Source organism: Lagopus leucura, unplaced genomic scaffold (genome assembly GCF_019238085.1).
Source record: "Lagopus leucura isolate 7727_CA_CO unplaced genomic scaffold, USGS_WTPT01 Super-Scaffold_100021, whole genome shotgun sequence".
Classification (NCBI taxonomy): domain Eukaryota; kingdom Metazoa; phylum Chordata; class Aves; order Galliformes; family Phasianidae; genus Lagopus; species Lagopus leucura.
In genome coordinates, this window is record NW_024962274.1 from 9,022,344 (window position 1) to 9,094,432 (window position 72,089).

The 72,089-nt window shown below is 39.1% G+C and overlaps 1 protein-coding gene across 2 annotated transcripts; it reads left to right on the forward strand.

Annotated features, from left to right (window-relative positions):
- Window positions 1-15,783: 15,783 nt before the first annotated feature.
- On the forward strand, window positions 15,784-47,122 carry SLC25A36 (solute carrier family 25 member 36). 2 transcript variants are annotated; one of them, XM_042878272.1, is made up of 8 exons: window positions 15,784-15,907; window positions 23,092-23,262; window positions 29,274-29,351; window positions 32,446-32,546; window positions 39,062-39,106; window positions 39,923-39,989; window positions 41,778-42,067; window positions 42,912-47,122. In XM_042878272.1, the coding sequence occupies exons 1-8, from the start codon at window positions 15,867-15,869 to the stop codon at window positions 43,103-43,105; spliced, it is 987 nt and encodes a 328-aa protein (XP_042734206.1). In that variant the 5' UTR covers window positions 15,784-15,866; the 3' UTR covers window positions 43,106-47,122. The 2 variants fall into 2 exon arrangements, with proteins under 2 accessions (XP_042734206.1, XP_042734207.1); XM_042878273.1 differs by lacking the exon at window positions 39,062-39,106.
- Window positions 47,123-72,089: the final 24,967 nt, after the last annotated feature.

Sequence of the window (72,089 nt, forward strand, 5' to 3'; positions counted from 1 at the left end):
TTGGATGTTTGAATGTCTCTGCAACATCTGATTTTTCAGATAAGTTCACATTTTGTAGTTAAAAAATTGTAGAAAAAACACAGGCAGCGTATGAATGGAAGCTTTCTAAACAGTCATTACTCACACAAGCAGCTGCTATTTGTAAAAGTGCATCTCTGGTCCAGATTTCTTTATGACTCATACAACAGGGTTATGTAATTTGTTGCCAATCTTAGAAATGAACTGTGACATTTTTTAAGAAGAGACCTGTTTCCATCTTTACATAAAGAATTACTTAGAATGGAAGGCACACACACACACACACACAAAAAATCCTCTCAGAGCGAGTTCAGTCTAGTGCTTATGAAATACATAAATTGCATTTTAGAAATAATCCTGTCTGCTACATGGGCTCCAGACAGACTCAGAGAGCACAGTTCTCAAGACACTTAAAAGTTACCTCGACTGAAGCAAAGAAGGAAGCTAAAAGGAAATATGAAGATATATACAAAAGCCACCAAAAGTCCTTCCCAAGGACTGTATGTTTTCATTAGTGCATTGAAATGGCATTGTGGTTTTGTGAATATCTGCCCAGCCTGTGCCTTACAGACCAATGTCAGTGGTGGTGCTGCTGCTTCTGGCTGCCTTACACATCCTATTGCTGAGGACTTTGTGCTTTTATGCTGCCTTCCCCAACATCACTGCTAGGAACAGAACTGTCTGTTCTCCACTAAATGATTTTCAGAGCATTCATAAATGATGCAATTGCATTACTGCTTTCTAAAGGCAGTTCTCAGCTCTATCTTGCTGGAAGGTAGAATAAAAGCTTAACACTTAATAAAGTATGTCCTGGTCTGTTTCTAGTCACATACATCTCTATTGCAACAAATCACTTTTAGGTCCATAGGTTGGGCCCCTTTCCAACTAGCAACACTGGATTCAAAGGGTGTTGGGTAAGCACACATTGAAATGCAGCAGAGAATAAGGCAAAGCAAGATGGGGAGACCACAAAGTGAAACAGGCGAAGGTGAAAAGTACATGGCAATTAAATAACAATTAATAGCTTAAGTGCACATCTTTATGCTGTATTCTCAGTGCACAAATGTACTGCACATTAACCACTATGTTCAATACACATTGTGAATTTACTTGCTTTGAAGGAAAGCTGAAATGCTGGCTAGAAAAAGAGAACCTTTTCAATACAAGTTCTGCTTCAATTTATCACAAGTTATCGATAACAATTTCCTCAGAGCTGTAGCATGTTGGATAGCAGGTACAACATAAAGGCCAGATCCAAATCTTGCTATGTGCTAAAAGGAAGTGACCTGGCCTAACACAGGATTTCCAAATTCCCATTTTGCTTTTTTTTTTTTTTTTTTTTTTTTTTTTTAAGTAAAACTGATTATTCTCCAGAACTTCTATGTTCTGTTTCTAGATAATGTGAAATGAACAAGACATCCTAACTTCAGAATAAAACATAAGATTTCCCTGATCAAACACTTAACAGAACTGCACAGCAATCAAGTCCAAGTGCTCATTCTTAACTGCAGCTTTGTGCGCATCAGATTCAAAACACTGCTTCCTTCATGCCTTTTTCTTCTGGGAAGATCATACAATAACTTTTCTTCTTTCTTCTTCTGTTCACATCACTGATATTTCCATCTCAGAGGAAAACACTGGGCTTGTTTTGCACTGCTACCAAGGATTTTCCTCTCAAGGATATCAGCATTCCATGAGCATTAGCAAATCGGACAACTGTCTCAATAGCACTGTAGTTCTGCATACATTTTTGCTCATTTTTAAAATCAAGGAAGCTAACCAACCAGAACAAGGCCACTAGCCTCTCACTGCACTGAAGAATTCTCAATTTTGAGTTTTACTAGTTCTCAGAGCTTTTAGCTAAGAAATATACTTTAATGTATTGCCTCTCAAATTAGCCATGACTCCATAAAGCAAATAGTTTTAAACATTTTTAACATTTCCCATTGTAGGAATGTTTTAAAATAATGGGGAAAATAACCTCTTCCAATATAACCACACAGTGCTTTTCCAGTATGCAAGTACCCACTTCTACTACAGACAATAGCTTAAGTAAATGAATATTACAATAACCACAGTAGCTCATGCAGTTATTAAACTGTAATAGTAGAGAAGAACTGCTTCAATTCCACATTTTTTATATAATTTTCTCCAGTACTGGTTGCAGATCAGATGGAGTTCAAACCTGGAGTGAAAACAGATCTGCAAACACTAGAAAGACATCTTATACTGATAATTCATTTGGAGAATTTTCCTCAGGAGCAGTTCCATCTTCTGTTATAACATCTTAATATAAACGGATGTGCCAGACATCAAATATAATCTGCACATTTGCTGCAGGCAGTTCCATTTACAAGGCTCTGAGAAATTTATTACAAGAAGACACCATTTGCTCTAAACTTTGCTTCAGTGTCACTGACTAGATGTGGGAACAAGAAGTCTTGCTTTGTATATTTTACATGACTTTGGAGAAAAGAGTAAAGAAGAAATATCAGTGCATAGATAGGAAAGCTTTTATTGGCATAGCACATAGAAAAATACAACCTGCCTCTTTGCTCTTGTCAGGAGACTGGAACAAGAGCTATTGCCAACCTCTGTACAGTCAATAAGTTTTCACTCTCTAGCAGCATGAACATGCATTTTTTCTTCTAGGAGTGTTGCAAGAATATCATGTGGATAAGGAACGGTGCAGAGTCCAAAGGGCTCCAGAAGAGAAAGTCATTGATATTGACAAGAACAACATACATTGAAAACACCTTTGAAAGGAAAAGGATTTTGCTTATTAGGGCAAAACAAAGGAAAAGAACTGTTGTCAACTCCAGTTCCAGATCATAGAAGCACTCAGCACTGAACCAATTTTCAAATCTAACAAGAAAGGTTGAGAAAGGAGGCCTAAGCTTAGCTGTCCACACATCTGAGCTTTTTGTAAATGCAGGACCTCTTAAAAACTGTAATTCTTCTCTTGTATAAGATTTAGTAAAATCTTTGATACAGTAAAGTAGAACATCAACTGGTTGGATTCTCAGCACAACATCAAACCCTCAGTATTGTGGTTTGGTTTTTGTTTTGCTTTTAATAGACTGTAAGAATTATAAAGAAATGGTTATGATGGACACTTAGCTATATAATAACTTTGTAATTTCATACACTAGGGTCCATACAGAAGCAAGAACCCTTCAGTAATACCAGATAAGCACATATTAAGTCATATTCAGCAGAATCAATCTTGTGGTAGACTTCTAAGCCAAACCAAAATATGACATAAGCATTTTTTATGAGTTGCCAAGTGTATATTTCATATTCAAAGGCCAAAATTCTTCCAAAGGTTGCTTGACCAAGACAATAGGGCCACCATCTTAGCAGTGTCCTTTACCTGCAGCTTAACAATTCATCTTAACTTGAAGTTTATTATTTCTGAAGACTCACATTTCTACAGGGAAATAAGTGTGATTCAGAATAAAGAAACAAAGACAAATCACAGATTGTATGTATGTGACTGCTCCAGGATGATAAAGATATAAAACATATGTTCTTAGATGTCTTATTCTTTTCAGAAATCTTTATGGAAATGACTGAATAGCCTAGGAATGGAAGCTTCATATTTATGATTACTGACATCTGGGTTTGTAAACTTAACAGTCTTCTTGCTTGTGTAATGTTCTCTATTCTTGCTTTAATGTCAACAGTCATTTTTCTTACTTATAAAGGGAAGAAACGGCTGTTCAGCACCTTTGGCCTTTTACAACAGGAAGGAGTGATTTGTTAGAAAGCTTCAGATATCAGTCTGTAATCCACCTTTGGAGCATTCATGCAGTTCTTTACAGTTTCTAAAGCATACACATTCTGAAAGCTCAACAGTCCCCAGCACTGCTCTAACTTCATGCCATAAAAGGCTGTAACATGGAAAAATCTTACTAACCCTGTTATATCCAAAAGAAAAGATGAAAGGAGGAAGCTACAGAACATAAAAATCAGAACACTTACTCAAAAAAGCAAACTTTTTTGCCCTTACAGTTGAGACTGCATTCCTTTTATACATGTTGGGTGTGACATCGAGTGTCCTAAGCTGTCCTGGGAAATACTGGCATTCCCCGATCTGCCTGCTCAGAGCCCTGACCAGCACCCAAAGGTGTTGCTGACTGAGATCAGAATACTTGAATGAAGTTTCTTCTCTGCTTGACACTACACTAAACAAGCAGGAGCCTGCCTGGTGTTCCCTATCTTCCTGCCTCTTTTTGCCCTGGCTAATTGATCTATGGGAGAATAGGCTCCACAAATCAACACTTGATCTTCACATTCAGTTGGCCCTGAACAGACAACAGCACAGCAACAGCTCTATACTTCTGCAGAGCTTTTCAGCACTACAGCACATGAGAGAAGAGAAGTACAAAGACATCTCTTTACACTTTACAGAATGTTCTAGGTGGGGGTGGCAAGGTTCCATTTATGCTGGGGAGGAGGAAGATAAAAACCATTTCCAGTTTGGGATGCTCAAGGTATATAATACTCTTGAATGCAGACCGTTGACCGTAATAATTTCCTACTGTTTCTTCACTCTTTAATGCTCTATAGACTTCAATACAAGAAAAAACAGTGACAAAGTAAACACAAAACCAATCTCACCCATATCAAAGTGAATTTATCTACAGATTCAGACATCTTTGTATAAATACCCCTTGCTGTCATCCACTCTGCCTTATTCCTGAGTGTACTTCTACAAACAAGCCTCCTGCTTGGATATGGAAAAGTATATGACTCCACTTATCTCACAACTGGCTATACTGTCTTGCACGCTAATCATGCAGTATCAAAAACAGTGTAAAAAATTCACCATCAATTACCAAAGCGTTGAATTTTTTGCTCAATTTTCTGATCAGTTGCCTGTAAATTTTCTGAGCCACAGTCAGACAACTTCATCTGTTAGGGAGAAGAAAACAACATCATGAAATCCCTCACGTAATTCTCCCTCCTCCACAAGGCCAGGACCACAGGCATTCAGAATCAGAATAGTCCATCTACTTTCTGGCTTTCAAGACACACATCTAAACTTCCCCTTACCTCTTTAACAACCACCTCACTGTTGACACTTGACTAATAGAGGCATCGTTACCTGGAGCCTATAGAACAAGGCTGATCAAAATAAAACATCCCCTCTGCCCTGAAAAATAAACAGCAAAACCACACCTGCCAAGGATGGCACCATGCTATTTATCAAGTCTACTGGATTATAAGTAGGGAAAAAAGGATATATACATGAAACAGTCTGGATCAAGTGGATAAATACTGTAGTTTCACCTCTCAGAAGAAATTACCATTGTTGGTAAAGACATTTAGGAGATAGAATGTTCAGGTCCCATTTAGAGTTCAAGGAACTTGTGTCACATTGAGGCCTGCAGAGTGTTTAATTCAGGCAGGTATTCCCTTCATACACATTTATGTATGTGTGTACATAATGCATGTATGTATTTGTTATGTATTTATCACTACCAATTTTCATTCTGAATGCTGATGTCTGACAACTAAAACAAGAACTGGAAATTGAAATTGTAAACAAATACTGCCTGTAAAGCTAGTTTGAACACTGACATTTTCTCTCTAAATCTACACTCTGCTTTTTATAAAACAAAGTTTGAACATTGAAGTGTTTACTTACTGTGTTTGTGACACTGGATGGAAACATAACCAATGATTTGGCAGCTTGCTCTAAAGCTAAATGCACTCTCTTTTATGAAAGGAAGAGACGATTATGCTGGAAGAAGCCTGATGTTTATTCTGCTTTTAATTGATGTCTCCATTATTTGACCTCTCAAAAAGACCACAAAAGCAAACATAACAGTACATGTTTCTGACTTTTCTAATCTCCTCTTGTCTAAGCTGATTTATTGATTTCAGATGAAGGTTAGCCAGCATCAAACTCTTAACTGATTATATTAACTCCAAATTTGAGAAGTCATTTGGCATATTTGAAATCTGTGGTGTTTAGTGCCAGCTAAAGATCACTGAAGTCAATTAAGCCAAAGCCCTACAGAGACTGCAGCCTAAATCCCAATACTAAGGTTCTCAAACTAGCCAGAATAGATTTACTTACCCAGTCTTGTGAAACAAATGTATCATTTGGTCTCCATAAAAAGTTATTTTTCTTTTCCTACACTTGCTGCTGCCTAATTGCCTTCTGTCAACATCCTGGTACACTCTTAGTTAAGGCATTATATAGCAGTGTTGTTTAAATATATAAGCAGCATAATGTTCAGGCAAAAAAAAAAATTGTTTCTCCTAAGAAAATAGGAGAAAAAATCATCTGTAATTTCAAGTTATTCTTTTATTTCTGTCCAGAACTAGGCTGAGATTGAAAACTAATTTCCACGACAAGTTAATCTGATATAACAAAAAATCTTACGTGCATTTTGGATATATTAGCAGCAGCAGATAGTGCTGGAAAACTATATGGGAGCTTCAAGATATATTTGTCATCTGATTTTGAAAGTGTAGGTCCTCCTTTTTAAAAAAACATCTCACTAATAAATAATAGCAGAAGAATACAGAAAGAGCAGAAGAGGACTGTAACAGGTAGTTATAAGTATTCGCTGTGACACACCAAGAGCACTTTGTTCCTTTGTGCTGTTTTCCAAAAGAAACACGAGAAGTGAGCTCGTCATCATTCATTGGTAATCCAACAGTTTTGCTGCTTTATCTTCTGCAGTTTTTCATTTTGTTTATGGACTCAAATTCCACATCTATTGGAGATTTTTTTTTCCCCCAGCAAAATCATAAGGACATCTATGGATCTCCAGTCCTACCTGACATCTGGTTACAGGGGAAAAAAAAAAGTGTCTTGAGCATGCTCCAGGGTAAAGTTTTTCAAGGCAACTCATAGAATTAGGAAATCAAAATCCTATCTGCTCATACTAAATACAAGTGAAATTGGAGGTCACATTTCTAACACTTAACATAGGTTCAGATTTCAAGATTCCTCTCACTTTCCACTGCCCGCCCCAAACAATGTAAATGTATCACTGCAATTGGTGTCAGTAATTGGTGTCTCCTGCATATCCTGGGATGACGGTTTCTTGTATATGACACATACATTTCTTCCTTTAATTCTCACTAGCATATTTTGAACTGCTTTCCACAAATACATTTCAGAAGTGGTTTGGACAGGCTCTTTATGAGGGCTACATGAATGACTCTTCATAGCCTAGGGAAGCTAGATCGTAACAGAGGTTGCTTGTGAAATTTTTGTCTTAAATTAGAGGCAGTCAACACTCAATGTCATAAATACTTGTTACTTACCAAACAGAGAACAATATATTATTAAGTACATATTTACCTTAAGGAAGCAGTAGATACCATAAATTTAGATCCAACTCATTATAGCTTACTCCTCTGGAAGCAACTGTTTCAAAACAGACAGCAATTTTTTTCTCTAAACACTATGATTTCAGGTTTTCTAACAAGAATTTCCAGTATCTAAGTTGCTGTTCATTGTAATACAGCAGTACTACCTGTTTTTAAAATTCAATTATCATGCACTGTTGTATTTTCACCTGCTACTCACTCAAGGGACTATTAGTATCGGATACACCCTATGACTGGCTCCATGCCATCTCTTCTAGAACTTAATGCTGAAAAATGAAACAGTGGATTCTTCACAGCTTTAGTCTTTACCCTAACATTCATTCCAAACACAAAAGAAAAAGTTGCAAAGGAGAGGCTCCTTTCACTCTCTCAGTTAACTATGAACAGTTACTGCAGTACAGCTGTCCCTTTCTTTCTCTATAAAGACAGACTGTGACTAGTAACAAGCTTGATTCTGCTCCCTATCAAAAATAATTCAAAACATCTACCTTAACAGAAGAGAAAAGCCTGAAAATACACAGCAAACCTTCCACCAGACTCCACCTTTCGTAAAAACGCAGCCGCATGTCTCAGAACTTTAACCTTGCACTCTAGCCTGGATAAAACACAGTAACAGATGAGGAAACAAACTTCCAGTACTGAGAACCTGAAGAACAACAGGAAACAAAGTCAGTACTGTATAGCACAGCTGGATTCAGGAACATCTGAATTTGGAGATACCTGAGGCATTATATAGCCAGACTTGGCTCTGTGAACACGTAACAGATTGCTGCTTTGCTCACATGGGAAACTAAAATCAATATATAACTAGATGAATATTTTGGGAAAGAATAAAGAATGTACTAGCCAGAAATTGTTATGTAAGCTATGGAGATTCAGATATTTTTAACAGATTGAAAATTTTACAGTACAATTAAAACAACATCTCTGGAATGTAGGTCACTAGTGATGCTAGGCATGGAACTTCTACAAATTCAAGGGAAAATACAGCTTGACAGAAAGATGTTTCATCACAAAATTAAAATCAGTGGGACAGTTTATGTTAGAAAAATTAAGATGTAGTTCTTTGTACCACTGTTACTAACTCTGTAACTTCCAAAGAATTTTTCAAAACAATCTCCATCAGATCTCAACTATGCCACGCCACCACTTCTGCTTCCAAAGGGTTGATAAGATCAAATTAATCCAAGCTGCAACTTCACCAAGGCACAGGAATTTACAAAGTATCCTCAAGGTTCATTGTACGTAAATTTACAAAGATGTGCAAAAGCTTTCCCAGAGCACAAAGAACTAGGGAAAGATTACTCATTAAACTGCATTGTGTCTGATGTGTGAATAAGTTAATGAAGTGAGTCTATGCTAAACAGAAGAATTAATCACTCTGGGAAGAGTTATTAGAACATTTTATTTAGAGCTATTATCTAGACCCCCAGAACTCAGATGAGCCTCTGTGCCTAAACACCCAGAGCAGGTGGAGATCTCATTTGATTGACTTAAGCTGCTATTAATTAGTCATCATAATAGTGTGAATGTTTCTAAAGTTTAACTAAATCAGTATTGTATAGTCTTGAATAAAACAGATTAACTTGTAGGTTTCTACTTTTCCACTGTTAACCACTTTTAAAATGGCATTACTCACACCACAGGTTGGTTCACTCCATTTCTTCTTAGTGCCTTTTCTAGCCAAAGGTACCATTCCCACAGTTAGTTCTTAGAATGAGGGGAAAAGGCAATTACAATCTTTATCAGCCTTAAAAAAAAAATAAAAAAAAACAGTTTCTCCCATTTCCAAAGGCTACCAGATGACTCTGGAACATGACAAGCTGTATCCATAGCCTACAGAAAATGGCCAAAGAATTCATACATTGAAAATAAAATTTAAAACCATGTTTTCCTTATTGAGATAAACAACAGTGTTCAACATCCTGCAGTCATAGCAGCAGCTTACCTAACAGTTTTCATGTTAGTTACAGCTGTTACATTGCAAAAATTGAGGCTGTAAGTGAGCACTGTCTCATATGTATAACATTCAGAGTACAATTCAGAAAATGAGAACTATTCTTCCTATACTTGATTGGTTCATCAGCAGTAATGAAGCTTAACTCCCTAATGCATATCAGAGTCAGCAAATTCTTTGTCTAGACTTAGACAAGCCAGAGTAACATCTCAGTATGAAAATTAAGCCACATTTATCAACTGAGAGAAGCAAGGTGGCTGACTTCCTAGGCAACTGCCTGTGGCCTGAATGCACCCCTATAGTCTTTATGCTCACTTAAGGTGGCTGGATTTGCTCAAATGTCCAAATTAGTCTGCTTACATGAAATCCTAAAGGCTAAGAAACCACAAAGACCAACATATACTGCTGTCTTACTCTCCATTTATATCCAGTCTTCAAAAAAAAAAAAAAAAAAAAAAAAAAAACAACCAAGCTCACACACTCATTGAGGTGCAGTTATTAGCTACAACTGACAACAGCTTCAAGTTTCCTGCTTTTGCTTAATCCAGTTGTGCAAAACCCACACAGCCAAATGTTCACCTTTTCTAAATAAGCCAGTCATTCATCTGCCTTTCAATGAAAAAATTACCAAGAGATTCTCTTTCAGTGACTTAAAGAGCAAGAGAATTCCTGAAATCTTTAGAAACTTTTCACATCAGGAAACACATACGATTCATGGCATATTTTGTTTTCCCATCACTCTTAAAGGAAGCTAAAGATAGAAACCCAGGCTTTAGAGTTTATCTGAAGCAGAACTGCATGATGGATTCACATTTGAGAGATCCACCTGAGAACTGAGCGTATTCAGTATCTTAATATTCTACTCTGGACTTCAGGTGCTGTAAAAGTCATATCAGGCTCACTTTCTCTCAACCTCAATTTACTCATGGTCTCTGGTCACTCTGCTAATATTGACCTTTAGCTTGAATATTTGTTACTCTTCTGACATATCTGTAGGCAACAATCACATCTTGTCTCAGCCTTTATTTATCCAGCTTAAACAAACCAAATATTCTGATTGTTTTCTGATATGAGGCCTTCATGGCACAGATAAACTGAGTGATTCTTCTGTAAAACTGATGTTTGAACACACCTCTCATGAAAACTGACAGCCTAAGTCACAACAAGTAATCTCTGCAGCTCCCACAGAGTCCATAAAATTAACTACTTTTTTTTCCCCTCTTTTATGTTCCCAACTCTAACTCCAGTTTTCAACAAATAGGGCCTATGCTTCCTCCAACAGGCATCTCAGGCACTGAAATGACAATGATACAAGGAAATGAATACCAGACCTGTCATCCTGCCTTCTGTTCTTCTTGTTTTTACACACACCATTTTTGTGCTCTTCCTTATTTTCACTCTATTTCCTTATTTCTATTATTATATTAAGATAAAGCTGCTCCTCTCTTCTTGTTTCCCTATTATTCATCTCTGACCTCTTCTACTGCATCTTCTGGGTATTTCCAAAAAGCCTGTGTAAGCTACAGACCAGGTAAATGCATGAGCAACAGACATAGAAATGCACGTGTTTTCAAGGAACAAGAAAAATAAAGTGGTGTTTTTTCACCACAGCCTCCATGCTTGCTTAATTGAGCAGAAGATTATTTCTAACACTATCAACAACCTGTCCAATGCCTCTAAGTTAAACATGACCTGTCTCATTTTATTACATTATTTGCAAAATAATGTTGATTTTGTATTTTTAAATACAAATCGATAGAAAAATATAAACCAAATCAGAGCATTTGCTTAATTTCTGAATGTAGACAGCTTTTGATAGGACAGAGGTCCTCCAAATATGCACTACACATTGTTAGACAAATTCACTTCAGTTGTGTCAAGAGAGAAATACAAACATCCTCATCTTATTTATTTCCAGCATGATTACACTTCATGAGCTGGAATAAATTACTTGTAACGTCCTTGCTATGATTCCAGACCTGCAAATAATCACCCAACTCCTAGCAAAAAAATCTATGCCTGTCATTTATGAGGACATTTATCATGGAATTCTGAGCTGCAAAAGTCAGAAAAAAGAAAGTTTTTTATAGGTCAGCCCTAAGATTTTGGTGGTTGTGTCTCAAGCTCTTTTCCCATTATTACAAATGTTTCTGAACTTATTAGATGAAAGATTTACAACCACCATCTCCCCCTATTTTGAACAGTCTGTGGAAGCAATCTAGATAAAACACCAGATAAAAACAGTTTTAAAGTAAAAAAAGATACTATGTGTTAAAAAATCTAGCCACTGTCTTTCCAGAGGCTTACTCTATAACTAAATTTAACCCTCCTGTCAAGTCTTCATTAGCAGTAACAAAGTAGTCCAACTCCTCATTACCTGTAATAAGCACTAGGTCAAGCCTCACAGGCATACAGGGAAATTAACGGTTTGTTTAACGAGTAGTATTTCATCCAACCAAAAACATTGAACCCAATTTTTATTTTTTTTTTTAAGAAAGCACTTTATAAAAAAGCAAACGAAATGAAAACAGTAAATCTTAGTCACTCACTTCTTTTCCGAAGCACAAAAGCTGTAATTTTAAGTCTCCTCCCCAGTTTGTGAAAGTAGCTCATTGTTTTGCATACTGTAACACAGTTGCTGCTAAGTCCTAGAGGTATATTCCACTTACTGAGCTTATAAAACCTCATCTGAGGCTGCAGCTGAACCTGCAGTATCAACAACCTTCAACCATTCACACTCTGTTCCTGCCACCAATTTCCTAATTCTTCTTAATTAAAGCCTGCTATTCAGCATTTCACCACACATGACCACCTACAATCCCTCATTAAACTATTTCCCACATTTCCCTTTTTTCTTTGATCTAGGGACTTTTGTACCCTAAGGCTTTTACAATATTACTGCTGCAAGCTTTGGAAATAGCAAGTTGGAAGCTTCCTTCTTCTGTAGTGACATCCATGACAAAGAATGTGACAGTTCAAATGTGAAAATTCCTTCATGGGGTGTTTCCCCAATGTTTAATCCCATAGAAACTCCAATCTCAACATTTGCGGTACTTTTTCAATTATAGACACCTTGTGACTTTGTGCTAACTCTGGTCCTGAAACAGAGTTAGGGGTGCAAGCCCTGAAAAACAGTTCCTTTCATAGATATACTCCTTTTCCACTTCCAACTCAGAAGTGTGAAGATTGCCTTAAACACATCAAGTCAGTTTCCTCCAAGTTACTAGACAGTAGTTCATGGCCAACAAGCTGATGACAAAAAGTGTGCAGCATGAGCCCTCATGAGAACATGGCTGGCTCTCTCTAGTACCTGGTTATCCCACCTTAGTTTGCCACAAGAAATCAAGGGGAAAAAAAAAAAATACAAGCAACCATGTATCAGGAAAGATGGGTGAGTTTTTCTTCTGTTGCCCTTTTTTTTTTAAGCTCAGAAGGGCATCAGTGAAACAGCAGCCAGTTTTTGTTTTTTTTTTTTTTTCCTTTGAAGACTACAGGAAGAAAAGTGCACAGTATGGTATATGGATGACATCTACCAAAAAATTAAGAGCTGAAAATGTAGAAATATGTTCCTAAATTTTGACACAGGGCTTTCTCTCCTTAGTAAAACTCATATTGAGTCCTATTATATGCCTTAGTTATTTCTAGCAGATCGGAAAATGAAGTCTAAAGCCCAACAGAATGTTCTTCTCCCAATTTCAGAAGAATCAAGAGGTAAGAATGACAGGGCTTTGGAGATGTTGCTCAAATTTTGCAATAAAATTATGAAAAAATAAAATATTATAAAGACTGAAGATCTTTTGAAAACGAGATCACATGAAATTTGAATACTTTTATTAGTGTAACTAGGATCTCATAAGTGATTCCACGTGACAGTTCCTCATGAACTTACCTCTCTTGACTGGGATAAAAGGTGAAATGCACTGTAAGAATCCATAACCACAGACCATTGCAGATGCAGTCCAGACAGAAAATTCAGCCTAGTAAGGAGAATAGAACAAAAAGTATTATTAAAGACAGCTCTCGAGAAATTATACAACATTATTTGGAATCAGAGTGCTTCAGACTACTAATAAAAAACAGAAAATTTTCCAGTTTGGAAACTTTTAATGTTTCAGTGGAATACCATCAAGTTTCTATAGAAGGATATTTTTAAAAAACTTACAAAACTTCTAATAATGCAGATAAAATGTTTCAATAGCTCTATTTATGTTTACCACTCTAAACATTCATAAAAATCAAGTTACAACTTCTCATTTGTCACAGCATACTCTATGAGCTGTGTTAGATGTCAGTTAGTTATGAGCTGAGTTAGATGAAGTTCATGGCTCCCAGATTAGGAGCTCACCTATACAGAGATGGAACAAAGAAGGGTCTTTGTCAAGCTCTCTTCATATTTTAACATTCTTTCAATTTCACAGGAACATGTGCTCATGGGATGGCAGAAAAAACATTTTCTCTTTCCTCTTAAGCTACTGAGGGAATTGGTAAGAAAAAAAATGGACTTGAGACCTCAGAATAAGCATTTTGCATCTTCATCTCTTATGCTGCATTTAATGCAATCACTGGTAGCATTTTCAAGTACCCTTAAGTAAATGTAACAGTTCTAATTAAGCCAAATATATTTACTTTTGCTTATGTGACACCTTTGGCCAAGCTGCACATGACCCCTTTTCAAGTTTTGAGTCAATATTTAGGGTGCATACTTATGTATGTATACCATAGGTTGCTATGTGTCTTATCTGTGTTTTTTGAAACACTTGATTTTCAATGAGTTATTTCAACTCCCACTGATCTGTTTACTAGTTTCAAAAAGATACCATGTGAAATACCAATGCAGAAACTAAACTCACCTCCCTACTTTTGTTTCAACTCACTCGACCTACTGCCCCCCCCAACACCACCACATCTCTTACTTCTCCAGGCCTCCTTCCACCCAGCCTCCTCCTCGACTATCAACACTTTTCCTAAGCTTTGCACTACATTTTTGCTTTACTTGTGTCTCCCACAGCAGCTCATCTTGTCACGAGTTTTTTTTTTCCTACAGTTACAAAATAACTGCTTCAGAATGCATGCTGCTTGGTTGTGTTATTTTTTAACTGCACTTTATACTAATATGCTGCACAAAAACATACTACTATTAACATATACTACACTAAAACTAATAACCCTTTGTTTCGTTTACAACAAACGTGAGTATAAAACTGGTCACTAAAAGAGAGTAAAGCAAATGACTATCACCATATCTACAGTAGAAAGAAAAAAACAGAAAGTATGATTATGTCAAAGGAGTAAAAACCAGATACTTTGTACTACATAATTCAGAAAACATCACAAGAAACAGCAGGCCCACAGAGGGTCACTTGAAACCAGGAAACATATGACCCACTTACAAGAAAATGAAAGGCAAAATCTAGAGATACAAACTCACCCTACCTGCCTGTGGCACTCTGTAAAGCACACGTGCAGGAAACACTTTCCAACATACGAACGTACCACATGTCAGTCATTAAGATAAAAGTCCTTAAAGGGTAAATAGTGCACATTACTATCTAAGGTAAAATGATCAATTTGGAAGTAAATGGCAAAAGATGAATTTTTACAAAGAAGTAGAAATACATACTGAAGAAAAAAGCTCGCACTCATTGTTCAGGCAGTGTTACATTCACACTGCAAAAGAATGTAACTCCTGCCAGACACTTGCTGGCTTTTAGACTCTTAGGCTCTCAAAACATTACTTCAGAAAGCAGTTTTGTATGTGACGTTAAGAATCCTGCTGGGGCATTACTTCTATCACACGGGACCACAGTGTTTCTAACCCCGAGTAATTCACTGTACTCACTTCACAAAAAGCCCCGGGAAGTTTCTGACTGCCTTTTTGACAGGAACCGTCCATGTGGCAGCCGAGGTTACGAGCCCCAAGACAAGAAAGGAGCAGAACAAGAAAGCTCAGCTGTGTACCCTGCTGGCAGTGCCGCGGCCGCCTGCACTTCGAGCGCTTGCAGATATCCCCATCTCTCCTCGTTTTCTGGTACTGCACAGCCCCCCCCCCCCCGAAGCAGGGGGCATCAGAGCAACCACAAATAGCTCCCAGAGGAGCAACCCTTCAAGAAAGCCGAAAACAGAAAGTTCTCGAAAGAGCTCACAGTACAGAGACACAGGGTGGCTGCAGAAAACACAAAGCACCGCATCAGCTCAGCACCACAGGTTGTATTACCTCAGAAACAGCCCTAACGGCTTCCGCGCCCGTCTTATATAAGGAAGGGCGGTGACGTCACACTCCTCCAGCCAATAAAAGCCTCTGTTTACCCTAAAGCTCATTGCATATTTATGCGGAAGCACTTTCCATGCCCTGTGCTGCCGTAGCAGCTCGGCGCGAAGGGTGGAGCGAGCAGCCCTGCCACGCCCCGGTTGCGCGGCCGTCTCCAGGCGCAGGAAGCCGCGGGGTCGCGGTGCGTCTTCGTACGGAGCCTGCCCGGAGCCGGCGGGGCGGAAGCGCCCGGCACCGCTCCCTGCCGCCCGGGTGTAGGCGACGAGGATGAGCCAGAGAGACACCCTGGTGCATCTCTTCGCCGGCGGGTAGGTGAAGCCGCCCCCCCGCGCCGGGGGAGCGGGCAGGGCGTCTGCGGCAGCCTCGACACCGGGCCCGGCGGCGGAGCGGGCCGCTCGCTCCGTCCCCGCGTGGCTGCGTCGGGCCGCGTCGCGCCGGGTTGGGGCGCGGAGCCCGCCGTGAGGGCGCTGAGGCGAGGCGCCCAGGCCGCGTTGAGGCCCGCCCGGCGCACTGCTTCCCTCCCGCTGCCCTCGGGCCCTTCCGGGCCTCCCCGGGCCGGGGCTGCGCGGCCGGGCCCCGATGGGACACCGGCACAGCCGGCCCTCGCGCCGCGGCGATGAGGTGCATGCAGGCCGGGCCGTTCGGGCGTTGGGCTGCGGCGAGATCGGCGCCGGCTGCACGTGAGCCCTGGCGGAGCTGCGACGAGGCTGCACTCGCGGACTGCGCGCTTCCTCCAGAAGTTTCTTCTTCGTTCGGTGTTTCCTTGGAGAAATAAATTGATCTTTCTGTGCGTGGGGCTGTCCCGGTGTCAGTGAGGTTACCTGAAGGTACCCGTCTTCCCAGCAGTCTACAGACAGGCTGGTAACTTCAGGATCAAGCATTGCTTGCTTCTGTTTCAACTGCTTTTAGATGAGGGGCTCCGTGTCAACTTGTAGCCTGCAGCATCTGTGCACGAAGATAGAAGAAATTGGAGAGAAGAGCACAGTTAAAAGTAAACACGTGGTCCTTGTAGCCCTGCTCGGGTTGGGGTTAACTCTCAGGTAACTGTAGGTGTGTTATAATGCTTTGTAGTGCCCAGTTACAGTGCCTGTGTTTCCTTCAGGGGTGGACTAGGAGCAGCACCTGTCTTAAAAGAAAAAAGGAGAGTCTGTTTCCTGTAGCATGTAGGCATGTATTTGGGCAGTGAGTGTGGCTGTATGGAAGTAGGGGAAGAGAACAAAGAACATAATGTATGTCTGAGTGAGCTTGAAGCTTGGGTTTCCATTTGTGTTACTCCCTTACAAAATGGTGCCTGTGACTGGAGTGTTTGAGGTGGAAGACTGCACTGTTTCTTGTGAGCAGATCTGGGTAGCTTGGCTATGTGTGAGCACACACACCTTCCTGGCTTCCTGTATTATACAGTTTAGTACTTATGCAGGTTCTCTCCCCCTGCAACTTCTGGCTGAGAGGAGGGGGGTTATATGTTAACAGACCTGAAATGTGGTGCTCTGTATTTTTCTTCAGAATTCATATCCTCATAAACATACAAAAAGCCAGTAGCTTGAACTACTTTCTGCAAAAGGCAGATTAGTAAGGAACAGTACATGATGACTGAGGCAGCGTTCCAACCTGTAATCTTAAGACTGAAGTGAAGATTGCTGAGCTCAGCGAAGTTGTTCTTTTTTTTTACGGAAAGTCTGATCTGCAGGTAGCTGGCAGCCAGTTGGGTCAAGGGTAATATTGTGAGGGAAAGGCTGACTTTTCTTCATGTGGCAGCCACATGTTTTCTGTAATCACAGGTCAGCAAAACAGCGTATATTTGGTCACATTTAGCAGCAGGAAAGTTATTTGGGTCATCACATGACTTCTTTCTAGCATGGTAGACTATAGATCTCTTGAACTATCTGTAGTCTTCAGTGAAACTTAAAAATGAAGGAAATTTTGTTTTAGTTTTCGCTAGGAATTGTTTGAAAACAACATGATTGTCTCAATCTGCTGACCATTTTGCTAAAAAAAAAAAAAAAAAAAAGTTTTGTTAAACACCAAGTCTTTAATTCCCATTTTCTTTGGGGGTAAGTGATGACATTGCTGTTTCTGTAATGTAGGTGGGGCTATTCTGGGATTTTTCTGTAGCTGCCTAACTTGTTTCATGACAATTCAACACCAGCTGTCAAACTGCACTACTTCTGGGGAATTACCAGTTCATACAGGAAGTTGAAGCTTCATTTCTAATAATCCCTCCTCCATCCTTCTTTTCCCCTGTCTCTGCGTCCTTATTGCTTTCCAAAAAGCTTGAGCAATGTTACTGTTAGTTTCATTTCTGAGAATGCCATCTGTTTCTGCTTCATAACTACATACCTACTGTAAAGATGACCAGTATTTTCCAAATAGTACTTCTATGTCTAAAAATAATTCAGTACTCATTTTGAGGATCAGTTCTAGCAGCATCAATAAATTGAAGTGGTGAAATTTTATTCCATCAGAACATGGGAACTTGCCCAGGGCCTTCTTTCCTCAGCAAAAGGCAGGACCATCTGGGGTTGGAGATGGATGGCTGCTTTTCTGAGTTCAGGGCTGGACAGTCATAGGTTTACTTCTGAAATTTCTTTATTTCTGTTGCTTCTTCAGAAAATTGGGCAGTTTTCTGATTTATTTTGTGATTAATTATAGGGAGGAGTCTCTATTTGTCTTGATAAAATTTTAGATTGAATCACTTGAGTTCTTACCGAATCTTTGCAGTGGTAGAAACAGTCAAAATTTAAATAATGTATTTAATATAAAGTCTAAGTAGTTTAGAAAGATCAGGTACTACACAGGTGAAATAACTTTTTTTCAGTTCAAGAAGATATTAGTAACTGAGCAGGTAGAGTGGTGCTAAGGATTTCTCCTGCCTTTCAGAAGTAGTCAGCTGAGCTGTAATGGAGTTACCAGGCCACCCAGTAACTTTTTCCTTGAAGTACTTTCACTCCTGGCCTGACCCTGAATGTCTTTCAGAACAGTTCTTCCTGTTGTAAGGCACAGGGCAAGGTTAGTAACTTCCTGCCCTGACTTGAGCTTATTTTTGTGTTCAGATACTTTTCTTTGGGGTGGGTAAAGGGGGAGTAAGCGATTTCTACTTAAAGGTAGCTTGGGTTTTGCTCCCTGAGGTGACCAAATTGCATAAAAATGACTGTTTCAAAAATTGTGAAGCTGATGTATTTCTCACATTTTCCTGTAAGTTGATTGATGTTTTCAGCTGTTCTTTACTTGATATGGAAGTCATGTTGTATTTATCTGCCCTGGCTCCTAATTGAATCTGCACTTTGTGTTACTGTTTGTTTTGGATAATGGAAGCCAGTGATGCTTTTCCATTTGTTATTTTTTCCAATTTTCATTTGTAGGTTTCGGTATGTCAGCACATTAGAGGAACTTCATTATTACGCTTAATTAGAAACAGCAATTTGATTATTACTTTTAGTTAATGGATGTTAACTTAAAACTCACTTCTTAAACCTTGGCAAAAAGTATTAGCAGTGAATAAAGGAGCTGGGGCTTCTAGCCGGCAGTGCTCCTAGCCAGGACAGTAAGGCTAAGGATAGAAAGGTAAATAATATACAAGTTTAGCAGAATAATAGCAGGAGAGTCATGACACCCATGTGCTAATGAGGTGCATTCTTGTTGTTTCTGAAAACTGTACTTAGTTAAAGCCTTAAATTGTCTTGAAGGTGGGATATGTGAGCTTAATATCTGGATCTGTACGTTATCTGTTGATGCGAAAATCAGCTACGACTGTGCTGTAAGGCAGGGCTGTGAAAATGCTGATACTGCTGAATTTATTCTAAGTGAGAAAGACATCAGGAGCTCTGTCTGTAGGTGGCTTGTTTGTTTTCAACAGTTTTGCACTCGCTTTCCTTACTGTGTCATCTGTCAGTCAGTACTTGTCTGGAAGTTTCATTTTCATACAGGAAAGAGAAGCAGCTGGTAAAATAAGTGAATGAATGTAGGTGCAAGATAACAGGGTCAGGGGTTATCTTGGAGTCTGAGGCTGTGGTTACAAACACTGTGAAAGGTGAATCTGAGGTCAGGCCTACCTGGCTGCATCTTGTTTGTATAGAATACATAATTATCTAAAAGAATAGAAGTTTGGGATTCTTAAATAGGTGTAGTTATAAGTATAGATGAGCTGAAAGGCAATGGGAATGTTTGTAGGAGCATTTGTAGTCAGTCTAGTATCTGAAGTGTTGAGATCCTCATCTGTAACAGACCTGTCTCTGCTTTTACTGCAGGGTTTAAAGCAACAGCAGAAGGTATGCAACAGTTCTGGACAAGGGTGGTGATTCCTAAGCAGATATCCTCAACCAGGTGACAAAAAGGTCACCTGTCCAGCTGTCTCTGGAAATAAAACCTAGGATTTGAATGCGGAATGGGATTAGATTTTGAAGCATGTGCACATTTATTTCTTTGCGTATTCCCACAAATAACACAGGCAGATTTGGAATGAAGGACTGAGTCTGTGTCCAGGTCAGCAAATGCCTTGCTTTGCAGCCAGGAGAAGAATAAATCTGATTATTTTCTAAGTGTTGAGAAATGTTTTTTTCTGAACTCTGCAACTCCCTGACTTGTGTTAAGCTACAAATTGGGAAGGAAAAGAAAAGAAGCCCCTAGAAAGCTGGAGCTCATGGCTGTCTGCTTTTGGAGTGCCAGTCTGGAGCTCAAAGCAGTAGCCATTTATGTATTCCTAGTACTGTGTTAAGTTAACAAGGCCAGAAGCATATTTCTACATAAAATACTGCAATGGCAGAACAGGAGGCATGTTTCTGAATAGTCAGTTATTTTTTACAGGTCACATTGTTACTGAATTGTCACTTGATTTAACTACAAGCTGTTTATTTTAAGTGGCAATCGGAGATCTTGAAAATGGGGAGAGAGATTTTGAATCCAGACTGTCAATAACTAGTGGAAGATGTGCAAGATGTGACCAAGTTCTGCTAAGACATCTTAAACTGCTTAGTGAAAAAAACCAACACATCAGTAAGAAGTAGTGCTGAGAGCTGATTATTTGAAATCATGACCTGAATGGCAGGTAAAGGGTGCCCAGCTCTTAAAAGGAGGCAAGTGTATGGCTGCTTCTCTTACAGTGTGTGTAAATTTGAACAGGCTGCCAGCTGCCCTTACAGCAGGCGGTTATCACAGAGCATCACTTGCTGTAAGCACACTTGGTCAAGGAACAAGCTCTGTGAAGTTCTGTGTCTGTCCCATTCCCTAGCTGTCTGTTATTCCATTGCTGAGGGAAGTCTAACCAGTGCTCTTGCAGCCAGGCACCGATCCCTTGTGGCGATCTGGAGTGGTGCAGGGGAGCGTGCAAAATGCAGCCTCCAGGATGGTGTTAATCTTCAACTTCAGAAAAATTTTCCAGTGTGGAGTAATGGTGGAGCTGGCAGCATTAAAGGCTCCAAATGCCGAGCCCTGTTGATGAATGGTGCCGACTTCTCACCTGCTCATTTCTTCCCCATTCCATAGTGTTTATCTCATTACATACTGTGCACTTTCTTGCTGTTGCTTGAAAGTCCTCATGTAACCTGCCCAAAATCAAATGCAGAAAGATCTTAAGTGGAAGCAGATACCGAGGGATCAGAAACGGGGGTTGCAAGAAATGAAAAAAACCTTGAAGCTAGCTTCCTGCATTGCCTGCACATGCTCATGGCCATGCAGCACTTGCTGCTGTTGAGTTGCATGAAATACAGCAGCTTGTTGTCTGTCTTGAAGATGGGCTGTTGCTGTAATTGTTCCAGCAAGCTGTCTTGAGTCTAGTCTGTGTCTTATTTTAAAAATGTATTTGTAGCTTAATGTTAGAAGAGTAGGCAGGTAAAATGCTCGCTCAGAGATGCACTCTGAAAGCTGTATCAGTCTTACTGCTTCTGTACAGTGCACTGGGAAACTGGCTACCATCTTCGTGTGCTGATGCTTTATTTCAAGCTGACAAACTTTTATTCCCTCAATTCAAATGTGTAAGAGGGTAAATTTCAATTTAATGTTGGAGTTAGAGCTGGGAAAAGGTGCTTCCAGGCTCTAGCAATAGGCTATCTCTAGATTGCTAATTTAAACAGCAATAGTTGAGCATACTGAATGCTATTGTAAGGTACTCAGTTCAGTTCTTACAAACAGATTAGCATGTTAGGATGCAGTGCTGCCATTTCTTTTATTATTTACAGCAGAAAACAGCTATACATGATAGACTCTAAAAGTGATACTTGACAGACTCTTCACAGAGATCTAGGAAATCTTGAGTTCTGGGTATTACTGCTAATTTGTACTGAATTCTCCTTTCATTTTGGAAGACTTTAATAGCATTAAAAAATGCTATTAAACAAACCTTGAGGCTTTTAAAAAAGCTTCCAATGGAATATAATGTTTTTCTCAGTGCTTGCCAAGATCAATTACCAGCTCTACTTCTTGCTTGAGAGAAAAGAGTGCTGAGCCCTTCGAATGTAATACGAATTTCATTTGTGTGGTTGCTAGTGGTGGTGTTGGTAGCATTGAGCAGTTTAAATTGGTTGGTTTTGGGGGTAGGTGCATAAAATGTCCTGGTTATTTTAAGAATGGTGTTTGGTGAAGTTGAGAGAATGCTGGTCTCTGAAAAGGTTCAAGCCAAGCTCTTTTTTTTGTAACAGTTGTGTCAAAGAATTTGGAGTTATCTTTGGAATGAGAATTTGTGGGTTTGATATTCTTCTCTCAGAGGTTGTATATTGTCATGGTTAAACAGGAACGTACATATTAATAATTAGCTTATGAGCAAGCACCTGAGAAATCCTCTGAACAAAGCTGCTGAACAGCAGCGTGTTCTTGGCTGTACCCCGCTGTAGCAGAAAGGGGAGAACTTTGCTAGTGTAAGTCACACACATTTGTTTGGCTTTCTTACAGAAACGAGGGGCAGACTTTTATCTTCCCAGACTCAGCTCTACAGCATTCAGTACTTGGGATCCAGTGTCTCATGCTGTGTAATGGGCAGAGCTCAAAAAATACTCAGTGAAGCATTACTTTGATGGTACCATGCATGAAATGCAAAGGGAGATTGTTGGTTCTAATTTAATAAATTGCCACAGTACAGTTTTTACTAGCTTTCCTAAGAGTGATGAGCATAGCTCTGTGTGCATGCTGCACAAATTATGCTCTACTCTTAAGGATTTTTGGCATCTCCTTTGTGACCAGGAACTCATTGAACATTCAAAAAAAAGTTAACATTTACTACAGGCAGTTAAACATTTGAAATGCTGAGTGACTTTCCAGAATGGATTTAAAAGCATGTGCTGAAGACAGTGCATCTTCACCATGTGGGGAAAGTTTCTATTTGCCTGTTCAAATTTTCACTAAATGTCAATAGTTTGCTTGTCTTCAAGGACAAGTCATTACACCATTATCATGCATATACTGTTATTTCTTCACTGTTTGCTGTTCATCTCTGCTCTGTGTAACATTACTGTGTTCTTTATTTTCTTTGCAGTTTAGAAAATAGTGACCTTGTTTCTCTTTGCAGGTGTGGAGGTACTGTTGGTGCAATTCTGACATGTCCACTGGAAGTTGTGAAAACACGGTTGCAGTCTTCTTCTGTGACTCTGTACATCTCTGAAGTTCATCTCAACACTGTGAATGGTGCTAGTGTGAATCGAGTAACTAGAGTTTCTCCTGGACCTCTCCATTGTTTGAAGTGAGTGTACACGTTACTAGCTATTTGATTTGGTTTTAGGGCCAGAGGGGGAGGTGTGCTAGACAAATGGATAAATCTGTGTAAAAGATGGACTTCTGTATCTGTCATCTCACTTTTACATTTCCTGTATTTTGCTATTTAACTATAAATTTCACATTCTAGCTTTCCAAGTGTCTTTCATTTTTGAGTCTGTACCTTGCACTATCCAGAGCATGCGTATCTTGTGGAATTCATGACCCCAGCCTACATCCCCAAAACCCAGTGGGAGCACTCTTGACACTTAAAATTAGAACAGTTTAGTTGCAAGGGACCTAAAAAGATCACCCAGTCCAATTGTCTGACCACTTCAAGGCTAAACAAAAGTTGAAGTATGTTACTGAGGGCACTTGAACACTGACAGGCATGGAGCATCAGTCACCTCTCTAGGAAGCCTCTTCCAATGTTTGGCCATCCTCACAGGGAAGTTTCTCCTACATCCAGTCTGATCTTACCGTGTCACAGCTCTTAATCACTCCCAGTGCATTCTCAGCAGCAGAGCATGGTGCCTCTCTGCCTCCCCTGCTCCGGGAGTTGCAGAGAGCAGTGAGGTCACCTTTAGGCCTCCTTGCCTCTAGACTGGACAACCCCAGACTCTTCTCACAGGATGCACCTGCCAGCCCTGTTACCAGCTTTGTTGCTCTCCTCTGGATGTTTTCAATTCTTAACCTCCTTTTCATATTGTGGAGCCCAGATCTGTACACAGTATTCAAGGCAAAGCCTCTCCAATGCTCGTGGTGAGAGAATTGCATCTTTTTCATGCATTGTAATGTATTGAATGCATTCTTTTGGTGTATTTAATGCACTCCAAAACGTAGCTTGCCCTCTTGGCTGTCAGGGCTTATGTAGAGCCTGCTGTCAGCCATCAGCCCCAGATCCTTTCTGCTGGTCTGCTCTCCAGTCACTTGTTTACCAATTTGTAGCTGTTTCTGGCATTGCTCTTCCTAGGTGCAGAAGCCCGCGTTCTCTTTGTTTAATTTCATACTACCGATTGTCCAACTCTCCAGTCTATGTAGATCCCTTACAAAGAAGTCCAATTAGATGCTGGATTTGTTAATACAAAATTTTAACTTGGTTTGTGTCCAGATCATGAATGTTGATGAAAACAGAGACTAGAAGCCATTTGGTGTTTTCTAGTAGACATGTGCCTAGTGACACTTCTTAGAGCTAGTAAGAGTTAAGTATGTTCTAATTTTGCTGTGACCTGGGACATTTTAATTGCATGGCACCTCTTTGAACAGAGAGGAAAACTCACTGAGAGCAGACTTGCAGAGAACAATTTGAGGGTCCTGATGGAGAAAAAAAAAAAAGGCTTGACATGAGCCAGCAGTGTGTGCTTGCAACCCAGAAAGCCAACAGTATCCTGGGCTGCATCAAAGGAGGGGTGACCAACAGAATGAGGGACATGATTGTCCCCGTCTGTTCTGCCCTCATGAGGTCTCTCTGGTGTACTGTGTCCAGGCCTGGGGCCCAGTGTAAGGAAGATGTAAAGCTGTTGGAGTGGGTCCAGGGGATGGCCATAAGGATGACCAGAGGCTGGAGCGCTTCTCCTAGGAAGACAGGCTGAGAGAGGTGGGTTTTTTCAGCTTGGAGAAAAGGCCCCAGGAAGACCTCATTGCAACCTTCCAGTACTTCACGGTAGTTAACAGGAGAGAGGGAAACTTTTTACATGGTTTGATAGTGACAGGACAAGGGGGAATGGTTTTAAACTAAAAGCAGGGAGATTTAGGAAGAAATTGTTTACTTGGCAAGAGGTGAGGCCCTGGAACAAGTTGCCCAAAACAGTGGTGGATACCCCACCCCTGACAGTGTTCAAGGCCAGGTTGGATAGGCTCTTGGGCAGCCTAGTCTGGTAGTTGGCAACCCTGTCCACGGCAGGGTGCTTGGAAATAAATGATCCTTAAGGTCCCTTCCAATCCAAGTCATTTAATGATTCTATGACTGCATTTCTTCCCCTTCTCGTGAGTGCTTATTTCATGAAGTAGCAGCAGAAGAGGTCTCTGTCCACAGTTCTACTGCTAGTCTGATCACAGGTAGAGTTCACTTTGGGGGGCTTAGCTAGCCAGTTATGGGAAGGTAGCTTTAGAATTTGGATATAAGAGGATAGTTCTCTTCCAGGAAGGGTCTGTTATTGCTCCTTGCATTAGAAAGACTTAGTTAAGCTTCAGACCAGCTACTGCTGGTCTGAGTAATTAGGTGAAGTAATTTGTAGGCAGTCTCTTTTGGCAATTGCTGTGTAAGATTTAGGGTTTATCTGGTTAGAAGATGGTGCTTAAATAGAGCTTGTACCCAAATAGCTGCTTGCGTGGAAGATTTTTTTTAATGTTTTCAGAATTGCAGGGTCAGGATTTGGTTGTCTTTTCTCATACTAACTTGAGTGCAGTGCTCCAAGTCTTGTGCATGAGCTTACAGTCCTCGTCTGAAAGTAGGATGAATTGTGCAAGTGAAGTCGGAATTTCAGTTTAAGTGACTGTTGTGGAATCATTTCACCTAAACAGTCAACTGTGGTGAGATATCAGAGGCATCTGTGCCAGGAAAATAAACTCAGATGAGCCAGTGCAGGCAACCTGTGTTCTCTGGCAACAGAAGTGAATTCTCTTATTCCTAAATATCCGTTGGGTGTATATCATATTGCTGATGCCTTTTGTGTCTAACTTTGCTGAGTTTAAGCCAGAGGTCTTGATGATAGAAATCTGATCAGCTTTGCATTGCAATTTACTCACATGATATTTGCAGGTCAACTGGGGCTGAATGAAACATTACTGCTGCTCTCCCAGTCGCAGATTTGCCATTTACTGCTTTTGATAAACAGTACAGACTTTGAGATCTCATTAATTCAAAAAGTTTGTCATTTTCAGAGTAGACTGTAACTCCTCCAGCTGATGCCTGTGAATGCAGAAGAGCATCAGTAACTATCGCCATTGTAGTCTTGCCTGCTTCCTGTCGAAGGAAATTCTTCTGTCACTTCTGTTATTTGTTGCTTTGAGAAGTCTTAGGATGCTGTAGATCCAGAAGAAAAAAAATGGGAGACTTATAAGTTTTGCAAAAGCACTGAGGTTTCTGCTGCTTTATACACATTTCATATATGTGCATGCCTACATATAATATGCCGGAAGAACCCCAGGCACCTGTACAGGCTGGGAGGAGTGGTCCTTGAGAGCAGCTCGGCAGAGAAGGACCTGGGGGTCCTGATGGACGAGAGACTGAATATGAGCCAGCAGTGCGCTCTGGCAGCTCGAAAGGCAAATGGGATCCTGGGCTCCATCAGGAGAGGGGTGGCCAGCAGGGACAGGGAGGTGATTGTCCCTCTCTGCTCGGCTCTTGTGAGGCCCCATCTGGAGTACTGTGTCCAGGTGTGGAGCCCTCAGTACAAGAAAGACATAGAGATTTTGGAAAGGGTCCAGAGGAGGGCAACTAAGATGATCAGGGGGCTGGAGCACCTCCCCTATGAGGACAGGCTGAGGGACTTGGGCTTGTTCAGCCTGGAGAAGAGAAGGCTGCGGGGTGACCTCATTGCAGCCTATCAATACCTGAAGGGAGCCTACACCCAGGAGGGGAGTAAACTCTTCAAAAGGGCTGATAACAGCAGGACTAGGGGAAATGGTTTTAAGTTGAAGGAGGGAAGATTTAGGTTGGATGTTAGGGGGAAGTTCTTTACTAGGAGAGTGGTTAGGCCCTGGAACGGGCTGCCCAGGGAGGTTGTGGATGCCCCGTCCTTGGACGTGTTTAAGGCCAGGTTGGACGGGGTCCTGGGCAACCTGATCTGAATGTGTATGTTTGGTGGCCCTGCTAGGCAGGGGGGTTGGAACTACATGATCCTTGGGGTCCCTTCCAACCTGGGTGATTCTGTGATTCTGTGAATATGTGCAGTGCTTTATGTTGTAGGTGATTAATGTTAAAGTATGAGTGCTTTGGGAACACGGGTTGCATGTTCAGTTCAGTTTTGCTATAATCTGATACTGTGACTGTGCTGAACTCTGTGCTAAGAATTTTTCCGATAGTTCCTTCTGTGTAAGTATTAGAATGGTTTCAGGATGGCAGATATGCTGAAGTAAAGAGGATTTCTGAAGCACTTTTGGATGTATTCAGTACACTAATTCTGTGAAGCGACTCAGTGACCTCAGTAACTATTATGGATATGAAGCTAACTTATTGCTGGGCACATTATATGCCAGCATTCCTGATAGTCACGATGACTTCTTTATACTGATGCAACAGTTCAGAACCACTATTTTATTTTGATTACTGAGAATAAACTTATTAAACTTTTGGTTTGATTTGATGGCAGAGCTGTTGTGAAATACACAATTTCTGCTTCAGGAAATCAGAATGATTCTGGAATCTCTTTCTATGCTACAGATAGCTTTCATCTATCAGTTAGGTTTCACTGAAATTGATTTGTGGATATCCTCTGTACCAAAAAATCTTGCTGCAGTTTTCAGCTTGGTCTCTCTTTAAGAAACCACAGTTAGGTGGGACGGATATTCCAAGTGTTTCTGTTAGTAATTCCTCCTCTGAGATCTATCAACTGACTTTCTGTATTCCCTGTTTCTCTGCAAGTCTCACAAAGACAGGAGGTCACATGGAATTCTGCCATCCAAGCAATTTTTCCAGAATTATATTTATAGTGAATCTGGTTCCTATAAGATTAGGACAGTACAAGAGGCTTCTTGCTTGTGAGAGGAGGTGAGAATTGTCTTCAGTAGTGATTTGAGAAGACCAGCTCCATGGCTGGCAACATTGCTTGGGTAGGAACATGCAGGCAGTGGTTCAGAACTGTTCAACTGTTGCTGTTGGATGGAGGATTGAAAGCCTCCAAGCCTCAAGGAAGGGCCACTTCTCATGTTGGATGTTTCCATTTCCTTTTATTATAGGGGACATCAAAGTCAAAATAATCTCTATCTTGTAGAAAGAGTAATGCAAAGAATGCGTTTTTGGTTGAAAACTTAGTAACTGAGTACCTTCTGTCTTAAGTGGTTACTAATAATTTTTTACCCAATCGATAGAAAGAAGATGTTGAGTACCTCAGTCACAGAAAGAGCTGTATTGTGGTGCAGCAGTGACACAGGCACCTGCAGCTTTGTGAACTTGCATACCAGTGTAGGAGGAAGCCCTGCAGGGAAACATGAAGGACTGGAGGGGTGAGGGAGTGTGTACTGCTAGAGCTCACATGTATTGCAGCTTGAATCTTGCTACAAAGGTCTCGCAGATCAAAATCATGAAAATGGGACAGACGGGGTTCTCTAACGTGTTGATGTGGGCCCTGCATGGGAACAGAGAAGGCAGTGCTTCGTATCTGAAAGTCTGCTTCCCTCGACAGATGACAGGTGACTTACTGTAGTTAATCTTGTAGAATCAAACCAGGGCAGTACATGCAAAATCATACTGAGGTTTCTGTCTTTATGAGAAGGGTAAGTAGGAGCTTGTAAAATATATGCTTGGCTGGGCATGATTTTAGCAACAAAGTGAATGCTCTCAGGAGGCTTACAGCTGTTCCTGTAACTGAATCTTTATAACTTTATAACTCCCTTCCTCCATGCTCTGCCCTTTTTACCCCCAAAAGTTCTCAAAATCTGAGAGCTAAGGAGTATGAAAGGAATATGGGACAGAATCTCTCTAAAGCCATTTCTCCCTAATGCCATCTAAAAGAGCCTACAGAAATGTGACCACTTCAGTGCTCAGTATTTTCTCACTAATAAAAGGATACTTAAGCATATTAACAATGAGTACCATCATAGGTAGAATCTGATCTTTGAGAAAAGTCTGTGTAGACTTCTGCCTTCAGTTCTTTGGTTTTTATGGTACGTTAAGCAATAATGAAATGTTATGCTGATTCTGGGAAATGTGGTCATCACTGCATTGTCAAAGCTATACACAAAGATCAAAGCTTAAAATGATGATGCCATGTTGACTCTGGTCAATGCATTCATTAAATTTGATATGAATATTAAAATATTGTTGCTTTTGTTTTCTAGGATGATCTTGCAAAAGGAAGGTCCTCGTTCTCTGTTTAGAGGGCTGGGTCCTAACTTGGTAGGCGTTGCTCCTTCCAGGTAAATACAGATATTCGAAGTGGAATAATTTCAGTGAAATTTTGGTTGCTGTGTATTTTTCAAGAGATTGAGGGCTTATTTCAAGTGAGTTATTGCAGTCTAAATACTTACTAGTAATTATCCTTTTGTTCCTGGGATAGATGGTATCTGAAAATACTGAACAACTCATGCTTTGCTGCTCCAGACCCACATTCCTGCACCGGGTGTCTCAGCATTTCCTAATGCCTTGTTCTGTATGCTATTCCTTACTCTTGAGTTTCTACCAGTTAAAAAGGAGTATGTGTAAGGAGTTGCATTTGTAAACAGAAGTTTGTACCTTATGCATAGAGTTAGCCTTCAGTTAATCCATCATTTGGAAAGTAATTGTATGACCATAGGCAAAACACTGGCTCTTTTTTCTACATAAATTCTGGTGAAGCACAGACTGCTGGCCTTATAAAATGTGAATAAAGATAAGAATGAGTATGGTGAAACTTAACACCCGTCACAGATTAAGCAGATCCAGCAGCAGGCTGAACTCCAAAGGGCAGAAGGGCAGTGTCAGAGAATAAAGCAGGTCAGAATGTAAACCTGGTCTAAGTGGCAGTGGTATTACTGCTGTCAGTTATTCTGCATTGGTTGAAATGCTACCCTAGTAGCTACCCTACTATTAGTGTCAGGCAGTGTGAGGTGTAGATTATGCCCAAGTTTGTGTTGGTCCTTGCATACAAGTATTAGCCACAGTTCATTGAAAAACAGAATATCTAAGGAGGAATATGTAAGCAAAGATTTGTAAGACTATTATGGTTGCTTAATCCTGAGTGAAGCTGGTCTTTTTTGGCCCATTTTCATTCTTTTCTATTCTGTTTTTAAGATGAAATATTTTTTGCATCAGGAATATATAGTCGTAATGATTTTATTCTTCCCTTGACTTTGTACCCTGCTTCCGTTGTTTTCTTTTTATCTGAACAGAAGATATTATTTCCCATCTCCTGCACACTGATTTTGGGAAGTATCTTAACTATTGTGGTTCAGTGTCCTTGCATGCTTTTGGAAAATGTTATTAAGCTGGGTTTTCTATTCATCATTGCTTTGTCTTCTATTTGAATCAGATGAGGTGGAGTTTTGTAGATTCTCTGTATGAATAAAGCATCATCCAGCAGTTGGAATACTCTAATTTCGGCTGATTTTTTTGAAGTATTTTGAATAGTTTAGGTATTTTCTGGTCACTAACTTAGCACTGGTGTTTGGAGAAGCTGAAGTGATTGTAGCTTTGTATTCTTGATACCTATGGGATACCAATATGTAATATGTAATGTTGCAGCATTCTGAATGTAATTTCTTCAAAAATGAAAGGAAGATCTTGTCTCTTAATCTGCTGTCAGTGGGCAGTTAGCATCTGAAGACTTTGCCAAATACAATATTATGTGTATCTCTGAACTAGGAACCACCAACAAAAAATATAGATAGCAGGTGAGGGAAAACGAAAGTGAGAGAAGGCTAGAATAATTAATTTCCCCATTTGTAATCTAGATAGTTTCTGTGCTGAAGAGTGGACTTGATGATAGTGTAGTCTGGATCTGAATGTTCAGCACTGCGGCTTTCTCTGGTTCCAACAGATGCCTTTCCTAGGAAGTTCTCTCACCTCCTGTCCCTTTAATCTCCCCTGTTGTGTTCTGTGTTCATCTGTAACAAAACAATGTGTAGTTGTAGCTTCCTTCTTTAGAACCTGCAGCTTTATTCCCTCTATGCTACTAAAACCATGGGGATGCACACCATGTGTGGACTGCAGTCTTGTGCTTGCAGTTCTCACTTTTTCCTTCTACAAAATAAAGTAATTTTTACATCTCATTTATTGACCCATAAAGGCTCACTGATCTCTTTGTTATTGTTTAGGGGTAGTAATTTCTTGGACAATTTAGCATTTGCTGCTTTTTTTTCCTCCCTTAATCAGCTTTTGTTTTCTTTTTGCAAGAGGCTTAAAAGATCCATTACAACAGTCATTATTACGTAGCATTGAATTCCATTTTGAAGTGACTACCCTCAATGAAGAATAGCCTCAATTGCTAAGAACTTATTAGGGAATTTCTTTTCAATAATTTCTGTTTGCATCTAGCTAGCTTGCTTTCTTCGGTGTTCATGCTAAAATGTCCTCTTGGTCTAATGCCTTATAAACAGGCACATCCCTGTTCCCCTCCAGACTGTTTTCGTCCACTACTTCATTTCAATTAAGCACTAGCTAAGTGGATTTAACAGCAGCTCTTTGTTTAAATAAGCTGTAGAGCAGCATGTTTTATAACGTATCCAGTATACTTAACTGGGTCCAGATTCCATTTTAGAAATTACATCCATTAGCAAACACTTTATCATTTCTTGTAATAAAGAAAAACTTGTTTGCACAGCTAATGAGGTTGATGTTCTGTTCGTGAAAACTTGTATTACTTTTTCCTTTTGTAAAGATGCTTGAAAAAACCTGAGTTACAAATTCAAATGTAAGTTTTTTTTATGTACTTAATATCAGCTTTATGGCCTTAATGAATGAAAACAAGTATTCTTATGACTGCATTGACATGATTTTTGTCTAGCTTTGTTTTGATACCAGCTTGCAGATTTGAATGTAGCACAAGTGCTTTCTGTGTAATGTATTAAGGAAAAAAGCAAAGTGCCCATTCTAAATACGAGGCTAGAGAAAGAAAACTCAGATCCCATGTTTACAGCTGCTGAAGCATTTTAAATATAAATATTTATAACCTGAAGTTATTAAATCTGCTCTGTTTGGTTTTTAAAATAAACAACCAAACAAAAAGCCCTATTCTTCTCAGATTGTAATGCTGAAAACAGTTATGTCATTAGAACAAAGTTGGGCTGTTACAGAAATACTGAGCAATATACCTTCAGGTCTGTTATTTTGCCTTCCTGGCTGTAGATTTCTTACTGTCACACAAGCCACTGCTGCATTTTCAATTATGCATCCTTCCCCTTGGTGTTCTCATTTTGTCATTCCTAAAATAGTCCCATTGCTTTGCAGGAATTATTCCTTGAGCAGTTTTTCCTTACTGCCTGTAAGGGCATCAACACATAAAACAGCATAACTCACATCTTGTTCTACTTTTAGAGCGATATATTTTGCTGCTTACTCAAACTGCAAGGAAAAGTTGAACAATATTTTCAATCCAGATTCTACCCAGGTACACATGATTTCAGCTGGTGTGGCAGGTAAGGATCTGTAACTTTATAGCTTCTTCATTCTGTAGTCCTAGTGACAAACGAGAGTTGGTTGTAAATGTGTGGGGGAAAAAAAGCAGAAAATGTTTGGCGGCTGAATGACTTTTGGTAGCTGTTACCTGTTTTGGCCCCTTGTTATAAAAGGCACTTGGAGAAATATGCACAAGAAACATTGCACTTAGTGTTAATGAAAATCTTTAAACTGTGTGAATAATCTTTACAAGGAAAACTTGCATGTCTGCTTCCTCACCTGTAAATTGTGACACAACTGAATGCTTTAAATACAGTAGTTATCTGTTCTGCAAACTATAAACAGCACTGTGTGCATTGAACTTTGGCTAAATAATTCTTAATCTATTTTTTATGCTCATGTTTTCTGTTGCAGCTTTATATGTCTGACCTATTTTTGTCTTTCTGAAACATGCCTACAGATTTGTATAACTATATGTAACAGTTGTCCATCTTCCCTCCCCCAAACATCCTTTGCTCAAACACTGATCTATGTGAAGTTTATTCAACCACTACAGTGCCATAGTAGAGCAGACTTCCACCATATTCATATATTTTCTCTGAAAATGAATTCCTTTAATCTACCATGTGACTTCAGTGCATTTTAGCAATTGGCAGTGCTTGTTGTTACTTAACTTACATGTTTTGTGCTTTGGGATTGCTAATGAGGAATTAAAGGTTCTGATAACAGACTTCACCTGAAAAAATCGAGCTCACAATTTGCCTGTTGTTGCCTGTGTTTTCAATACAGAAACAAATTTTAAGAAGTTTTTCTGCATGGGTCATAGATAGTCAAGGATGAATTCTGCAGTATTATTATATATAGGCTTTTGAATTTTCTAATTCATGCCAAATTTCACAGTCAATGGGCTGCCCAGGATGTTGACAAAAAGATGATCAGAATGACTTCTGTTTAATACTTGCTAATGATCTATTACAAAGAAATTGTTATGTACAGTAGTAAATTTAAGTGACGTTAGCTTCTTAGTTAAATAATACACTAATGCTTAGCTCCATCATATGAGAAGTATAGTGGCAGTATTTAACCTTCTAAGTTACAGACGTGAGGACAGCCATTTATATTAAACAGGCAAAATAGGGTTCTCAAATGATAGAGTATTTCTTCCCACCTACCAGTATGTGTTTTATTTGTAGGTGAGTAGCATGAAGTGGGAGGAGTTTCATGAAAAGTTGATCCTCATCAGCTAATCACTTCAGAAATCCTAATTATATGATTATTTTTTCTTGTCTTCAGCTGTTTGTTAAGAGAATAAAGCAAAAATTGAATTCTAAAGGGGGAAAATGTATGGATGCTAGGGAGGGAGGAAAAGATTATTCTCAGTTGAAGATCATACTGTCAAACTCATGTATTACTACAAACAAATGAGGAATTGATTTGCTGTACCTTTGAACTTACTGTCCACTATCCATAATGGAAAGAACTTTTGTGGAGTTGTGGTGTAATGACTTTCCCAAGGACTTGAGACACAGATTTTCAGGGAGTTCTGTATGTGCCTGTTGACTTGCTTCCCTTTCAGAAGATTGTGTTTTGCACTTGCACTTAAGACTGCTGCTAAATGTAGGCTGAGGTAAATGTATTTTAGCCCAAACTTCTATTTGCTTTTTTTTGCAGTCACTTTGTTGTTGAATATTTATGTGGCTGTTATCTTTCTCACACTTGCCTAGTTCTGCAGTTGTTCTTAAATCATATACCTAATGAAACTGAATGCCCAGTTCAGGTTCATGCTGCAGGTCACATTTCTTTTGTAAATTTTAAACATTCTTTGGAAGACCTGCACAAGAAGGTTCTTTTACAAAGAATTTCTTTGCACTCAGTACAACTGCTGTTTTGATAAATGTGTGAAGGACTGTACTTATAAACAGTGTGTTAACTGGTTTTTTTTTTTTGGGAACATGCTAACCTTGTTTTTATAATTCTGATATATTTCAGACAATGCACTTAAAGCACCTGTTAAGTTTTACCAGCAAGGTTTGTATTGCTATGTGATGCAAATCATCTCAAGGAAATGGCAAAAGAACAGGGGCAAAATCAAATGAGACCTCCTAACTGCTTGACTTAAAGAGGTTAACAGAAGTTTGCTGTAATATGCTTGGGAACCTAAAATTGCAGAATTGGCAAGCTGGATAAACACTACAACTAGCAAAAATAATCAGCATTAATTTTTCTTTTGCAGCTGCCATTGGTTTCAGTAAGGAAATGAGTGCCTCAGTCTTAATTAAGAGGTTTTTGATGCGTAATGAGTATGAGGTGGTGTTTGCACTTACAAAACTTTTCTTATAGGTTGAAAAATACAGTGATGCAAACATGCAGTTTTTAAAAAAATCTGTAAGTTATCCATAGCTTTATTTCATTAATATGTTGTATCAAAGCACTGTAAGCAGTGAACTTCACTAAACTTGAAATACTGTTTACTTGTGTTGATGTTAATACGTAAATGTCCCACGCTAGACTGACGTTATTGCAAAGCAGGTTACTTCATACACGTGGCATTTTTGGAAGCAAGAAAGTGAGGTACAGTATTTTAGACCTCCTTGGTTTTAGGCTTGATTCTTCCTTCCCAAGATGAAGCATAGATTGTTGGTTTTACTTACACTTCAGTATATTTGCTTTTTTTCTGAGGAGGATGAATTATGCTACATATCAGTAACTGATGCCTTATGCAATTAGAAAATATTTTTCTTTTCCTGTGTGCTAGCTTCTACAATATAATTTGCATCACCTTCAACTCTAAAATACCAATGTATCCCCACAAAGTATTAGATTACTTTTTGCTTACCACCTGACGTATTACACGATTCTTACTGAAAGCTCAGACGGTGAGTGGAGCTGCAGCATACATACAAGAATGAGTGTTTGCTGTATGAAGATAGTTTCTCTGTACATTCCAAAGTTAGGCTAAATTTTCAGATTCACTGTGAATTCTGCCTTCTCATTTCACTTGCTCAGCATCTTTTATCCCAGCAGAGAACAAAAACTTAAGAACTGAATGGGATACTTGATTCCTGTATGGCTTTCTGATTTGCTTTTTAATGATTAATAGCATCATTCAGGCAATATTGTTGCAAATCTGCTTCAAAGCTACTTTGCCTGAAGTACTATTGCTGTTCTTTTTGTAACTCTACTAGCAAACAAACCCAATCAATGCTAGTGTAGATCTATTTTTTTTGTTTGGGACTGCTTTCTTTCTTAGTGAAGATAAAATGTAGGTTTTTGGTGTACACAGTTAACTAAATACCAAGTAAATTGTGTATTTAAGTCGCTGATTATTGACACTAGAAACTTCAATTTCATAAGGCATCCACCTTGCTTTTTCAGTCCTGAGGCAGGCCTACTTTTTTTTTTTTGAGTGATATTTGGAAGGGTGTGGGAAAGGAGGAGGGTTCACTTAGCCATCTCGTACATAGGTAAGTATATGGAGATGTAAAATTGAACTGCTGCAAATGAGCAGAAATTTCAGTACTCAGTGCATTTTATGCAACTATTTTATTATCTGTGGCCTGTTCTGATTATTTTTCTTTCTTTTTTTCCTAAACTTTTACCTGAAAAAAGTTAGAATCTCAAAATAATTCACAAACCCTTCCAATGGGATTCGATTTGTACACATGTGTCTGATGAGGTCACTGCTTGTTGTTATGATACAGAAAAGCCTGTGTCTATTTTAGGCATTTACTGTACATTTCTCCCGTGAAAAGAGTGAGATCGTGTCATCTCATGCTCCCCACCCGCAGGTCACTTCCTGCAGAAATATGGACTAACTTAAACCTCGTGAGTACTGAACTGAGCGTCTCTTGCAGCCTCTAGTGTAAGAACCACACGTTGGGTTTGTAATATCTATTAAATAAACAAATTAAGGGGAATTCACTTTCATTACCTTGAATACACATTGTGTGCATTGTGCAAAGACAACACTTCTCCTGAACTCTGTTGAATTAATTTTTTCTGTGCGGTTCAGGGAAAGGTGGAAAATACCTTTCACTGATAGCTGCTACTTTTACTTAGCTCTGTTGGCTAATTCAGTGTCCCTTACTGGGTTAAACAAGGCTTTTTTATTTTTCGAGTGTCCCGGAGCTGCCTTTAAAATGCTGCAGCTGATATTTGTTGTCACGTTATTTTGAAGACCTCCTTTTTTCTTTTCCTTTTTAATATGTCTACAGTGTCTCTTCTGTCTTTCTGTTTTCTCTTTCGGTTTGCTTTTATTTTACTATTTTGGATTTCTGATTCAGCATTCCATATTCACATGCGTCTGTATCAATTACATTGGCTTATAGATCTAAAAATATATATAACTTCTGAAATATGATGCATAAGTAGGAATACCTGGGATCTTACCTGTCATTAGCTGGAATAGCTCAAAAAGTCAATTGAGATAGTGTTTTCAATTTGAGACTTGGATAGGAATTCGCAGAACTAAAACATAGAAGTACAGGAGTTTCTGGTACTGCTAGATTGATCTGCGTTTGTAATGCAATCTTAATCTCTTGAGGATATACCACGTTGATAAAGTTAAAATGCTTTACTGTACGTCAACATTGAATACTTCTTAAGCATCCAAAAAAAAAAAAAGGAAAAAATGAGAGCTGCTTAGCAGTTGCTGGGAATCCTTCACCTTCATTTCTAAAGCAATACTTGTGATATAGGCTTTCTGTATACGTAAAGAAAAGCTTATCTTATCAAAGATCCCAAAATTCTGGATGCTTATATTTTGGAGCCTCTTCCTTGAGGGCAGCATCACTCAACTCTTTATTTTTCTTCTACTGACTGTATTTTTACTACGTTACTTCTAAGAATTGAGTTTTGTGGTTGTTTCATGTTGAAACCTGAGTTGCTGAAGGCTCTTTGATTTGAAAGCTTTGATAGAGCTCTCGTGCTGCTTGGGCTTGTGGCAGCCCTGGGGATAAAACAGCTTTTGCTAGAAGTCCGAGCCTACAGTTAGCAGTGCTGTTCTTAAATAATGTATACAGCAACCCAAGGAAAGCATGTTTGAACAGAGTCAGCTGTGTCCTGTGCCAGCCGCCATTCACTGGCAGTTTCCAGGATACTCCTTTCAGCCTGCCTTGAAGAATGAGGCTGCTGCTCTGGGCAAATGCTGTCACTCAGATATTGCCTCTGATCTCATCTTTGTTTCCTGTTACAAATAAAGCATCTTTAGAGACCAGGGCTGAATAGGAAAGAGAAAGTACCGAGCTAATAGTACTGCAAAACACAGTTTAACATTAATGAAATTCCAGAGTGTGTACCTGAGATAAATAGGAATGCAAAAGTATTTTGGTCTTGTTCAACTTATTAAACATCTCAAATTAAGAAGGGATTTTGGAATGGATCTCAGCTTTGAGAGAAGCCTTTTCCTGGAGTACGTGTGTGGTAGGGGAAGTTAGTTATTTTCCCCCACCTTATTTCAAAGAGTCTGTTTCAGTCATTTTCATTTCTAGTATCCAACAGGAACTGTACCTGTGGAAAAACTCTGATTTGAGATAGGAACATGAAAATACAAAGTGTACATTTAGTTCAGTTCGGGGTCAAGTGCTGCTGGAATCAGCGGAATTCCTATGCCATAATGTGGCAGACAGGTCAGAAAGGCTGGTTGAACTGCAGAAGGTTTTTTTGCAGATGTCATGTTTTTAAATCATCCAGTGCTGTTAGATAGGTCCCTGAGGGCTTTAAGTTTTCACATAATTATTTGAAGTGCGTGAAATGCAGGTATAAAACACTTCTGGCTTGTTAGGATTTCATCCTATGAAAGGTTATATGTTATCTTGACAGAGAAAAACTAAGTAGTGTGTCAAAAAAGCATCAGCCAAAAGCCTGTATGATCTATGCAGTGAGTTCACAGGAAGTTTAGTTTTAATTTAGTCAATTTAAAAATATATTTAATCACTGAAATTGCTGAGGTGTTCTTGCTGTTTTGGCACAGAAATGTAACTCAGTTTTAGTAGCTTCTAAACCCCATAGTTTGTCCTTAAAACTGTAACTGAAATTCCTAATTGATCTATTGAAGAGTCTGGTGGGCAGGAGCAGAACAAACCTTAAAAACAGTTAAGATCCCTTGGCATTTCTCAGAGTATTGCAGTAATTTGTATGCAGTGTAAACATAGATTGTGATTAAACAGAAGTAACTGGTATGCAAGCAGTTCTACTAAATATATATAATTATGTAAGCTGTTAACGATCTCCATAAACAAGCCTATTGATACCCTGTTATTTGTATAAGCATTTTGTACCAGGTATGCACTGAACAAGATAACTCTTTGTTGCATTCCCACAACCCCAGTCCATTCCCTCGCAGAAGGGCAGCATGTCTTTGTAGTGATATGCAAGTGATGTGTGCCACTTAGCAAGCAGCTGTCTAAATTTATCATCTCTTGCCTGGCCATGTTCCAGTCCTTCCCTTTTCCTTCTCTCTTCTGCAGACATGTCACCTCATTAATGGTGCACGTGTGGTATTACAACTCTAGATGGTTTGTTTGTTTTTTTTCAGAGCTGCCTTTCCCTTTGCTCTTTTTCTCTCCACGGTTGTGCAGAAGTAAGAGTGCTTCTTACTTCTTTTGGTTGTTTTTTTTTCCTTTTCTCTCTCTTTTTTTTTATTTTGTCCTTTTTCTTTTTCTTTAGTGGACTGAAAATCAAAGCTTTAACCCGTAGCCCTGATGCAAGCCCAAATAGTCGCTGTCTGTCTGGATAGTTAGAAGTCATACTATTTACTTTAACAACTTAAACACTCATATGCTTGTAAAAGTATTTCTGGCAATCAACAATCTGCTTTGAATGCAAAATGCAAAATAAGACATTAGCTCTTAAATTTAACTTCTCATAGTTCACTATTAAAAGGTCTCTTAACTTACAGTAATACATGCCTTTTAACTGCACTGAACATAGTATTCATTCAGTTTGCATGCTTTTAAACTCGGATTGTATTTCAGAGAGCAAGTTAAATTGACACAATGCTTTATATCAAATTGCTGTTGCTGTATCTGCAGTGTGTTCTTACTAAAATGTTTTCCAAGTTAATTGGCTAATATTAGACTAGCTTTGATGCTCTAAGGTGTCAAAAAAGGGTTGGTATGATTACGTAGGCATAGAAGTATACACAGTTGGGCTTATTTTACATGGGGAATCTCTTGCTAAGAGTAAATTTTAAAATCATTATGTAAAATTCTAAAAAAGCCAGATGTTTTTTGGCTTTATGGATTCATAAAATATCAGTGAAAGGTTACAATGGGTACTTCCTGAAAATCAGTATAGTCCGAGTTTTTGCATCCGACCTTACCATGTGTGTTTCAAACTTAGCTGCAGCTGCTTATGTGATACGGTCACATCTAACTCTTCCATTTTTAAATATTAGGTTTTACTGCGATCACGATGACCAATCCCATTTGGCTAGTAAAGACACGACTGCAGCTTGATGCAAGGTGAGAATCTACAAATTGGAACTGGAAATATTTCTGTTGTGATAATACTGTGTTTAGATGCTGGGGATCTTTTCTGCTGTTCAGAATGTTGACTCTTTCAATATCCACAATTTTGAATTGGAAAGTTGGCGCTGATCAAGTTACAATTACGAGTTACACGATCATTTTTCTCTATTAGTCTGTTCTGTGCTGTGCTTGAGGCACTTCAGTAAACTGGCCAGCCAATTAGGAATGAATTATGAGGTAATCAATCTGATTAAAATATTATTCTTCCAGCCTCACGCTTACGTTTTCCTTCAGTCACACATTCATTTTCTTTCTGCTGAGGTTTCTCTCAAAACTCCCACTGATCCTGTTAAGAAAATACTGGGGGCTTTGCAGCGATGTTGAGGCTCTCACATCACAACAACTACTTATAGCAGTCTGTATCAGTTCACCCATCCAGGCGCACAAGAAAATTGTGGCTTGGGATATTGTTGGAGCTGAAGACGTAGATGCAGCTGCTTTCCTTGCCAGTTGATCTTCAACTCTGTTTTCCCATCCCATCAGCAAATCAGAGCCAGCAGCATTACCTGCTGTGAAATATTTGCCACCTTGCTCAGCCAAGTTCGGATTCACAGTTGTGTATACTTGTACCCACTCTTTCTTAAAGTTGGGCTTGGTACTTTGCTGCTGTCTGGTGCTGCAGTTTCAGACCATCAGGGTTTAAATACTGCCATCTAGTGATGGATCATTTTATTTTCATACATCTGTCTTGCTTGGACAGTATCCATACGATTCATAATAATGTCTTAGAAGGTTGTTTGCTGTTCTCTTCTGTGCAAGTTGCTCATTCAGGAGACCTCTGCTGGCAGAATTTGTATGCTGCAAGTGCGTGCACTGCGTGCTGCACTGAAGCATGTGTTATGTATCATCATAAGGACTTTGCAGAGTTGTGTACAATCATAAATCTTTCCATGTGCGCAGTTCAATTCAGCTTGTCAGATAAAGTGAGAGTTAGATTTATTTACCCAAATTGATACTGTCTAGTATAACTTGGGTTTATAGTTTTTGTTTTGACATATGAAAATTAGAAGCAAGAGGCTAAGGATGAAGATTTTATTGTCCTTCAAGTGTAGTATGCATATCACAAAGACTGATGAGTACATGCCTTGACATCAGCTGTGGCTTACTTGAATCAGATAAAGACTGCCTGTGTTCTTTTGTTGGTAGACCCTCTTTAGATATCTCAGTTGTTTGCTGATAGCTGTGGTGCTGTGAGGGCTGCTGTTTGAATCATAGCTGCTCTCCACTCTTTTCATGTTCGAGTGCCTCAAAATCATATAATTCCTAAAGGCTTTACTGCAAAACCTGCACTTCTAGAACAGGATGTAATTGCCATGCTGTAGAATCTGTTTATTTGAAGCATATTTTAAGGGAAAATCCTTTCATTATGCAGAAGAAAATCATCAGATTTTTCACAAATCCCTGACTTGTACAGTTCATTTGGAAGCCTGTTTTTTCAGGCAATTTCACTCTTTGTTCTGTAAGATTGTGGGAAGCATGGAGTTATTCATCTGTATGACATTTTTCTTTAATCATACTATATGAAGTTTGGATTGGATTCGCTGTAATGTTTTACTTGTGTTCACTTCCAAATTGAGAGTCTTCATTTAAATGTCAAAATTGGAATCTCTCAACATTGGTGTGAGTTATTTCCTGAATCATCTTGTCACTCAGAATACCTGCTTAATTATTTTCTAATCTCAAGTTGCACTGGTTTGATATCTGTGGTTCTTTTCTTCTTAGGAACCGTGGAGAAAAACGAATGAGTGCTTTTGAATGTATCCGAAAAGTTTATCGATCAGATGGTGTTAAAGGCTTTTACAGAGGAATGTCGGCATCCTATGCAGGCATATCTGAGACTGTTATTCATTTTGTTATTTATGAGAGCATTAAGAGAAAACTGCTGGAGCATAAGACTGCTTCTGCCATGGACAATGAGGACGAATCGGCAAAAGAAGCTTCGGACTTTGTTGGAATGATGATGGCTGCTGCCACTTCTAAAACTTGTGCAACATCAGTAGCATATCCCCATGGTAAGAGGGACTCGTGTAGTTGAGAGCCTGACTCAGTGTGATCAAATTGTGTCCTTCAAGTGAATTGTAGCTGACTTTGACTCACTTGCTCAAGAACAAATTTTGGCTAATGCTATTCACGGCACATTCAGTGAGTCCACATGAGTGTAATATTTGGAAACAAAAATAATTTTAAATGGAATTATACAGTGGTTGGTTTTTGTCGATGTTTATTTTTCCCAGGGATTTGCCGGGGTTTGGCTGAAGTGCTTAGGGAGATGGAAATTTTTAACTTGGAATCTGTGTACCCAGGAATTTCGTGTAACTCTATGAGGGACTGTGGTGGTTTACCACCAGTAAGTAGCTAAGCACCAATGCACTGCTTTCTTACTCTCCCTCCTCAGAAAGATGGGGAGACAATATAATGGAATAAGCTCACAGGTTGAGATAAGGCCAAATAAACCCAATACAGAGAGAACAACTTTCTGGCTCATAAGAAAATAGGCAGCCTAGTGTGGTTTTTGGTTGCACTTGATTTTCCAGCAGGGTAGTTATGTATACGTTGTTTATTGATGTATTGAATACTTAATTTGTGACCATTTCCAAGCTGAAAAATACAAACTGTCCTCTTCTGGATTTTGACAAGCAAACTCCTTTAGCTGTATATTCAGCAGTGCGTAAGTATTTAGTTTGTCCCTTACACATAGCTGGTTAACTTCTGTTTGTCTTTTTTTTTTTTAAGAGCTTCGCTGATATTGAGAACCTGAAATGGGGGAATGGTTGGCTTTTTTAATGTGAAATGGCTGGTTGGTTACTGGGAAAGGTGATATCACAAACATAACCCCATCTGGTTTCCTTTATACAGAAGTTGTACGAACAAGGCTAAGAGAAGAGGGAACAAAATACAGATCTTTCTTCCAGACATTATCTTTGCTTGTGCGAGAAGAAGGGTATGGATCCCTCTACCGAGGTTTAACTACACATCTGGTCAGACAGATTCCAAACACAGCTATCATGATGTCAACCTATGAGGTCGTAGTCTACTTGCTGGATGGATAGCAGCGTGTCAAGTGTTCCTAAAGGAAGGCAGAAGACTGGAAGACTGGAGTGGACTACTGAATGCCAGATGTGGTGGGCAGAAGGAAAGTTGTATCAGGAACATGCAGATATGGACAAAAAAGAAAGTTGATTGTAGGCAACTATGATAATTTTGCTGCCTTATTGTATGGTCTCTTAGCAATGTGACAAGTAGAAGCTGCCCCTTAGGGAATGCCTTTATGCATTTCTTTATTCAAAACTACTACTTTGTTTCCATCTGTTAATCTATAGACAAGGCTATTCAGTCATCTTCAGAGACTTAATGCGTGAGGGAAGGGTCATGGAACTTTTTGGGCAGCCTTATTGCCACCTTGTAATGGTTGCTCTCAACCACATCCTTTTTGTTCTGTTCTACTGCACAGTAACATGTTGGAAGAATGAGGAGGATAATACTTCCATACTTTTCCATATCTGAAATTTTCATTCAGTTGTTCTGAATGTTCATACAGAGACTGAGGTAGTCAGTGTGTAAAGCTTTCCATGTTGCTACCTCAAGAAATAGGATATGACACAGGGACCCAAAATTGAATCACTTCTTCACTACAAACAGTGATACTTGTGTTGCATTTTTTCTTTTTAAATTTGAACAGTGTTCTAGATTGGTGAGAGAGAATCTGATTATTGAACTCTTCAGGTTATCAATTTCTTGATATTGGTGTATGTAGACTTTTAGTTCTTCTGCATCACTGTTTTTTCGTTCTGAAGTTTTCCCCCCTTTTTAAAAAAGAGAGGCCTATGACACACCCTCCTGTATCATCAGTTTTCTTTTCTAGTCTGTCAAGTTGCTCACACAGCTGCTGGAGAGCTTGCTGAATGCTACTTTATAGCTTCTCCAAGGGATGCTCACTGTTACAAGATATCTTTAACTAGCCCAGCCTACTGTTTGTGAAGACAGGATTAATTCAGAGTTTCATGCTACTGCAGAGCAGGATGTTTTTATCCTAAGACTTCGGACAGAGCTTGACCTACCTTATGGTATCTACACTTGAGTACAGGGGAAGATCCTGCATCACAATGGTTGGAAGGACTAGAAAGTAGAAAAAGTTGGAGCTGTGATAAGTTTCTTCAGTGCAGACAACCGCTGTACAGAATGATGGAGAAGTAAATTATTTTTTTGTAAGCATATCCCTTAATAATTGCTGTATCATTTTTTTCCAGTTTGAGCCGGTGTTCAGAACAGCAGTTGACATGTAACCTTATCCTCCAGTTCTGAACATTCAGGCACTGTTTTTTGTTGCTTTATAAGCCAGCTGCAAAAATGTGTTGCGTTCAGTGACAAGGCTTAGATAGTTAATTCTGACATAGCTTACAGTATTGTCCAAAATCATACAATTGGTCATACAATCAAAAACAAGTTTAACGTTATGAGAACTTGTGCAGGTTTCCAGACAAATCTTTAATGTGCACCTTGAGTATCTGTCTGTCTACATCCATGATCCTAATGAGAAAGATGACCATTACAAAACTGGGGGCAATAGCTTTCTACGTATGAATGCTGCTACACTGGTATGACAGAACTGTGCTATCGACTCCTCCAGTGTGGTACTTCAGTGTACTTAAACTCTGCATTGTGTGCAATGGCTTTCTTATCAATGACTCCTTATGCACTTTGTGGCCTTCTGGCTTGTGAGTTTTCTTTCCCACTCTGGTTATCTGTAGTCAAACTGTGTTCAGTACATGCAGTTTGGTTTTAAACAAAGCATGTGGTTTGATTTCCATATAACTGCAGGATAAAGCATTTTCTGCTGTAGACCTGCAGGATCTCTGTTGCAGTAGTTCTGTAGGCTGTACATAAAAGCTAGAAGCTTACAGAACAATTGGTCTGGCTTTTTCTTGTTCACTTTATTTTGAACCATGTAATGTTTTCCCCACTGTCAAAATATTTCAGTACCCCAAGTAAATGTACTAATTTCTTTCTCCTCTAAGAGCCACTTACAGTGCACACACAGTGACCTCGCAGTGGAATCTTGTCTGTATTGTCTTTGTCTTTGGGCAATGTTGTCTTACCTTTTAAAGACAAATACTGTGGTCTGTGATGTACCCACAAAGGTGAATTTGATGGTTTTAAAGAACTGAGGGGAGTGCTGAAATGTATGTTCTAAAATTGGCCTCTCTAGGATAAATCCAGTGTATTATTTGTGGCTCTGAGTTTCAAAGATTTACTGTGATACCATTATCCAGACAACTAAGTGCAGCACTAACTACTTTAATTTTTGATCTATAAAAAGTGGATTACCCATCAGCTATCTTGAGTTGGTTGATCAGAGCCAAACTTAAAATTGGCATGACAATTTTCAGCTTGGATATTTGTGAATACAATTAACATTTGCTTTAGTCCAGGCTTTGTGCAGATTACTCTCCTGTGGTTTTTACTGGATGCAGTCTCCCTTGATCAGATGTACATCTCTTCCAGCAGCTCTCTGGGTACCCTGTGTACCTTCTGGGTGAGATCAGTCCACTTGGAGTTGCTTTTAAAATAAAAATTGAAGCAAAGAATGCTAAAAGGACAATTAAATATGGGTGATAATAGCTGAAAATAGACAATCAGCTTGAAGTTCCACCTTGTCAGTGGGGGTTGAAGTAATGTTTTAGCCTTCAGGGGTGATCTTTTTATTTTGTCTTACTTAAGGAAACAAAACTTAAGCCCAGTTTCTTGGATTTTTGTTAAACTACCAATACCTGTAAAGTTACCTCTGAAATATTTCCCAAAGATCTTTAAATTATTTATATTGTTTGCCTGATATTTTTTACAAAAAGAAAAAAAAAAAAAAGAAAAGCAAAGGGAATAAGAACATGCTACATTAGTAATATCCTTAACTACAGAACTGAAAGGAGTGTGTTTAAACTTTCTTGTAACTTAAACGGTCATCTTAGTTTGTTTGAATGTAGTGTATTTATTTCACCTTTTTCCCTGCCAAAGATGCAAAGGTTTTGGAGGTCAGAGACAAGTCTCAGTAATTAGTTTCTCTCCATAGATTTCCTTTGTTGTGATAGGCCCCTAAATGCTACTGCAAGCTATTAATTTTGATTTGGGACACTGAGACCGCAGTGTGCAGAGCTTGCCAAAAGGTGGCACTGCAGCATGCATTGATCGGAGGGAAGAAGGGGCTTGTGTGATGGTGTGTGTGCAGCTTGTTGTTGGGTTTCTCCAGCATATTGAGGGGTGATGTGGCAAGGGTGGCCTGAGATTGAGAAAATTTGACCTCAGTGAGTGCAGTCACGTCTCGCCGCCCCTCTGTTACCCCTTCTATCTCTGTAGTGCTGTGCTAACAGGTGAGTTGTGGTGTGTTGCAGCGGGCTGAACCCAGCACTTAAACTGACCAATAGATCTGCTAGCTTTTGTTCTTTTAGGTAGATTTACACTAGAGTTTTATGGAGTTGTTTGGTTATTTTAAATGAATCATCAGCCTGTTCACTTCGATGTGGACATTGCACCTATTTAGTTCCCTGTTTACATAATGCACTCCATATATTTTCTTCGTAATTGAGATGTTTGTTAATGACATTTTCTGTTATGTTTTTGTTCCTATGATTACATTTGTAACATTCCTCAGACCTGTAGTATTTTAAAAGAAAACTTCCAGATCCAAAATGTTGGAGAGCCTTTATATATATCGCTTCCTGTTTGAACTGTTCAAATTCAGAAAAAGCTGAACGCTGAAGTGTGCCTCGGTAAATGTGCTCCTTTTTTTTTTTTCAAGTTTGTCTGTAGAAATTTAGTTATGTAAGTTTTCAGTTCTTCTATTTAAGAGAGTCTGCCTACCCTGCATATGTGAACGTAATTATGCCCTGAGAGTCATAGCTAAACACTCACAAAGGATAGTTTGAGGATACTTTCATACTCGTGAGGTTTGCTATTATTCTTGCGTACATTCTTGGCTGTAAACTGTGTACATTTACTCTGTATTTATATTGTTAACTCTTTTGTTTGGATTGCTTTAAACTTCAAAGCAAATTAAAATGATGTGCTTCTATTCAGACGTTGCCTTCTGTGATAAACTGTACTTTGATGTTTCTGATTTTTTATTATTGGTATATACCAGTGCCTGGACAATTGCGATTAAAACAGAGCGATTCGTTAGGAGATGACTGTGAATCATTTTTGTCTTTTGCCTTTTTACACTGGCTGGGAATAATGCATTTGTGTTGTACTTGTAACATTCATCCTTTGTTAGAAGTAATATTTGACATAAGTTAGTGGCGTGTGCTCTTACAGTTAAATTCAGATGCTGTTTTTGTCTGTCAGCTGAGGTTCAGTAACCAGCCATCAGAAAACATCTAGCACGCAGTACTACTGGCAGAAATGAAGGGTGGTATTTCCTTAAAAAGTTCAGACTTGAGATTCAAGGAGTGGATTATAAGTGCTTTTGTGATGAAACGTTATTAGATATGATTTCTTTTTAACTGCATGTATTTAATATGAAGTCCATTGTCAGAATTAACTCGTAAATCATTCTGCACAAGTATAAGCAGCTTTTGTTTGCAGTTTATGCTGCATTCTGGCCTAGCCTTCCCCTGTGTGTTCTGAAACTGAATCCTTAGCAGTCTGTGGTGCAAACTTGATGTCACCAATTCCATTCTTTCAGAAGTATTTCAAAATTCACATTAAAACAGCATGTGTATGATAACTTTCATTTCTTTTTCTTCAGTAGGTGTTAATCTGAATTGACCTACCCTAATCTGCTGCTGAGACTCTTAGCATCGAGGTCATCCAAACTTAGAGGTGATTGGTCTGCTGGAATTACTGCAGGCAACCCATGTGCTTATGCGTGGCACATCTGAAATGAAACCTATCATTGACATAATGGTAACTGTCTGCATATTGATCTCAAGCTCTCAGAGAGGCAAATTGGCAGGGTGGACTTTAGGTTAAGTGTGTGGGGATTTTTTGACATTCATGTTACTTTACAACCCTTTCTACTTGAGTGGTTGTATTAAGCTTGCCCTGGTCAAAAGGCATATATGTAAAGTAAAGGTATGTGAAATCCTAATTGAGTCATGGTGTGGTGCAATGCAGAGGTGGTCGGCCATAGATGCAACCTAAAGCACGTGAAGCTTATTAAAGGTCTCTCACAATTAAAGCCCATGAATTCGGTAATACACTTAAAAATTAAAAAAAAAAAAACTTCCAAAAAAAATACTTCTCAAATCTTCTAGGCATAGTTACCAGCCACTGTGACTCAATGTGAGTATTTTCTGTCAAAGGTAGGAAATGCTGAGACAGAAATCTAGTTCTAATGAACAAAAAAGCAGTGTATTAAACTGGGGAAGATAGACTTGCTTGTTTTAAATTCAGTACTGTATGGAATACTCTTAACACTGATTTCACTAATGCAAGTGTACTTGCTACTGATAGACTTGTGTGAAGTTAACTAGCTTTTAAAGACAGTCTCCAGGTGGTGAATCTTAGCACTACTTCTGTGGATTTCTACCTAAGGGAGCATTTCATACCTTAACTGTGGTGGTTCAGAAGTTGGTAGCTTTTTCTCATCTCGCTCCTGTGGCAGATGATTAAGATGGGACTGAGGATGCAACTGCTGAAATTAGTGCCTCTGAAGTGCAAACAAAATTCCAAGCTGTCTATTCTGAGACTTGAGCATCCATCTAAAATTCTGAAAATAGGCATGTAAAGTGCAAGTCTGGCAGAAAATATTTGAAGAAATTTGATAATTTGGGACTGTTGCTAGATAATTAGTGACTAGATAAGGTACTAGCAATATTGAAGGAAAACAATTACATGAGGAAACTACAGGCATCAGTAGCAAGCAGAGCTCCCAGTACATCCCTCTTCTGCAGAATGTTATATGTAAAGGTAAGCGTACAGTAAGAAAGAACTGATGGTTTTGAAATAAGCTAATGATTGCTTGTGACAATGTTTTATTTTATATGGAAAAAAAAATCAGAAAATACATTCCATATGGATTTTGTGGAAGTATCTCATGTGGATCTACAGAGAAAAAATCTTTGTTATTCCAGCCTGGATAAGATGTTGTCTCAAGGGGAAGTTTTGTAGTGGGAACTGTTGGATTGGTGTGAATAGTACCAAGTATTTGATGAGGTCTCTAGAAAATTTCTGCAACAGTCCGACTTGGTAACTTCTGTCTGTCAGTGCTTTGCACAGGAAAAACTTGGCTGTATCGTTATGATTTGTATTTGATCATTTGGAAAGAACTGTCAATATAGGGTAAGTGTTGAACACAAGAGGAAAGTAGATTGTTCTGACCAGTAAAATAAGGTTAAATAATAGTATACAATGCATACTAGATCAATTATAAACTATTAATGAGAATTTTTGTTATAGGCTAAGAATGTTACTTCAGCTTGAGAAGATAGAAGAAAAAGACTCCAGGTATAGTCAGATCAATAGTGACCACTGTTACCTACCTATATTAAATAAAGTTAGAGTTTTAGGATGCTGGAGGAGCATGAGCAGCAATTGTTTGTATGAATGTTGAGCTGACCAGCTTGGGGTATTTTGCACAGTACTGGTTCATCACTGCTATGGAAAGGAGAAAGTTAACAGAAATGACTGGGAGAAGTGTGCATATCCTGTCTGAGCATAAAACTGTATCGTAGCCTGATGGAACCTGAAAAGGGATATGGTGACTTTCCTGCCAGCATTCAGTTATAAGACCTACTGCTGCAAAATGAAGAGCTATTTGCTGACTAATTATATCTAACATAATAATGCGAAGCAGTACTAAGCAGAGAGCTGGAAGAAGGTAAGCATCAAGTGCCTGAACAGTATGTTGAAGGGATGTGTGATGTGGTTGTCTATTGATAACACAGACTGCATTTACCAACCTAAGTGGTTGCTTCTGTATTTAAGTGGGAATTAGGTGCTCTGCTAATGATTGAGTTAGTCTGTGTTTGTGGGGTGTATGTGGCTTTTCAGAAGGATTTGGAGAACAGATGAACTAAGGCTCTTTCTTCCTTCTGTCCTTCCTCTTAGGATCAAGCAAGCCCCAAAACTTTTTTTTCTAACATTCCCTTCGTGTGTCTATCTTCAAGCAGTTTATCACTTCTAGCTGAACAATATATTTTTCTGCTGATGTGAATTTTTCCATGTACTTTACCACATGCAGCTTTTCAGCAGATGTTTCATTTTGTTAATGCCTAAGAGATGATGTTATTGCTTACTAAGACATTAGGAAAGAATGCATTGCTTTCTCACTGAGCATGCAAGAAACCAAGGAAATTCCTGGTGTATGTCTACTTTAGTTGAGCTAGAGTGGGACTGCTAATGTGAAATGTTGTATCTTTGGTACTTTGTTCCTGCTACATTTAGTTGCATTGGTTCCAGATCCCTACTGCATTTCAGTGATTTCATACAGTATGTTCCAAATATTCAGTTAAATATAAACCACTGAATTATCACTGTCTGTACTTTTCCCTTTCTCTTAATGCTATCGACCACTGTTTTGACATAGGCTTAATGTTACAGAGTACTTCCTTCTGGATTCGTTCAGCTTAGTTCATTGCTATTTCATATAGTTGCTTTCCTCTAGTTTCCATGGGAAAGGATTTTGTAGATCTAAAGTGAATTATGATAATAAAAGTGCTGGACCTCATGAATATGAGATGACTGTTTCTAAAGATGATGTGGGAAGATTTCCGTGTAATCATGATGTGTTCACTCAGAGTAGGCTTTAAAGGTAAAATCAGGAGAGTGATGTGTAGCAGCAGGTAGGAAGAACAGAACGAAAATTCGGAACTTCCAAGGTGAAATCTAATTCAGCCTGTGAAAAAATGTATGTAGTGAGGGCAAATTTCTGCATTAAGCAAGGATTTGAGAATAATGAATGTGGAGTGATTGGGGGCATTGTAAAAGTTCTAAGGGGTCTTGATGCTGAGAAGCTTGTATTTTCCAAATTATAGGTTAAGAATTTCCCTGGAAAGCATAAAAATCTGCATATGACTTGGAGATGATATTTCAAAGCTAAAGTCTTGTCCTCGTTGTAACAAGAAGAAGCATGAAGCATGAATAGAATGGATAGTGAGGTGTGATTGGATTTCTCCTCTTGTTTTAATGATCTGGGGTTACACGTGTAACTTTCAAAAACTCATGTTAAGGATGGTCCCCTTTGCTGGCAGTCACTGTCTTATGGAATAAAACTCAAGTGTGATTTTGCAGAATTTTTCTTCTATTTTGTTGCACCAGATTCTTCCATTGACTGGTCTGTGTGAGGAGAATATAAAAGTGTGAACACTCTTAAGAGCTGTTTCTGGTTGCTTGCTGACTTTAGATCCTCAGTAGCATCTCCAGAAGAGTGTCCTGTAGAAATATTTCTGCAGACCCATGTTGCCTGCTTCCAAAGACGAAAGACCAGTTCTTTCAGGGTAATTCAATGTATGCTCAGGGTAGGCTTTGGTTGAAATTAGCGGGAGCCTGGTAGATACAGGTACTGAAGGGAGACTGCATCTCTTGAGAGAAAATTCACCCGTTTCTCTGTAATAACCTTTGAAGAGGGAGTGAATGATTGAATAAAGAAACAACTGTTCTTGCTGAGGAGGCCCAGTAGGTGTGAGTCTCTTTCCAGAGTTGAGACAACTCTGCAAGGAATTCTGAAAATCACCATGGATTTCCCTAGACATTCCCTGCTTTCAGCTGTATCCAACAGCAAGGTCTTCTGGGGAAAAAATAGAGGCTGGCTTCTTCATCCTCTGGAAAAAGAGAGAGATACTATTGCTAAGTCTGATTGCAGTCTACAAGTACTGTCTCTTACGTTGGATTCTCACTGATGTATAAATAACTTCTTAACTTCTACCTGCTAAAGGCAGGTAAGAGTAATTTTTTTCTTAAGTTGGTAGATTTTCATGGTGTATCTTAAGTGCTTTCACTCTGTCATTCCTAGAGATACTTGTTTCCCCTCTGTCTCTTCTGAAACTTAGCTATCAGTACAGGTTTAGAGTTTATATTATCATTGCCTGCCATTAAAACTGTTTCCTGGCTTTCGTAGTGATTGAATGACTTGCAAATTGTTGTGGGGAATTCCTGCTGGATCTGTGCTGGTTACATTTATAGGTTTGGGAATATGGTTTGAATTTCTTGCAACAAAAATGACCTATTATCATTCACACGTTTTCCTAAGAGACTAGTTGAGGGAAAATTCTGAAAAATAACGAGCACTCAGCTGTGCTTGTGGGGTGGTCCAGTATTATTCTCTAATTCACTCAGGCAATGGACAGACATTTAAAGCTCCTTCTTTGCTATACTAAAATTCACGAAACCAGTATAATAATATTGACCTTTCCCCATTAGAGGAAAGGATATCAGCCATAGTCCCTGTTATTATGGAGGAGGCTGTTGCCAAGTCTTTATAGCTGGGATATAAACGGAATATTACCTTTTGAGCAATAGTAGCTTAGAGCTGTTGAAACCACACACACTAAAGTATTTTAACCACACAGGGGGCAAACCATTCTGAGCTTTCAGCTTCTCTTGCAGATCTCCTGTAGCTCAATTTAGCTAGAACTATACTCCCATCACCTTCTTTCCGAAGATCAAATAGTTTCCTTATGGCAGGATAGGGATGCTGGAGCAGTCATCAGATATTCTCAGCTATTTCTGTAGGGTTACTGTTCTGGTAGTTCTGAGAATCTGAACTTTTCACTTAGGAAAAATAGCACCCATTCCTGAAAAGGGATGCAAAATTGATTTGGGAGGGATGGGATTTTTAGAGTTGGCAGATAAGAAAAGCCACTAAAAGGTAAGTAGAAAGCATAAGGTTTTAGCTTAAAAGAAAAGCCCAAAAGACATAACTAGAGCCTCTAAATATCTCAGGAAAGACAAATGGTGGAGAAACTTGGCAATATGTGGTGGCAGTACTTGCCAAGCTTCCTGTTCCTTCCTAAAGCTGAAACAATATTGGGATTCAGAGCTGTACATCCCTTCTGAAATGGTATAGGTGAAGAGATATGTGGTAAAAAAATACATAATCCCATAGAGAGAGAGAGAGAGAGAGAGAGAGAGAGAGAGATGTGCATCTTAATGCAACTGTATCAAGTCTTTCTGGTTTGCATGTGCTGGAGAACCAGTAGAGGAGCTTAGGGTTAGGTTTCTCCTAACCCTATCTCCTTGCCTGGTTTCTCCTTAGCTGTATGTCAGAACACAGCTTGGAAGGGAGATGAGATAGAGCTGTAGCAATTCCCAGGCCTGTTTGGACGCTCAGTGTAGCTCCTCTTTGCTGAAGTCAGGTACAACAGTAAGTTGGGGAAAGGGGATGGATTCCAGCTGGTAATGAGGAACAAAAACTTTTCTTCCTCGTTCTCCTCCTGTTCTGATTTTGGCTGGGAGAGAGTTATTTTCCTTCTTAGAGGCTTGTATGATATCACGTTTTGGATTTAGGAGAGGAGTAATGTGGTAATACACTGTTTTAGTTGTTGCAGAGCAGTGCACACAGGGAGACCTCTTGCTGCTATAGATGAACTGTAGGAATGCCCAAGCATTTTACTTTGCAAAGCATCTGGAATTTTTTCTCTGCCTGTATCCAGAAATGCCATAGTGTAGACAGGAACATCTAGCTTGAACCTGAAATTCCACATTCGTTTTTACAGATTCTTTTAGGAGCTTGGTTTAGAATAGGAAGTAGGAAATGAAAATACAAGGAATAACTGCAGCTATCTTTGGTAATATAGACAGTGTTGTTCTGGCTTGTTGCTCCTTTTGCTTTCAAATAAGAAAAAGGTAAGAGCACTCACAGAAGAGAAAAAGAATCTCAGATTCATATTCACTCTCTGTCTTGAAGATTCTTGCCTTTCAGATGTGTGAGACAGGCTGTTCCTGGCTCAGATTTACATTTCCTGCTTCTTTTGTTGTTGTTTGTTTGTTTGTTTTTATCATGAATTGCAACTGAAAAGAATTCAGGAGACTTGGAGGAAAGGAAGGAGGAAAATAGAAGTGTTTTGTTGGCTGGTTCTTGCCTTTTTTCTCAAATCACTGACTAGAAGGGGAAATGAGGAGCGCAATCATGGTTTTTCTCCAAAAAAGGGATTTGTCTTTTGTTTTTTTTTCCCTTATGTACATTCTTTGATTTCCCTTCTCCAAATATTTTTTCTGTCTGTTTTCTACACAACAGCTCCACTTCAGCACTGGAAGTTCAGACCGTCTCTACCAAGAGAAGTAGGTTTATATGCATTTAAATTTCCTTCAATAAAGGAGAGGCCTGGATTTGCCACGCCATTTTCTGTGGCCCAGAAACAGCCTGCCTTGCTTGGGGCTCTTTGAAAGTAACCATCTTGTCCTCCAGATGAGCTCTTTGCTATTGTCTTCCTGACAAATGGTGTTCTCTGAGCCAAAGATCTCTTAAGGTTTGGAGGCTAAGACTTTGCTCTGTATTTTATATTACTCAAAGCAGATACGTGTAAATACTCAATTTTTGTGCTTTTTAGTTTATATTTGGAATGTGAGATCTTGTACTGCCCATACCAATACTCTGATGATCTGGGACATTTAGGAACTTCACTTAAAGTTCAGTTATTTCTCAGGACAGAAAACCAGCAAAGTAACCAGTTAATTTTTGGGTGCCTAGGTCTTGAGACAGCTAGTTTGCTGTCTGGGCATCCCCAAAGAGAAAAGCCTCAAACAACCGATGGTCAAAAAAAAATCGAAATATTGTTGTAGTTGAAGAATCACAGAATCACAGAATCACCCGGGTTGGAAGGGACCCCAAGGATCATGTAGTTCCAACCCCCCTGCCTAGCAGGGCCACCAAACATACACATTCAGATCAGGTTGCCCAGGACCCCGTCCAACCTGGCCTTAAACACGTCCAAGGACGGGGCATCCACAACCTCCCTGGGCAGCCCGTTCCAGGGCCTAACCACTCTCCTAGTAAAGAACTTCCCCCTAACATCCAACCTAAATCTTCCCTCCTTCAACTTAAAACCATTTCCCCTAGTCCTGCTGTTATCAGCCCTTTTGAAGAGTTTACTCCCCTCCTGGGTGTAGGTTCCCTTCAGGTATTGATAGGCTGCAATGAGGTCACCCCGCAGCCTTCTCTTCTCCAGGCTGAACAAGCCCAACACAAGCCCAACACAAGAACACAACCAACACAGCTTTTGACATAACTGTCAACTCTCCTGGGAGCCCAAATTGCATGAGAGCCTTACTGAAAACTCACTGAGGTCAGCATTGGCTGCTTGACTCTGTAGTATTTTTCTCTTGCAAAATGGTCACCATGAGGTGACTGTAACATGAAGTGACTTAAGCTCTGTCAGCTAAAGCCTTTTGTTAAGTTGTATTGAGGGGATTTGTATTAAGATATGGGTACCGTTATCCTGACATTGAGGAGTCCTAGTCATGGAAAATCTGCGAAGCCCTAGACATGCTCCTTTCAAGAGGAATGTGTCAGATGCTTTATAAGCACCCACTGTCAATGCAGAATGTTTTAGGTTTCTAATAATAGATGCAAATTGATTTTTCTGCAGACTCCTATGTTGGGTAAATGGTGTAGTTAGACATTCTTTATTTTAGCTTCCACTTGGTTAATTTTTCAAAGACTTAGGAGACTTAGTGGGAAGAAAAGCATTTCCACCTGTAATATCTGATATTATTTGGTTTCTTAATCTGAAGTGTTTAAGTGGTTCACTGTGGAAAAAGCAGTGTAACTCCAGGAGACCAAGAGGGACTAATGAAAAGATGGCTATTTTTGTAAGAGGTCATTCTGAACTTTTGACTCTGAAACTGAGGCTTGTTCCTGACCTTGGGATTTCTGGTCCCTGGCCTCATGGTGATGAAGAATATTGAAACAGAGCTGTATAAAACTACCAATTTTCACTTAATATGAAAACTGATAGTTTTGCAAGTATGTAAAAATTTGATCCAGTGTACAGTTTGCTCTTTCTGCCAGGCAACACTCTTACTGCTGGTGTAAATGAATGAAGTTCTCCCTCTGGGCAAAACGGTAAATTTGTTCAGGCGTAAATATATCTTTTCATGGAGAAATTTTATCCTCCTTTTATCAGAGGCAGCTTTTTATACAAAAACATGGTTTTCTGCACTATTTTTCTAGTCATAAGAATTTTTGTGCGGAAACAGTAGTATGATCTTATGGGAATTGCATACCAGGTAAATTCCAGTTGTTCTCTAAGCACCATTTCCACGCACTGACACGTGCCTCCACTTCCACTTTTCCAGGTTACTAGAAAGTCAGAAAGACAGCATTAACAGAAGCAAAATTACATAAAATGGATGTCTATAAGATTAATTCACTATTTCCTTATTTACAGGCATTCAGAAACCTCCTAATCTGAGTGTAACTTGTGACAGGAGAAAAATCACAAGATGGTCTCAGGAAAGCATTTAGGAAGTTAAAGAGTAATAATATCTTATTTTCAGTGTTACCTGCAGCACAGGTAGGGTCACCAAGCAATAAGTAAGGGATGTGTCCTAATGCTTACAAAAGTAACACAAGTTCACTTTTATAAACAGTGTCTTTCCTGTTACACAGAACTGCAAATGTTTGACTTTATTATATTTTCCCAAAGTATGTGAAGCATATGGGGAATTTAGAGTGACTGAGTGTAAAGAGTTTTACATATAAATCAAAGCTCAAGTTCTTAGAGTAGGATTTTAATTAGTTATTGAGCATTTTATAATGGAGGGTTCAGCGTATATTCATTCTTCTGTTTAGATTGATAGTCATAACAGCTTGACTCCCCCTGCTTGGCTTAAAAATAGTCAACCAAAAAAGTGTCCCTTAACAGCGAGCTTTGGAATTAACAAATCAAGTGAACTCTCTGCCCTACTTGGTGCTAAATTGATTTTCAGAGCCGTCTGTCTTCAATATCCCTGCTCTCCAGAGGTGAAGGTGCAAAACAGTGAAAAGAGGTAAGTTAATTTAACTGTTCCATATGCAAGCATGTTTCTGACTGGTAATTTTAACTAAACACAGTCAAGCTGTGGAAGTAGAAGTGGAAGTACTTAATGTTACATGCCAAGAAATTAGTCCTGACTAATAACAATGCAAAACCAAAAGGGGATTCTGCTGTGATTAAAACCAGGTCGTTCTTGTGATAGGAATTTGTGATATGTACTACCATTCATAAATCCATCATACCTCATCTTTAGACTAATTAGGTTACTTGTTCTACTGGGAGGTTGCCTTGAAACCTCACTTTCTTGTTTAGAACTTGTGCTCTAATTCAGAGTCCTAACAATAGTCTGTATAAGTCAGTGTAACCAGTAGGAGTGCAGACAGCCCTGTGAAGGGTCACTTCTGTCACGTGGTGTTTGTATCTCAGACAAGTGGTTTCCTTAATTTCCTGCTTTTACTTTGCTTTACAGTAGTCTGGGGGAGGATCTTATGTGTGAGAACAGGTTACCTCATTCCTTGATGTGAATATTAAGAATGCTGTACTTTTAATGAATTTTTAAATGATTATTTCTAAAAACAATCAGAATAATGAGTCAGCTATTACATCTTGTAATGAAGTCACACAGCTGGCTCAGCTTTTCTGCATCTTCAGCAATTGGTTCAGATTGACTCTCTTGGCTCGTTTTTGCTGTATTTTCTGTCAGAATTGCTGGTTTGCAGCAGTGATGCATACATCTTGTAAGAAGCTTTTCTATTAGTATTTGGTACTGAATTTCCTGTTGATTATTCAAGAAATGAGAATGTTATTGAAAAGTAACCTTGTCATAATTTAATTTGCATGCTTTTGTAGGCCTCATTCTGCAATCCCAACTTGCTTGGGATTTGCTTGTTTATTTGAATATATTTGATTCAGGAACACTGACAGGTGAGGTGCTTGCACTAACCAACTGCTGTACAGTACCTTTTTACTTTTTTTGGTGATAGGATCTAAGACTGTCCTAAAGTGAGCATCAAACACTGCAGCATATTTTTTAGCTTTTCCTTCCTCACTGCTGTATGCGTCTACAACTGCTTCTGCAGTGTTGGGTAAATCTGTTGTCCTGGCAGTATTGCTCAGTGCCTGACCTTCCAGGCTGCAGTGGTTCTGTTGTTTAGAAGTTACAAGAGCAAGTGCTTCCATTCCTGGCTGGAGTTGTGCCATGTACATCAGTGTCTGACTAATAAATCACGTTGTCATCTGTGTAGAAATTAGCCAAATGTGTAAACTGAGATGGATTCAGCTGATCAGTGTGATAATAGAAGAACTCGATGACAGCCAGTATTACAAAGTATTACAAATTTCAACGCTGTTGTTGAAAAGCTAGCTTCTACACTCCATTGTTTTCCTGAGAAAGTTCTCCCCTTCCCACTATTTGCTGCTGTGAACTGCATTGTCCGTCAGTCTCAGCTGGAAGGTTATGCAATACTGCTTCCAAGTCTTAGATGGAAGGCTAACTCTCTTTTTAAATTTTAGAAGTTCTCTGATCAGCAGTATTACTTGTAAGGATTTTTATTGTAGAGCCTTCTGAAATGGTTTTAGTTTGTGTTATAGTATGAAAAACTACTTTCACCACAATGTAAAACGAAAAGCAGGCTTTTTAAAAATTGCTTCACAGAAATCAAATGGAACTGAAATGAAAATGTAAGTAGATTAAGATAACATACAAAAATAAATGTGTGTATATATATATATATATATATCAAGCATGTTGTTCTGAAGGAGAGCTGTAGATTCAGTTTCCATATTATCTTATCACAGGTGGGTTGTCATGCTCTCAGCAGTAATGAAGGGGCATGAACTATAGATTGAAGGAAATGGGGATTTTACTTTCTTGCTCAATTGTCTGAAGTTTTCCATCTCTCTTTTCAGAGTTGGAGGCTGTCAGACTGCTTTACACACAGCCCTGACTGCATCCTGGTCTGGAAGCACCTGGAACAAACTGTTTCACCTGGCCTGGGAGCAGCTGCACAGCCACAGTGCTGTGTTTGGCTCTGCTTCTTCCCAGGCAGTTGGAAGGGATTATTCCCTAGCCTGGTTCTTCTGCTTATTACCATGCTCTGCTGGAGGCAATTTTCATCATTGGTGTGCCAGCGTCTGCATCTACATGAAGTTGCTCTCAAACATAAATCCTTCCCAATAACTATATTGACATAAATGTTATTGATGGTGAGGATTTTTAAAATTGCTCTTCTTTTTTCAGGAAACTTTAGGGGGTGTGTGTGTATGCATGTGTTGTCAAGCTGCAGCGACAGCAAGGGACAGGGCAAACAGCTGAAAAGGGTTTTGGAAGAATAGTGTCTCAGTGGTCTAAATAGAGCAGTGTGTCTGACTAGACCTCCTTCTGAGGAATATGGCAGAAGCTGCCACAACTGCAGGGAAGGTATCTTATAGTCATGATTCACTGAATGTATGACATCTTTTTTCTCCTACATAAATAGTCATTAAATACTTGGCTCCTGCTGGAAGTCATCCCGAAAGCCTGGAGCTGGGTGCTTAAATTTCGTTTGTCTTTGAAAATCTCCCCTTTCATTTTGCCAGTGCCCAACAACATGTAAACCCAGAAGGACCCCAGCTCATTTTTAGATACTTAATGGAAGAACAAATTTTATGATGTGAAAACATTAATTTTACAAGCCTGTTTTGCAATGCAAAACTCATAGTGAAATTGAATCAAAGGCTTGGCACTGCTAATTGATTATTTGATGTCCTTTAGCTAATGTTGTTATGCTGCCAAAGATGTGCATTTCTATCTCTTTTCCCCTTTTTCTCATTATGAGGATAAGCTGATAATTTTTTTTAATTTATTTTTGATTTGCACTAAATTTTCTTTTGTGAAGCTAAGTCTTTTTCCCCCTTTTTCTCAGCAAATTTGGAAAATGGCACATTATATCTCTGCAGTTGAATCTAGAAGTAAACGCATTTTGTATCAGATTTGTCATGGTTTCCAAACAAAGGATATTAAAATATTTTTGTTAATACAGTAGAACCTGGGTACCAATATGAATGTATGATTCTCATCTCTCAGGCTTTGAGTGTGGTGATACAAAGTGAGTATTAGGTTGCTAAAGGTGCCTTTAGTTCACTGCTTTTGCAAAGCATTTCAAATCCTGTGAGATTGCTCACAAGTAATTTTATCTTTGAAAATTTTCTGTAAAAGATCTTTATGTAGTTCAAACAGGTGTCAAGACAAACACTGGAATTCAGGCACTCAGATATCAGAGTAAAGCAAATAGCCTAAAAATCTAAGTCAGAGCACTCTGCAGTACCAACCCTACTCAACTCAGTGTGGTTTTCTGTGTGCAATTGCTAAGTGAAGATTGATTCTCTGTTCATTATAGTTGGTGAGAAACTTGCTGTTGATGTTAGTGGTGGGGAATTGATAGGGTATGACAATTTATGAGGCACTAGCACAAAATAAAGCAGCTAAGTCTCCTTGTTGCAACACCAAAAATTAAGCAGCTTTTAGTACAGGCTTCTTTTTTGGGTACAACTCGTGGATATCCCACCTGGTGCTATGATTTCATCGTCTCTTGGAATCAAAGCATATTTCAGTCTGGCTGAGGCTGAGAAGGAAAACCCAGGATGTTACAGTCAGTGTTTTCATTTAGTAAATAGCACATTCCTTCTGTTCCAGCTGTTTTGGTGATAAAGTATATTTATGGGCAGTATATTTATTTGATCAAACACCATTAACTGCTAGTTTCCTGATGGTATGTAGTCCCCCACTATCACTTGTGATGGGATCTTGACTGGGGGGTCTGTGACTGACAGGAACCCTATGAGGAGACATGATAAGCTTGCAAGCCAAGCTACTCTGTGAAAGACTGCGAGAGGCCCCTGCTAGCCGAATTTCCAGCTTTCATTATCACTGCCAACTGGATTTGTCCCGTGAGTCTTACATCCAGGTACTGATAAGCCCCTGTGTTAAGCTTACAGGATCTTAGAGATCACAGATAAGAACAGTGTGTGAGGCACCAATTTTTTTTGTGCCTCTTGTGCTATACGTTGGTGGCAGCAGAGCACAGCAGTCTACACAACAGAGCTGTAAACAAGGGCAGATTGTCCAGCAGATCTGAGAATTTAAGTTCTCAACAGAACAGGTACTGATCTCTTACATACTCTTAGTGCAGAGACAGCTTCCAATTACCATCTGAAGTAGTGCCACAGTTCAGCTGAAGCAAACCAGAATTTATTCAAATAGAGCTGCTTCCACAAACACAAAATGTTTATATTTGTTCTATGGAGATGTAAAGCCAGCAGGAGGTCCCTTTGGGCTAAATTTGAGATCTTCAAACAAGTCTCATGACGAATGCATCTCTAAAAATGTATGAATAATCAATCTGTCAGCTCTTTGGCACAGCTTTTGCTCCTGTCTCCATAGTGATCTCGACAATCTCAGCAAATGGAACTGGTCGGTCAGGAAGGTAATTGAGGCATTAAAATGTTGTACCCCAGGAAATCTCAAATCTGTCATAGTTGTATCCTTATTGGCTGAACTTAATGAAGCAGAAAGACTATTGAAATGAATAGCTTTAAAGCTATTCTGGAAAAGAGAACTAAAGGAGAGTTAGGAGGGGGGGAGAATTGTTAAATAATATGAAAACAGAAGCTGGCAAAGCGATACTGGAAGCACAGATTTAGGTGGAATATTTCAACAAATGGATACGAGAGAGTCCCGTGAGTGCTAGAATTTCACTAAGGATTGAGAAAGAACAATTTCTGAAGACAAGGAGTTGCAGTTGGATCTCATCTGTTTTCATGCATTTTAGTGATCCAGTGGCAGTCTAAAAACTGACAGGAATTTAGCTCAGTCTGATATTCTCTGGTCTAGTGAAAGAAAGATAGGTTTTCTATTGTTTTCACTGGGTTTTGGATTTCCCTGTTTTATGGCTTCTGAATAATATATATGCACAATATGTTTGACTTCACTTTACATAGAATTTGTAAAGCCATGTTCCTAAGAGTGCTTGTAGTCCAATACAGATGCTATTTTGGAATTTGTTACAGCACAAATCAAAGAAAACTAGAGTTATTGACATTTAAACGGTAAACTAACCATTATGTGGAACTTTGGCCATATATTAAGGACAACCCTTAAGGCTTTGTGCACACTACCTGCTTTGTGCCCTTCTCGGGCCTCAAATAACTGGTGTCGCAATGGTAATTCTGATGCCTTTTGCCCAGACCAGTTGAGTTCTGGCCCCTTAGGGGCAATACAAAAACAGTCATAGCAGACAGGAAGGGAATTTGGGTTTGGTGGCCTGAGTACAGACCTAAACCATTACAGAAGTCTCCTGGCAGCCAGGCAAGACTCAGGGTCTTGATCCCTTGTTCTCAGGCCTCTGTATATAACATCCTGGGCCTTCTTCCCAGCTGGAAATAAAACAGGCTTTTTAATACTGAAAAACAATAGAAAATATTCCAACTGGTGAAAATGTTTAGCTCCTTGCAGAGATGACTGAGCTTATGCATATGTAACTCTTACTTGCCATCTTTTACCTTGGTCCTGCAGGCATCTAAGTATGGGCATCTTGTCAGGAAGGATTCATCATTGCTTGCACTTGGGTTCCTGGTGTCATGGGTTCTTTGCATGTTTTTGTCTTAGTGAAACTTGTGGAAGTTGAGGTGGCTTTTACAATTAAGCAGTCACTCACCAATGCTACTGTATCTGCACTCTGCACTGATGTCAGCATTGATGAATAGATGATCTGATGGAAAACACTGTACGTACAAACTGAGAACAGAGGACAGCAATCTGGTATATGCATAAGATGAGACATTCACTTTGGGTCTTTTCAGGTCATTTGGCATTTACAAACTCTGACATCTTCATCTCTATGACAAATTTTCCATTGCAGTGGACATGTCAGTATCTAACGGAGGCTGGTAAATTAAAAGGCTTCTGTACAGTAGATATTATCCAATCCATGCACCAAGCAGTGAGTGCCCATTTAACCACACTTCCAAAGGCTTAATTAAAACTAAAAATACTTTTTAGGGGATCTGCAATAAAATCATTCTTGAGGCAGGGCTGTTATGTATGCTGTCTCAAGATTCTCCGGATGCAGCTCAGATTCTTTGCTTGTGCTGACAAGAAATAAGGGTGATTACAGTCAAGAAGCCAAGGTGCAGATATAGAAATGCGTTTATGAGGTGGTGTCACTCTTGGTGACCTATGTGTTGCTTGGCTTTGTATTGCCCCCTAACACTGTTCCAGTCTCTAGCATCTGTTTTTTTGAGCCAGTACTGTTTCCTGAATGGTGATTAATGAAATAATATCCTGAGCAGTACCACCATATGGCTGAGTGATGCTGTCTCTGTGCTAGAACACATCCTCTGGGTCAATAACTATTCAAAAGTAGCTATGAATATAACAGGGCATTTCCTATTGGTGCGAGTTGCACTCACAACTGTACCCCGCTAAGCTGCTGTGAATATGCTCCCCAGACAGGGGAATCTAAATTTGTAATGAAGAATGGCAATCTATCTTCTGTTCATTTTACTACATAACTGTGTCCCATCTGCTTGCCTGCCTTCCAACTGCCAGGGCAGCACAGTGTGTAGACTGTTTCTGTGCATACTAATTTTTAAGGACAGAAATTTGCGCCTTTAGAGAACTAAGAACAAATTTGAATGTGAGCAGCACAGATAGATTTTTCCACCTCACACACTTATGGCACTTGCAAATCTTGTTTCTTTCCAGTTGAGAACCAAAAAAGCAGTTAAAAATTTTAAGTTATTTAATGAATTCAATTCTTGAATATTTTCTGTAGCTTAGAAATAGGATTCTGGATTTTACTGCTAGTCCTACTTTTTGTTTGCAAACACTTATCTGTACAGGAGAAGCCAGTTTGAAAATTGAGAAAACAAAATGTGCTCTTTAAGTTCAGAAATAGTTGCAGGAATAACTACAAGAATACGATCTTGTAGATTGCTTGTTTTATTTTAAAATACAGCCTAATGTTAATTATATGCTTTAAAAATAGAAGTCCAAATGACAGTAGAATCTGACAGGAACAGGATCTTAATAGGCACATTAGCTATTGCAAATGTTTGGGGAGGGAGGGCATTTTCTCATAAACTCACAAAATACCCTATAAGCCATACAGCAGATTCATCTCTTCTGGTCTCTTTGCTTCCTCTTCTGCCAGGTGTCTGTGATGCAGCTCTCAAAGACAGTGTAAAACAGAAATAGTTGCAAGTTTTGGACCAAAACCCTTCATGTCCTTGACATCTTCTGTGTAATCCCTGTGCTGAAGTATTTGCTTGATATGACAGTCCATGTCTTGGTTCTGGTATCAATGCATGCTGTCCTTTTAAGTGAATTTGTCTTCTGATCATGTCATTTTTAATTAATTAGCACAAGAACCTCAGATTGTGTTAGCATAGGCGATTTCAAAATTTTAATAGTGTGGCTTGCATTGTAAGAAACTGTCGTGTTGAAACCTCTAAATCAACTTGTTCCACTGTAGTTTACATGGAAATGTTGCCTGTTTTTCAGCTGCTCTTATTGTGGAATAAAAGCTGGAAACTAGGAAGAGATCCAGTGTCACAGGCTGTCCATTTTCTATAGACATCTGATCTCAAAATGGGAATATCTTCTCAAATTCTTGTGTTAACGAGTTAATGTAAGTGCAGGTTTTCCGGTTTTAGTCTTTTTAACATGTTTGAAGACATGCAGTATAGCTTTAATTCTCCTATACAGAGATTTGTAACAAACCACTGCTCATTAGGAAGACAGCTATGTGGACAGTGTGCTCTCTAATGAGTCCTTTCTTCAGGCAGGCCAACAGCTAAATTAAAATAGAGTAATAGATGGAATCTGTTGAAGTAAAGCATGGTGGTGGTACGAATAGATACAGTATGGCTATGAATCTGATGTCCCAAAAGTACCCTCCATATTTCTGGTTTTGTATTACCATATCTAAATAAGCACAGGATGTAAGTGCTACCAGTATAAAGTTGTATACAAATCCAGGAATACAGGTTCCCCTGTCTTTACCTGATACTTTATGGCGTTTCATTGGAGATCTCTAGGAATGCAAACCTCCTGCCAAAGCTAGTGAAAGCTTGAAAGGAGAAACTGGAAAGGCTAGTAAAAGGTTGGAAAGCAGTTATCCATGATTTTCTGCTTTCTTGTTCCATTTTGCTTGTCTTTGCCTATACCTTAAGGTAGAACTGTTGTTTGTTTTATGATGCTGAGTGTTGTTTATCACAGGAATAACAGTCTGACAAGGAAGCTTTTGATTCCAGCATGCAAAGGTATTTCAATAGTAGAACTGAAAAATACAATCATTCAGAGATCCATGGATTTTATCTGAAGGTAATCGGGTATTGGGTTTTAGCTGAATTTCTGAAAATTCGTAATGCCCTCTGTAGTGGAAATGCTAAGTCATGCTTTGAAGCACTGATTGAGCACCTGGTGGAAGGCAGGGCCAATCCAGGGGAGCTCAGGTGCATGCAGTGTGCCTGAGTGACCGGAAGGGCTGGAGCCAGGATCCACCCCTTCCCAGACCTCATTGAAGGGTTGGCAGTGGAAGCAAGGGCATCTGGCTGGAGATCCCAGCCTACCTGAGGCCTTCCAAAGGTAAGGAGCTTTTTTCTTGTATGTTTGTGTCCACAGCTGTTGTATTTGAGCAAGTCCTCACTTGCTGCAGCCTAGGTCCTTGCTGCTCTGCTGTCATTACTGCGCTTTCCATTGTGTTACCCCTTTCATACAGGTATCAAGCTGGCACAGTCTGATGCATCTTGATGTGCTGATACACAGTCACATAAAACTGAAGAGTAACACACCTGAGACCTTATTTAATGGCATGCAGTTTGAAGTATAATCTAAAACTGGTGTGAACCAAGTTTAGGATGTGGCATAGACCAGTATGTCAAGGTCAGGAGCAGAATGTAGGGGCTGTGAAAACTTGCAAATGGCTTTTTCTCTCATGTTAGTTGGACAGTACTGAAGTGAATGGTGATGAAAGAGGATTGTGTTAGAATCTAATTAATATAACACATATATTTTCTGTATTTTGAGTAATCAGTTTAGGACCATTTAAAATTATTTTTATTATATTAACTGTAGCTATCTATGTTTATTTGCATTTAAAAAGCTTATTTGTTATCTTAACAGAGAAAAATATATTTGTGCAGATGCAAATCTTTCTGAAAGAATTTTCTTTGGAATGGCAGTGCATTACACAGGATATTTTTGCAGGGATCATGTCAATGTTTCATTTCTGTGTACATTTTGTCATGAAAATGTATCCGGATTAAGCTTATAGCTGAGGCTTTGAATGGGCAGTCAGATAAAGAATGAAAACTTGCAGCTTGTGTTGCGTTCTGTATCTCAAAGACTTGTCTTAAAACAGCATGCACCCACAGCTTTCAGTTAGTTTGTCCAGTGATATTAGTTGATTTTGTATTCTTTTAGTTGCAGATCCACAATACAGAAGTATATGACTCTCCATGCTGGCTGTATTGTGTACCGGATGAGTAGGAGGTGCCACCAAAGGTCCTACTTTTATTCTTGTATTTATGTCTGGAGTTTGGTCATGGATAGATTTTTTCTTTTTCTGTTAAAGCATAGTTAAGAACTATAGTTTTAGTGGATTATTTTCTCTATTAAATTTAGGGATGGTGTCAGGCTGTAATGAGTAAAAAAAATTGCTTTATTTCACATGCTTATTGAAGATTGGGATGGGATTTCTTCTCTCCACTTGTTAATGATATTAAACTGTATATTTAGGAACTCTGAAAGCTGGTCCCATTACTTCTAGGCTCAGCTCCTCAGACACGTGGTGTGATATAGCAGTACTTTTCTGTAGTGCATGAACTGCACGTTTCACTCCATGGGATGATTTTACTTTATTTTAGCTGACAAATGACAGGCATGTCATGATCTCAGAAGGAGTGAAGATCAAACTCCTAAAGCACTTCTATCATCTTGCCTTCAAAAGTTGCCCACTGATGTGTTAGGTAGCCAGAGGTATCCTTCCTCACACCCTGTTGTTCCTGATGCATCTCTGTAAGTCTCCTTCATTCGCTAGTAGAGAGAGAATTGTGTGCGGGGTCCAACCATAAGGCTTGCTTAAGCAGATGGATTTAACAACTACGACAATAAAAATCCAGAGCATTTAAATTTAAGCAGTATCAATTAATAACTCCTTAACCTTGGTACATATGGAGGCACTGATTTCAGTAACAGAGTACTGAGTGCACAAACAAAAATTTCATGGGCCTGAATAGCAATTGTGTCAGGGGAGTGACAATAAAACCACTGATATTCTTGTCTAAACAGAGGCAGTGTTTTAATCTTATGGATAATTGGAAAAGTATGTGTGTTAATAGCAATTAACATTTCAAGTAGTATCTTAAAAAGTTTGGGATGCTGCTGTACATAGCCGCTGGCTTATGTCTGTATGTCAGTGCTCATTTTGTCAAAGAACTGACTTATGCAGTCAAGCTGAGAGTAGTTTGCTGAGTGCAAATCAAGAGAAAATAAAGTAGGGCATATTGGATACTGCTATCCATTGTACTAGCAGAATTGTCTTACTGCTGGTTTTTGCTCAGTTTCTGTAGGGAAGAATACTAATGAATTCCCATTATCCATCAGTGTGTCTCTCAGATTACCTCTCCAATCTGTTTCTCTCCCTGTTGGCTAATTTTAATCAAATTTATAAGAGGAAGAAGTAAAAAGATATAGTCAAACAAGTTTCTTCAAAATCAATGGTGTTCAAGGAAAAAATCTCTGCGAAACACCCTTATGAAGGGGAGCACTGGGTGCCAGAGCTGCCACCAAGGAATAAGGACTTGGGCAAGACTTGGGTTAAAGCACCCAGTTGTGAGAGAAGTGTGCAGGAGAGCAAACTTCATGAGCTCTGCTGCTGGTAAGGAAAGCTTAATTTGCTCTGAATTCTGGTGAGGTAGCACTGTATGTTTAGCTGTCTCTTAAGGCCATAAAACTTGCTTCTTCAGCAGCTATTCCATAGAGCTGAATGTTACTGTAATTACACACATCTGAAAGATGATACCACTAACATGATAATAAGTCTTTCACCACAAAAAATGTTCTACAGGTTTGGAGGTTATAGGCTATAATGGTCATGAAAAGATAAGTTGATTTTTAAAATGCTTTTTGAGCCTGTAGAAAAGGTGTGCATTAAGATTATCAAGGAGCTGCTGCTCTTTTTTTTTTTTTTTCCCTTAGACTTCTGCCCATCCTCATTATGTACAACTAGACTATTTCCCTAAATGTGTTCAGCTAGTTTAGCAGTGATTAATCTCGAGTAAGGGCTGAAATATTAAGTACAGCTCTTTGCTTCAGTTCCCATAGCTTAAAATGAGAAAGCTTTTGCAAAGTCATGGAAACAAAGTAGCTGTGCTAATCTGAAAACAGTGCCCTGAATGTGTTTTCAAGGAGAAAAGAAGAGTCCTAATGTTTGTGAATAACTGTGTCTGTCACGTATCAATTTGGGGCTATAAATTTAGCAATTTTGCACCTGTTTTTGTAAGGCTCTCTCATGGTAATGTTCCATCAAAAATACTCTGCCTCAATCTGAAATACAAACATGCTATCATTTAGGAGGAGTTCAGATACATTAGTTTGCATCATGTCTTTACGCAGTGGCAGAATAATATTCCAAAGTAAGACTTGATATTAAGAGTATATAGAAACAGTACTACAAAAAAGCATGCTTGTTTTTTTTTCTGGATCTGCTTGAACATAAATTAAAAAAACTCTAAGGGCTTTACTGAGGTATTCCCCTTCTCACTGCATGAGCAAGAGACAAATTTGCCTTCCTTTCTGCAGTAGTAGCTGCATGGCTAAATAACTATCAGGGCTTTTGTCTGGGTTCATCGAAGCAACTGGCAAATTTTCAGTATTCATCTCCTGTTAGTCCTTTCACACAACAGAAAGGCACATGTAAACAGCAAAAAATAGTGCACAATGGACATGCAAATAGTGTGGTAAGAACAAGTCCATTGTGATTACTGTTGTTGCAAGAGAATTCCTGATGTCTGCTTCCTGATGTCTGCATGATTTTTCAAGCAACTTATGCATAAATTCTCATAATGCCATTGAATTTATGCTTTAAGAGTGTAATCCATCCATCTACAAAATCCTGGTCAGGAAGTATATACAGTCCTGCTAGATGTGGGCTGAGAACTCTACTTTTATAATAGGGGAATATAGGGGAAAATAACACATTAGGAATGTCCTGATGAAAGAGATATTTCTAACAATATTTTGTCAGATAGGACCCAAGCCAGGGAATAAGTATTATTTTTCTTTTGAAGTACATACTATAATTTGTGTTGTGGCAATGACTGAGGTACTATTTAGTTGGTCACTGAAGGAATAAGCAGAAAGCTGGCTCCTGAAGACATGCATCTGCTGGTTTTTAATCATTGTCTTCTTGCTTTTTCCTTAAATTACTTTTTTAAATGTAAGAAAGAGAAATGAGAAATTCCATCTCATATAAGAAATGTCCTCAGTGGGGGAAATGTTCATGCTATTCTTGCTTTTATATATATATATGTGTGTGTGTGTGTGTGTGTGTGTGTGAATATATAAAATATAAAGGGGAATTTTTAATGTTGTAATGGTATTTTTCAACTTTAAGTCATCTTTGTCTTTACCACCCTGTAAACTGTCCCTGTTGCAAGTGATAATCCCAAATAGAGACCAATTGAAAGTTATGAGAGTTCTTGCTCCTTTGAAATTTCCAGTGTCAGTGACAGAATAAACTGTGAGATGAAGTCTGGGTTGGTGTGCATTACTGTTGATGTAGGAGATGCTTTGTCACCTAACACAGCAGTTGTAGACAAGCTGATCTGATGCATCTCAGAATTTGTTTCATTTTCTGGAATTCTGCTTTGCTCAAATACTGTCAGACAACTTGAGCTGTCAGATGATAGCAAGAAAAAGCAGAACAAACAGAAAATGATGTTGTTACATAAACATGTCTCTGTTTCTTCCTCTACTGTCTTAGAAAGTGACTTTGCCTCTGCACCACTGAAGCATTTGCATCTTCTTTTTCCCCTTTAGGAAATAAATAGGTCAATTGGCTGTAACAGGCTGGGAGGAGCCAGCTGTGTTCATGGTATTGCCACCTGCATGCAGTTACTCAAAAAAGGTAGTTATCTCCCAAGTAATTGTGTGTTTCTCTACCAATATTTTCCTGTGGTGGTCTTGGTCACTAGTGTGTTGAAAATATGCTGGGTACAGAATAAAGAAATGCAATGATAAGGAGATTCCTTGCATAGCAGTTCAGCCCTTGCCAGCTTTTCTTAAGGTCACCTTCATCAGCCTTCCTGTTCACGCTTCAGTTTCTGCCTGTTTTGTTTCAATGCATTCTGCAATAACAGGTTGCGGAATTCAGTTTCTTAAAAAAAAAATTGGCTTCTTGAAAAAGTCTTTCTTTGAAAAAGCTTTGATAATCATGTATATCCACTCCGCAGGCTTTATATAATAATTCTGATTTTCCTTTTGTTGGCACTCAAGAACTAAAGTGGTGTGCAATAATAACAACAAAAGAAACAAACAGCAGCTTTTCCTTGTTCTGAAAACTGTTCAGCAACAGCTACTTCACTCTAGGAGTTCTCTTTTATGAAATCCTCAGAGCACTGTCCAATTTCTTGAAATGGTACTTAAGATTTTATGATCAAATGCATTTAATATGTCTCCCATCTCTTGAGAAGTGTGAGATCTACAAATAGAGCCAAACTGCGATGTAAGTGGCTGAGTAAATGCTGCAAGTTGCCTAGGAGGGAGCCTGCTGAAGTCAACGGTTGTGATTATACTTTCTTTTAAAATTTATGCTTATTTAGTAAGTGTGCTTCTATAATACTTATAACTTTATTCCCTAAAATTTTGAGACAGGTAGTGAAGAGAGGAAAGGAACAGGGAAATAACTGCTCCAAGAATTTTGATATTCGTGAATTTGGTCAGTTGTGCAGCAGTTTGATTCACTGTAAGAGCTGCTCACAATCAAACAGCCTTCTGATGATTAACCTGAGGGAGCAGACCTGCACCCCAACTGCAGAGGAAATGCTAAGTCATGGCTTGAAGCAGTGATTGAGCATCTGGTGGAAGGCAGGGCCACCCAGTGGAGCTCAGGTGCATGTTGTGTGCCTGAGTGACTAGAAAGGCTGGAGCCAGGATCCACCTGTTTCCAGACCTCATGGAAGGGTTGTCAGTGGAGGCAAGAGTATCTTGCAGGAGATCCCTGCTTAACTGAGGCCTTCCAAAGGTAAGCAGCTTTTCTTCCTTTGTTTCTGCATTTGGACTCATCTTCGTTTGCTGCAGTCCAAGACTTTGCCACCCCACTGCTATTGCTTTACTTTGCACCACATTTGAGTGTTACACCAACTTATCTCATGCATGGCTTAACCATGGATTCAGAAAATCACAGCTGTGTCTGTCTGCGAGTCCACTGCATAACTTGCAATGTTTTCTAGTGGCACTGAGTTGTTGAGGTCTAATAAGCAGACATTAGGCTTTTCTGAGTCAGGTCAGTTTATAAATAATGCCAGATTATATATAGATAGCTGAACTACTGATTTCTGTTCAGCTGAATGTTCAAAACTTGCAGACAGGAAGCACCTTGAAATATTGCTTTATCTCTGCTATGGTGGTTGAATGGATCCAACACAGCCTTTGTTTTCTGTTCTCCTCTCAGATAAACATGTATCTTTAGCTTCTGTGAAGAATTTTCTTTCAAAACATAGAAAGTTGTAACTACAGTAATGATATTAAAGACACCTAAAATTAATATTCACTAAAGGAGTCACCTAAAGATGATATTTCTAAAATACATAGCAACCTCATTCACACTTGTGTGCTTTACATGTACAAAGCAAGTTAGAAGAGACTGAGCTGAATGTGGCAGTATGGCATACATTTACTAAAATATGAGTGTTTGAGGTCAGTCATGTCATAAGCTTTGTGATGCGTAATTTTACTCGCAAATATGAAAGTAAATTTGTAGTTATTCTGAAAACTTTCCTGCAGAGGATTTCACATCATTATATATATACCTCAACACCAGGAGGCTTTCAATTAAAAATTACAGCATTTCAGATGGTTCACACC

Bases quoted from the DNA above. Each gene is read 5' to 3' on its own strand.
- SLC25A36 (XM_042878272.1), top strand. From the start codon at position 15,867: ATGAGCCAGAGAGACACCCTGGTGCATCTCTTCGCCGGCGG. The intron at 39,107-39,922 runs GTAAGAGTGCTT...TTTAAATATTAG, and splicing joins CTCTCCACGGTTGTGCAGAA to GTTTTACTGCGATCACGATG. The intron at 39,990-41,777 runs GTGAGAATCTAC...TTTTCTTCTTAG, and splicing joins CGACTGCAGCTTGATGCAAG to GAACCGTGGAGAAAAACGAA.